At 36.0% G+C, this 63,531-nt stretch overlaps 1 long non-coding RNA gene across 1 annotated transcript; it reads left to right on the forward strand.

Annotated features, from left to right (window-relative positions):
* The first annotated feature begins 464 nt into the window (after nt 1–464).
* Nucleotides 465–31,807, forward strand: LOC134736008 (uncharacterized). The gene is made up of 4 exons (XR_010119643.1): nt 465–499; nt 9,370–9,529; nt 19,846–20,042; nt 30,230–31,807. It is a non-coding gene; the product is annotated as an uncharacterized lncRNA (long non-coding RNA).
* Nucleotides 31,808–63,531: the final 31,724 nt, after the last annotated feature.

The following is a 63,531-nucleotide window of genomic DNA, read 5'->3' on the forward strand; positions in this document are numbered from 1 at the left end:
TAAAAGAATATTTATAATTATTGCTTTCTCCTCAAGTTTATCTCATTAATTAATAAATAGTTCGACCAGCTGGTAATTTATTAAGCTTTTACATTATTTAATAATCCATTTGCTTTAAAGCACGTAAGATAAACTGTCTTATTTTTAAGGGAAGTAGAACATGAGTTTTATGTGAGGTAATTTGTATTTCAGAAAAGTTATTGGAATAAAATACTTTAGTCTGATTATAGACAGATTTAATGCTTGGTTTCTTCAAAGATCTTTTAATATGTTAATTTTACATTAATATATATTTATGTTTAACTTATTTCAAAATTATTTAAAATCTGTAAAAGGCAAGTTGAGTTTGTTTTGTTCACACACAAGACAATTTCAAGGAGTCCAAATATGTTATAATGATGTCTATTAAAGATATCCATACTACATGATTAAAATTATTTTCTTAATTAATGGATTATCTTCTAGGTTACTGCTTGAAAGACAAACAAACTTCTGAATGGTATGTGCTAGTCAGCTCCCTTAAACTCTTTGTCTACATTTGTTTCTCATGGCTAAATAATTTAAATTTAATTTTAAACTATTTCTAAAATAGTTTTAGATTCACACAGAGAGCATTTTAAACCAGATCAATGGGGATATAGAAAACATTCTTTATATTGGTTACACACTCTTTTGTCTTCAAAATTGCCATAAACCCCGTTTCCACAGGCTCAGTGAAAACTGAGCACCAAGAGCATGACGTATTTTTGACTCTAGCAAAAAACTAGAAAAGTACACACAAATTTTGTTTGCATTCACAACCGGTCACTTAAGGCAACTGACAATGCCAGGCTCCCTACTGTGAAGTTTGTAACAGATGGGACAAGACAAATTGCAAAGTTTCGTTCACTTGCTCTTACACACAGTGTATCTGAATCTACCTTTTGGGCGTGGCTAGCAAACCACCCTAGGGCAGTTTCACAGAATCCTCTCTCTAAACTTTAAAAAACTTAAATTTATTGTTTTTAAAAAAAGAAACTACAAATCTATTTCATAAAACAACAGCATTCTAATATTTGAATTTAAGAGTGATTTTAATATACTTGCTTTGGCCGGGTGCGGTGGCTAACGCCTGTAATCCCAGCACTTTGGAAGGCCGAGGTAGATGGATCACTTGAGGTCAGTAGTTCAAGACCAGCCTGGCCAACATGATGAAATCCCGTGTCTACTAAAAATACAAAAATTAACCATCATTCTCAGCAAACTATCGCAAGGACAAAAAACCAAACACCACATGTTCTCACTCATAGGTGGGAATTGAACAATGAGAACACATGGACACAGGAAGGGGAACATCACACACTGGGGCCTGTTGTGGGATGGGGGGAGGGAGGAGGGATAGCATTAGGAGATATACCTAATGTAAATGATGAGTTAATGGGTGCAGCACACCAACATGGCACATGTATACATATGTAACAAACCTGCACATTGTGCACATGTACCCTAAAACTTATAATAATAAAATAAAAAAAATTAGCCAGGGCGTGGTGGCGGGCACCTGTAATTCCAGCTACTCGGGAGGCTGAGACAGGAGAATTGCTTGAACCCAGGAGGCGGAGGTTGCAGTGAGCCGAGATCACGCCACTGCACTCCAGCCTGGGTGACAGAGTGACTCCGTCTCAAAAACAACAAGAACAACAGTATATATATATATATATATATATATATATATATATATATATATATATTTATATATATTTGCTTAACTTTTTTCTACCACTGTGTGTCTTAGAATTAATCACAAGGAAGTTGTGATGGAATAAGCTTTAATATAAGTGAAATGTGTGTGGACAAAAATGAAAAGGAAGGAAGGAGAGACAGGAGAAAGTTAAACTCCAGTCCTTTTTGTATTAACATGGTCTTTTACCTAAATTATATTCAGCTTTTTCTGGAGGATGTAGACCTTCTAAGGGCAGATGGGCAGCATGAAAATATTATATGTTAACTTATTTGCTTTTTAATTAAGTGTACGAGTGTTGCTTTATTCAACATGCAGTTTTGCTCTTGTTTCTAGTAATGAAATGATGTATGTTTTCAGAAAATTTAATTAATTACCAATTAAACAATTCCTACTGGTACTAATCCATGCCAGGTAAACTCAAGATGGGTTTTTTAAATATAAGCATGCATATTTACTCATGACTTAAATTTTTGTTCTAGTACTTCCCTAGAGAGGTTATACACATCCATCCCTCTTAAACTGTAACATCTGCTATGTAAAACTCATGTTTTTCTTCACCAGTGAGGAATTTTAAATTGTTAACATCTTCAAAAGATATCTCTGTGGTGTTTGATGGCCTATGCACATAAACAGTTTTCCAATTCTTTTAGAGATATGAATTCCTAATAATAAAGAACATAAAAATTATATGTAGAAAAGGACATTTTTAGTATAAAAAATAAAATATTTGTCTTTAATTCATTTAGGAAAGACATATTTGGTGTGTATCAACATAAAAGACCTTATGTTAAACACCCGTGTTTTCCATTAAGCACTCGGCACAGTAGTAGATCCCAACAAGGGTTTTCTGAATAAATTGATGCTTTGGTTTTCATCTTTTCTGCTAGAGAACGTATCTTTTTAATCACCTCTCACTAAAATTCCAGTGCTGAGACCATAAAAGGCCCTTAATAAAAATATATGGCTTGATTAATAACATACCAAGTTTACTTACTAGCTGAGCTTCTTTGAGTATTAGAGGTACAATATTTTAGCCATTAGATTAATTGGGGGCCAAAAATTATTGCTAAATTAAAATTCTTCTTATGATTTTCGCTACCGTAAAGCTGAGGGAAGATGGGTTAAAATTGAATGCCATGTCTACAGGGTCAGGTATGGGTGCCACTTAGGTACAAGTGGAAGAACAATTGAGGAAAGCTATTTAATATTCTTCTTCTTGCATCAAAATTCACATTTTGTAATCAAGTATCTTAGCTTTAAAATGCACTTAAAAACTTTTTTTCTCTAAACTCAGAATATAGCCTTGAAATGCACTTTAAAACTCTGTTTCTCTCCCTTTCCCACCAGACACTCCCTGGCACCATGCACAGTTATTTAATGATATGCTTGTTTAGAAGCTCCTGGGGCTACTCTAGAAGCAAACCAGATATGGAAACCCAGTTGTAGAACTCTCCCCCACCTAGAAATTACCTCAGAGGGGATAATCTATGACCCAGCCACAGTGAAGATGATGCCAGCTTTGATTCTGTCCAGGTAGACAATAATTCAAGATAGCCATTGGAACAAGACATGCAGACCCGCACCTTGCACAACTCCTGCAAGTTTCTCTTTTTAAACCCCCACAGTCAGCCCAAAAATTTGAAATGGTTTTGTAGAGGCATAAACTCAAGCCATTTCCTCAACTGCCAGCGTTTGATTAATAAAGCTGCTTTCCTTCCACTATACGTCACCTCTTGTGTATTCGGCTTCTCAAGCGGCAAGTGGCTGAACTTGCGTTCCATTACAATTTCAAGGCATGAGAGGTTTGTCAGTATCTCTGACCCAAGTTGATCTGGTGAGTCAGGCATTTCATTCCTGAAAGCCTAGATTTAAAAAAAAAAAAAAGAATTTTTTTTTCTATTTCTGTTTCAGAAACACATTCTGAGAAATGCATTGTTAGGTGATTGATTTTGTCCTTGTGAGAACATCCTAGAGTGTGCATGCACAAACCTACATGGTATGTTCTACTGTACACTTACGCTATGAGGTATACCCCATTGCTTCCAGGCTACAAACCTGTACAGCATGTACTATACGGAATGGTGTAGGCAATTGTAACACGGTGGGAAGTATTTGTGTATCTGAACACACCTAATCATAGAAAAGGTAATGCATTGCACTGTGATGTTACAATAGCTACATCACTAGATTATAGGAATTTTTGCAATGTTACAATGGCTACAACATCACTAGGGGACAGGAATTTTTCAGCTCCAATTAATCTTATGGGACCACCATTATATATGTTGCCCATTGTTGACCTTAGCCAAGAAGTCTGCATTTCACTCAAAGCCCTACAGCAAGATGTGTAATCCACTTAGCCCACAATGTAAGTGGTGACATCTTACCAGGGAATTTCAGTGGCACATAAACTAAGAATGTATTCAAGTGACAGGCGGGGCATATCCCTAGTGTCGGCAATTAGGCACACCTAGTTAGCTTAGCATCTGTGGGTAGTTCACATTTTGCTGCCATTGATGATGCAGTCATTACCTTTCTTCATGTTTGTTATGCTGATATAAGGGAATCAGAAGAGTTTTCATTTCCAACTTTCAGGACAGGCAATCCATTCTCATCTGTGAAAGGCAAGTGATAAATATTAGCAACTTAGAAACTCAGCTCTTTAGGTCTAGCATGGATTTTCAGAGCTAAAACTTTCCAGTCTATTCCCTGGATTATAGAATTTTGAATTGCAAATGAGAGACTATTTAATTCAAACATTATTTTATAAATTCAAGTTTCTGTCCTGCACATGTTCACAGGTATAATTGAGAGATACTTGAGGACTAATTGAATCAAGAGGATGCACATATGTAGAATAACAAAAATTGAACGGATTTGTTTTTCTGGTCTGGCTACCATCAACTCTCATTATTTCTAACCATTAACTTTAGCTGAGAAGGTAACAACAGAAATGGTAAGGAAAGAAGAATGGGGTGAGGGGAGCAGGAAAAAAGATAAAAACATTTAAATCTCAGTATCACAGGAGGACCACTGTGGTCCATTGCTAACTTTACAACCACCAACTCCAAGATGCTCTAGGTCTTTGGCTGTGTGTTTCTGCCTTGATTCCTTAATTGCTTATCAGCTTGGAGGATGTTGTTTGAATGATTGTGTCTTATCGTGGGACAATCTGAACCTGAAATTTAGTTGGAGTGTCCCTATTCATTGGGTCCTATTTCACTGAGCTCAACCTACCATTCACAAGAGCTGGATCATTGCTCTGTTAAAAGCACATTTATATTAAGTATATGAGGTGATGTTTTGTACTTAAAACTCTCCATTATTTGGTTTGAACACAGTTTAGTTTGAATACATTACAATACAGTTTGAATACATTACAATTCAGTTTAGTTTGAATATAAACTCTCCACTATTTAGTTTCAATACAGTTTAGTTTGAATACATTATTTAGTTTGAAGTATTCTGTTACATACCAGCATCACACAGGTTAATAATAATAACCATTTATTGGGTGAGAGACAGTTCTGAACACTTGATGTAACCTAGCTCATTTAACCTGCATAATATCCTTAAGGTGAGTATTAGTAATAGCTTTATGTTACACATAAAATTCTGGCCCAGAGCCATTAAACAACCCAAAGTCACATAAAGTTTGGAATTCAGGCAGTCTGCCTCCAAAGCCTGCATTCTTAATCACATACAGCATTGTTTTTGTAGCTCAGCATGAAACTTTATAGAAAGTCTTCCCAGACTCAAGGTAAATTATAAAGTTGAAAGAGGACCAGCAACAGTAGCCATATTTCTAACTTTCTGGAGTTGGGAGCATGGTTAGGGAAGGTGGCAGAGACAGTGTGGAGGAGGGCAGAGATATGGAGGTGAGAGAATGGGATAGTAAGACTATTTTGCTAGGAATTGAGCCTCCTTAAAAATTCTGAATCTTCACAATATAGAGTGAGAATATACATTCTTTATAGCTTCTGAAAAAGCAAACTATTTTAATCTCCTAGCTTCTGAATTTGATGTGTAAATCAGCAGTTGAATTTGGCTAGAGACTGTACTAGACATAAAGAAATCTGTGTAACTCCATGATATCTGACATTTTCTTTTGTCCTGTGAGGATTACAGTACTAATACATGACTAAGTTTTCTAGGGAGAAATATTTATTAATTTAGCCATATTTATATCTGAATTTTCTTCGAAGACTTTTTTTTTAAATCACGCAATGCTTTATAGTGCTCTGATTTAAATTTTCATCAAGCATTTGCAAACACAATCTGGAGGCTATTCTGTAGTTCATTATACAAGTAGGCATACTGAAGCACAAAAGGAAAGAATGACAAGCTAATCAGTGCTATGTTTTGCCACCTAATTACAACATTTTTTTTAACCCACGACATTTATCTTTGTTTCTGATTCATCCAATTTCCAGGAAAGAAAGTGGCCTTCTTCAGTAGAAGGAATTTCATCTCAAATAACTTACAATTAATGTTCACCTATTTGGCAGAATGACATTTTAACAGTACTAAAAGGTTTGACATAGTTGTCCACCAACTCTTCTCAGATGTACTGAGTTGAATAATGGTTCCTAAAGATTCATGTGCACCCAGAACCTCAAAATATGACCTTATTTGGAAATAGCATCATTGCAGATATAATCTAGGTAAGATCAAGCCACACTGGGTTAGGGTGAGCCCTAATACAATGACTAATGTCCTTACAAGAAGAAGGACATTTGATGGGCACAGAGACACAGAAAATGCCACGTGGAGACAGAGGCAGAGATTGAGCAATATGCCTACAAGCAAAGCAACACCAAGGATTGCCAGCAACCACCTGAAACTAGGAGAAGGCAAGAAAGGATCCTAACCATGAGCTCTCAGAAAGAGCATGGCCTTGCCAACATTTTGATTTTGAAGTTCTAGCCTCCTGAATTGTGGGATAATCAATTTCTGTTGTTTTCAGCTACCAATTTGTTAGAGTCCCTAGGAAACTAAAACATCAGTCATTGCAGCATCATCGGTTGGCTAGGAGTGCCTGGGATGAAAATCCAGATGCACAAGAGTGAGATTCTGGACAGCAAAATACAGGGCTCTGGCTACCACATTCTCCTAAGTGCCAGCTATTGCCAATGCAGTCAAACTCTGTGGATATTCTAGGGAGTGTTTGCTGAAAAGACTTTATTTCTTTTCCTTTTTTTCTTTTTTGCAATGCATGACTGAAGAATTGAATTGGGTAAATAATGCACCCAGATTAGTAGAAGCAAGAACCTGAAATGAGGCTGAAATCAAGGAAAATATTCTGAAATGAGGAGCCACTAATAAGAAGACGCTAACCCTTTCCAATTGATGTAGTGTAATTCTGTAAGCATTTTTTTTCCCACTACAATTTTGTACAGAGTCATGGCTCATCTTAATTTGGTCTTAAAATTTTTTTCGGTCCATGAATGTATATCAAACTTAACCATTGATGCAGAAAACATGTTATGTATCCTTAAACATAGAGGAAATATTATAAATTTTAGTCCCCTAAAATATTGCAAGTTTTGGAGATTTTTCCCATGAATCAGAGACCAGTTCATGTCTTTTTAGGGAATTCAATATATTGGGATGAACCACCAATGCAATAATGTTTTAAAGACAAGAGTTGATCTTGTCATGGCATGAAGAAATAATTAATAGAGATGTACTCCATGAAGAAATGAAAGGGAGGATGTGTTCCAACTAGAACTGGGAAGAATAATGTGACACCAAATACCTTTTTCTATCAGTGATAGGAAAATAGACAATGACAGGTCAAAAATAATCAAGAAGCCATGGGTCATGCCTTAATCATTGAGTGAATGCTAAAAGGGGAATCTCCCATGACTCTCTTATTTCCTGGCCTGGGCCACCTCTGGTTTTCTGGTACTGATTTTTTGGCATCAGGATCAACTTTGGATCTAGAAGAGGGAATTGTCTGAAGAATGCCTTATCTGCCCTGTTCTTTCGCTAGTGTAGGCTCAATTACATCAGTGCTAAAGAACATCAGAACCTTCGTATTATGAGAAATGTACGTACTCTTTTCTCAAGCAGAATAAAAAAAAAAACTATTCTTACTGAAATATGTAGAGGTGTTGATAGTATTAAGCACAATTTGAACAAACAAGCAAAACTATCCCCTCTCTTGGAGATAAGGGACAAAATTCTGTATTATTTATTCAGAATTATTACTATTTCTTGTGTACCAGAACCTCAAAATGTGACCTTATTTGGAAATAGTGTCTTTGCAGATATAATCTAGTTAAGATGAAGCCACACTGGATTAGGGTGAGTCCTAATCCAACGACTAATGTCCTTACAAGAAGAAGGACATTTGATGAGCACAAAGACATGGAGAATTCCATGTGGAGAGTAAATTCCCAACCATACTTTCAGTCTCTTGAGGGCAAGGACAGGATGTATACACATTTAATCTTTATTATCCAAGCCCAACATAGTATCTGGCACATAGTAGAAACTCAATGGACTGAATGAATAAATAAATTCATAAAGTAAGGGGCAGCTGAACCAGAATCACCAAATTACAGAGTTCTAGACACCCAGATAGGTAAATTTGTTTATGACTGAGGGTTGTCAATTATAATGGGATGCCAGAGTGAGAGAGAATTCCTAGCTACCAAGACCATTGGAACTATCATCTTATACTGTTTCTATTTGCTAGAAAGTCACATAGTACAATGAGCTTCATAATTATAGACTGATCTATATATCTATATTTCAAGCAGTGTGCCATGATTTCATAAAATATTTATTAAGCTTCTGCCAATAGTCTACTAGATATCATAGAAAAATACATATCAAATCCTGCCTTTAGCAGGTTGTGACATAGCTAAAGATGTTTACATTCATCACTACAATTAAGCAATAAAGCAGGTGCAAATAGGTGTGTGGTGGGATAAAGAGGGAGTAGTTTTTATTTAATGTCTGTATCAGATCCAGACTCTGTGTCATACCAGAGCCACTCAGCTTCGCCTATCCACTCTCCCCACAATCCCCCACTTTCTTTGCTTCCCAGCTGGAAGGACTCTGGCACTGCCCACTGGTTGTATAGTTTAATGCCATGACTTCTGCCACTGCCATGCACACCCTTGGACCAGTTCCCATTGGCACTACTGACTGAAATGCCTGCTCCATCACCAGATTGGGCCAAGAGAAGGTGTTACCTCTCCAGTGGCTGCCTGGGAATGCTACCTGGGAGTACAATGGATTTAATGACTCCTAGGAGGACTTCAACCAATGAAAGACAAAGAGACAGCAGCAGCCAGCTGATACATTACTTGAATTCCAGGAATTGCCCTTCTGGAGAATTTATATGAGAATCAGCAACCTATTGTTTTTCCTTTGAGGTTGTGGACAGCTTAAGTAGTATGCTCTCTTTGCATTTTGATCCCCTTTCTTCTCTGCCTTGCTGCTGTTTTTCCCAAATTTACTTCCCAATAAGCTTTTGAATCAGGCTTTGTTTTTCAGGAAGTGTGGGCCACAACATTACTTGGAAAAGATTTTACTTGGGAGAACATGATAGTTTTTTGCTATTTATAAGAATTCATAGACAACCCACTACTGAAGTAATGCAAACAATTAATGACCTTTTGCTTCTCTCACAGTGTGGAATGATAAAAAGCAATTCAATGACAAATCATCCCAGTCTGTAGAGGACTGAGGGATTTCCCAGGGCATGAGACTTCCAGTGCTGAAACTGGGAAAATCCTGAGCAGACCAGGAAGAGTTGGTCACTATGAAAAGCAGTTAGGAGAAATTTAAAAGGTAGGCTGAATTTGTGTAGAAACACCCCCAACAGCAAACACATAGAAATGACAGACAAAATACTACGAATATTAACAAAAAATTCATATAGGAATAAATGAAACAAGGGGACATCTCCAGGTGGCAGAATTGAAGAAACTATCTAAAATGAAGCCCAGAGACAAAAACAGAAACTAAAAGTGATGCTAAGATACATAAATGGCGACTTTCCCAATTACACTTGAACTCTTGTGTACTTTCGCTTTGCAATAAAAACTTCTTTGCCTTTCACTTCAAAGAAAAAAAATGGTAAAATGAGAACTCCAACATATATAAGATCACATCATCAGCAAACACAGACAGTTTTACTTTTTCCTTTCTGATATGGATGCGTTTAAAAACGTTTCCTTGCCTGATTGCTCTCACTAGGACTTCCAGTACTATGTTGAATAGAAGTGGCGATGGTGGGTATCCTGGCCTTGTTCTGGGTCCTGAAGGAAAATATTTCAACTTTTCCCATTGAATATAATGCTGGCTGTGGGCTTTCCATGTATGGCCTTTATTATGTTGAAGTAATTTATTTCTACTGGTAGTTCTTTGAGAGTTATGATGGAAATGTGTTAAATTTTATCAAATGCTTTTCTCATATGATTTTTATCCTTCATCTTGGCAATATTGTGTATCAGGTTAATTGATTTTTGTATGTTGAACCATCCTTGAATCCCAAGGATAAATTTCACTTGATCCTGGTGTATGATTCTTTTAATATGCTGTTGAATTTAATTTGCTAGTTTTTTGGTGAGAAATTTTGCATCTATGATCATCAGGATTATTGGCCTATAGTTGTTTGCTGTTGTTGCTGTTAAAAAATAGTGTCTTTGGCTTTGGTGTCAGGATAATGCTGGTCCTGCAAAATGGATTTGGAAGCCTTCCTCCTATTCAGTTTTCTGAGGGAGTTTGAGAAGGATTGACATTAATTCTTTAAATGTTGGTAGAGTTCACCAGTGAAGCCATCTGGTCCTGGGCTTTTCTTTGTTGGGAGATTTCCGATTCTTGATTCAATCTCCTTACAAGTTATAGATCTGTTCAGGTTTTCCATTTCTTCATGATTCCGTATTGGTAGATTGTAGATTTCTAGGAATTTATCTATTTCTTGTAGGTAGGAAAATTTAGAATGTTGCTCACATGGTCCAACTCTTTCCCTCCCCAGGGAGAAGCTGGAACCTGGGTTTTTTTGACCACTTGCTCTGCACCGAGCCAGGTGGAGGGGCTGTGGCAAGTGCATGTGGGCTGCACTAAATCACAGTCTTTGTTCTTTCTCAGTGGCTCCCAGCATCTAGAGTACACTGGGTCTGGTCAGAACCTAAGGCCAGAGAGACAGAAGCCAGTTCCTTGAGCAACCCTCAGAAGAATTAGAACATTGGATATATGATCCAGTCCTTTCCTTAACTCCCCAGGGGGAAGCTGAGAGATGGAAACCTCCTCCCAATCATATGGCAGTATGCTGGGGGTAGGGATTACGGTGAGAAGGAGAGTCGAATTTTCTTACTGGCTTCAATGTGCTGGTCTCATGCTTGCCTGGAGTGCAGGAGCCCCTCAGTTTCTGAAGTTCTCACAACAAGAATTGGTTCGTATGTGGTTGCTGATGTGTCACGGGGAGAAGGAAGGTTCTTGCTGACATTACCATTCCCATCTTGCAGTCATGTTTAAAGGCAGACAAGGTTATGAAAATTAGGATAGAATGTTAAAGTTCACTAATTTATGATATGACACTTACGGGAAAATGTCACTGCTTTCAGGAAATAAAAATATACTTTTATACAAAAGTATGTATAAAACATTTTAAGTTGGTGGTAAATCCCTGCCATTGCACTGAACAGTGGCGTAGCTAGGCCTGTGTGTTAGACGTTGGTTATTTTTATGTACCCAGCATCCAGACAATCCTTCCTATTATGAGACATTCCCTAGTTGTGTGTGTATCCCTTCCCACTCCAGAAGCCAAAGGGATTGAAGATACTCCCTTCCTGTCTTCCTGAAAGCCAAATATAGGCTTAGAATGCAGACTTGACCAGTTGGATACCACCAACTAGACTTCCAAAGGTTCAGGAATCTGAAAAACTATCGATGGCAGAAGCAGCAGCATCAATTATTTTGCAGGGATAGTTGTGGCATCCAGTGGCAGAGGCCTTGAGCATTTAGTGCTGAACAGTCTGGCAGACACGAGAAGACAGTAGCCTAAGTGTCCACTAGTGGCAGCTGCAGTGATTGGGTGCTTTTGAACCATGACCAGCTATACTTCTTATTCTCTGGCCAACCTTCGTTTGTCCTTATCCATTTTTTATTCTTGATCTCCAAGCTTCCAGAATGAATATGTGGACTCCCTTCAAACAGATTCATTTTCTGTAAAAGTTTGTCAAAACCATTTTTTCTAACATCAAACTCTGACTGATACCCTTAATTTTCATTATGTAAGTTTGCATATAACAGTAATTTTTAAATTACTAAAACTTGAGAAATGGGTGCATGGTTTTTTACTTTAAGTAATCTATAAACTGAAAATTTAAACAAGATATTAAATAGGAAAAGGAAGCATATGAAAATAGTCAAACAAGCCAACAGACTAGTAAAGGCAAATTCTTAGAGACTTCAGAAACTCTAACAATGTATGATAATGTAATGAGAAATGCATCAAGGGGGAAATGAAACATGGACAATATTGTATAGGAAGTGCAGGAAGGAGATAGATGAAGAGAACCAGAGAGATCTTTCCAAGTGGAAGTGCTGGTCTGAGCAAAGACTTAAAAATGAGATTGCAGGCCAGGCACAGTGGCTCACGCCTGTAATGCCAGCACTTTGGGAGGCCAAGGTGGGCAGATTGCTTGAGCCCAGGAGCTCCAGACCAGCCTGGGCAACATAGCAAAACCCCTCTCAACAAAAAAATACAAAATTAACCGGGCATCATGGTACATGCCTTTAGCGCCAGCTATGGGGAGGCTGAGAGATGGGAGGATCATTTAGCCTCAGAGATCCAGGCTGCAGTAAGCCAATCATGCTCTGCACTCCAACCTGGGCAACAGAGTGACACCCTGTCTGGAAAATAAAAAAGAAACAAAGTTGCAGATGCCACATTTTGAGACAATAACAACCAGTCTAGGACAGAGAGTTTAAGTAAAAGAAACATTCCATTACGGCCTCAGATGCTAGTAAGGAGCTTGAATTTGAGCCTGTACACCTGGGGAAATTGAAGGTTCCTAAGTGGGCAAGTAGCATATAATCAGGTAAAGGAGTCAATGAAACCATCACAAAGAAAGACTCCACAGGTACTGGTCAATAAATATGATGGGGTGGTCATTAACAAAGTGTCAGATATGTTTTCAAGCTGGAAGAATGGAAGACTGACACAAGCATCTGGCCTCTGGGACAACATGCAGAATTCAGTTTTATTTCTATCTACAAAGGAGAGTGGTCAAAGTGGGAGTTCCAATTTAGGAAGGAAGCTTCTGCATAGAGTGCCCCTGTGAGGGTTGGTCCCGTGGCCAAGAATAAGAGCTAGAGAGAGAGGAACGGAGAGCCGAGGTCTGAGTCTTGTGCCAGACAGAAGTGAGTAAATGACCAAAGTATAGGGTTTTTATTCTAATCCTTAAATCCTATTAAGTAAATAATTTAAAATATGATGATTCATTTATAAACCAATTTTTTATTTTTTCTCAAATTAGTTTCACTTATACAGAGCTATTACCTGTAATCTGTAACATCTGTTTGGGGTTTATCTAATTAGAATGCATTCTGTAACAAATCCAATGAAGGCTAAATAATGACTTAGACTGGCAGGCAAAAAACTAAGCAAATATATGCTTTCAAATTCAACATGAAAAGAAAGAGGTGAGAGAGAAGAGAGAGAAGAAGCATGTATTTTAGAGTTTACCATTTAGGCAAAATGCAGGCAGCACAGTTGCACAGCACAACTCTAGTAGGCACCACCACCATTGTGGGCTTTGTGAAGAGAGATTCTAACCTTGTTCAAGGCATGGGGCCTTTCCTTAGGGACTGCAGCTCTAAATAGACTCCAAGAAGCTCTCCTTTGAGCCCTCCTGTGGTCATAGGGTGGGAAAGGGGTTCCTCCAGCAATAATAGGAGGTTTCCAACATTCCCTTAACATCCTACTAGGAACTTAAGCTCATAGGTTTTACAGTTATAAGGATGGGGCCCAGGGAGGAATTTAGCCTTATACAAGTTATGGAAGCTTTCCAAATATCAGAAGCCAATTTTTAAATCTGGCACTTGATATTTCTTCAGTTTTATTTAAAGTGCTATGCAAACGTAGCTTCAGGTTCTCACTCAATCCCTCTTTCCAGTCAGATGGTTTCCCCTTAGATCCTTCCATACGAAATTTCTGGAGCCATTATTGGACACAAATAGTAAAATCTTATTACCTCTTTCACCTAAAAATTTAAAAACAAATAGAAAATACCACAGTTCCTTAGAAAACATATTTATGTGAATAATTGTTAAAGTCAGATTTTCCTGACCACTGTAAAATGCAGAAGAAATATATAGTCCTATGACATGAAAAATTAAATATTCAATAAATTGATTGAGTAAATTTGTGTCAATATACAATACTGAAATACTATCTACTCATTACTACAGAAGATATAATTCATTTAACTATAATATTGAATTCCTAAAGTGATGAAACCCAAAAAACAAACAAAGTAACAACCAAAAATATCACAGCAAGAGTCAGGATCACACTTAATATTTTAGTCATTTTTCCAAATTCATCTTATAAATATTCCACTTAACAGAGCCCCATTAGATCATCTTAAATAGTAATAAACACACTTCCTGAGAAATGGGCTTTTTGTTTAGCTGTCCTCATTAAAAATAATAAAAATATGATTCTGATGTGGCAATGTTGCTCATGCTTACAGTAAATGAATTAAATGATAAGTACATATATATTACTTATACATATTTGCCACTTTAACTTGGAGAAGAAAAAGTCCCATGAATTGTGGGTGGAGTTAATTATTTTTTTAAGAATGATTTGTAAAAAATTTGTAATTTGTCAATTTAAGAATGATTAATAATTTGTCTTGATGCTACATAAACAATTATCTGTGAAGACAGGACTGCCGATCATAACAGTTGCAGATGACTATATTCTGTTCAAAATCTGACTATACTGCATTATATACTTTGTTTTTCAGGCAATGTGTCCTTATTACAGAGAGGTGTGTTTCACTTTTTAACTAGATAACTCACCTCTTAGGAGTATGATATTGATGACGTTGTTGGTCCATCCACTGATGCTTCTTCCTTTGTGAGTCATAAGTAGCAGCTGATTAGGGACATGCTGATGCTAATTCATCATTTCAACATCTTTCTGCATCCTACATACACATAAAACAGACTAATTTGTATAAACTAATTTAAAAAGTTTCATTTTATTATCATAGTTCTAGAGGAAGAAAACTGGATGCTATTCCAAATGGATATATATATATATATATATATATATATATATATACCCATTATATAGTAGTAAATTTATATACTACCAAATAAAATCTGATTCTACAATACCTACAACTGCACTTAAATTTTCTTTCACTCATTAATTCAGGAAAATATCCATATCAAAAGAAATTTAAACTTTAATAATGAAAACAATTAAAAAAAACCCAAACTTAAGTGGGAGGAAGATTAAATATAGAACAAATGTTTATTTTCCAAAGAGCTTCAGTGTAAAAATATTGATCATTATTCATATTGGCAACACAATGCAATTTTTGGCCTGTAAAAGACTGTCAATCCACAAACCATTAGGTTTATTTTTGAGGGGTGGGAATAGGACATGGTGCTATCCCTCAACAGTCTTTTTCATAAGTCTGGATAATAAAACATAATGACTTTTACTTCTGCTATATGTATATTTTTAAATAAAGCCTTATTATTGGTGGATTCTCAAGTTATCCCTATTAATTTGTGATTATAGGTTTTAAAAGATAAGGGAACATGTTATTCCCTTAATTAAGGAAGAATTAATTATTAATTGGTGCCAAAACTCTATCCAAAGAACAAATGGGCTCCCTCCTTTGACTTACCCTTAATTGTCATTCAGCAGGTATTGAATATCCTCACAGTTTCTATTCATGAAACTGTCCTTGTCTATTTATTTGAAATGATTTTATACCCACTTACACGTAACTATTTTAAAATCGCAATTTAAATAAATAAGAATCGACACACAAAAATAACCACTAAAGATCTGTTTTGGAGAGAGGAGAAATATAGCCTTTATCAAAAAGTTTTAAATGACCAGATGAATGTTTTCAAGCTCAATAATATACAGTGCAGTTCCTTATCTGTATAAGTTGCTTCTTAAAAGTAGAGAACTATAAAATGTATGTGAGATTGAATATATATGTAAAATATATGTAAGATTAACTTCTTCACTTGATCTTAGCCAAAAGGCTGAGAAGTGATGTAAGATTAACTTCTTAACTCATAGGAAGATGTTTAATAGACTATCAACATTTAAAAATTCTTTAATCTGCAACTGCATAAACTTCATAAAAGATTTATGAATAAAGTGAAATTCACAATAAATTTTTATTCTTTAAGAATTAAATCAAATGGTTAACTTTAAATTATATTTTTTTGACATCTACCTGCTTCAAATAGTACAAGAAGCAGTAAAACAATAATAGCAATAATAATAATTATAAGAAATATTAATAATTGTGGAAGGTATTTTAGGAGCAATGTAATTCATACTATTATTTTTAAAATGATAAAAACAAAAAGGTTATATGAATTGAATTGACCAATCACACAAATGGATGATGGCAAAGTTGAAACTACGACTGGTTGCCTTATAGTCCAGTGCTGTTATCCGCATCATTACCTGGATTCCATCTCAATTGTGATTGCTTCTCAATCACTTTAGCTTCTCAAACACATATATGTTACTTGAAGGAAATACAATTGACAACAAGATTTTTTTTTTTAATCCAGCAAGAAATGCTTGGTTATGCAACTGTAACAAAGCACACAAAATTCTCAGTGGCTTAAAATGTCAACGTCTATTTCTTGCTCAGGCTACATGCCCATCATATATTGGCTGGGGAACTCTGATCCATGTTATCCTGAATATCCATGTTGAGGGAGGTCCTATCTCTGAGCTTCACAATCACTAAGGAAGGAAAAACAGAATGCCACAAATAGTGCTTTATACTTTTGTTCAGAAGTGATCCATGACATTCTGTTCACATTTCACTGTTAAGTCCATCTCATGACCACCTAAACTTCAAGAGGGGAGGGAAGGAAAATCTTACCATATGACTAGAAGGAAAGAGAACTATTTGAATATTTGGTGGGCGGCATTAATGATATATATATATATATATATATATATATATATATATATATATATCAGCTATTCCTTCGAGATTTGCTGGAAAAATATTCACTTCATTATATATTCATTGAATAATGAACATTCACTTATCTGTGAAAATGCTACCAGAAACAGAAGGCTAATGAAATTTGATATCTGATTGTACCTATCTGCTTCATGAAATATATTATAAGCAGATTTATTAGTGGAGAACATATAAAGCAAAGAACTGGAACTTAAATCCATATTTTAAAAATCTATTATGATTTTAAGATTCAGTTTCTTCAAAGACACACTGGTTAAGTTATTGGCTTTTCCTCTCAATTTAGTTTTGCCCAATTTGTTAATGAAGTCAGTGCAGAGAATGGTACTATGGGTATTTTTTCTGTTTTATTGCAAAACCACCACGTAACTCGAGAAAGTAACTTGAGAAAGAATTAACTACTGTAGGTGTATGGAAGGTCTAAACATTTGAGTGGGAATATCAAGACTATCAGTAACAACACTATGTTTTTAGGAGAAAGAAGGGTAGAAGCCAAAGAAACTGCACCTTCACACAAGTGAAGTAAGTGCAATGTTAACTCACTTAAACAATAGTTTTAAGGTTTTTTTTTTTTTTTTTTTTTTACGTTTAAGTTTTTTCCAGGTGCTACACAGCCTATACAAGGTTAGCATATGAGAACAATTGTTTGCACTAAATCTGATGATATTATGACAATTTTAAAAATGAAATTTACCCACATTTCTTAAAAAGCCAATCAGTGCAAGCTTTGGTGGGGCAGGAGAAAGTTTGAGTCAGAAACAGGCGTGAATTTTAGCTTTTCCACTTTTGACTGTTTGGCAAGTCATATAACATCTCTGGCCCTGCTTCCTTTTCTCTGAACTGAGGATAGTTTTATCTATATCACACAACTTTTGAGGGGGTTATTTATTCACCCACGAAGGAAAATATTTAATAAGCCTCTCTATGCGCCACGCGCATTGCTGGGCATTAGTGCTACAATGAAGTGCAAAACAGGCGAGAAAGAAGCAAAATTCATAGATTAAAAAATAACCATATTTGGATAAAGACACAAATAAGCAGGGCGATAAGAGTGAGAGTTACTGGGGAGGCCCTTTTAGACAGGGAGGTCAGAAAAGGCCTCTCTGAGGGGCTGAGGCTGGGAGGATGGAGATGAGCCAGCCAAGCAAAAAGCTTGAGGTCAATTGAGCTTGGTGGAGGAAATAGGAAATGTGATGGTGTGGAGGCCAACCTGATGAGATGGCACATCAGCAGCACCTGCAGGACATCCAGCACATTAACTGACTCCCTCTCACCTACTCACATTCTTGTGCTCAGCAGAGCCTCTGCAGACAAACACTTCGCTGGTCATGTGCTAACAATTGTAGTGAGTTTCATTGGCATAAAATCTGATGAGTAAAATAACAACCAATAAGAACCTTTGGGGAATTTTATTGTTAGTGTTAATAAGCATTTTAGCCCAATTGCCTGAGACATTTTAAAGGAGGAGAAAAAAAAATCTTGACTACAATTACCTTGGAATGTGTGCCCTTGAGATATGTCATCAATTCTCAAACATTAAAATAAAAATGAGTCTGATATTTGCATTTCTACAATGTAATTAATAGTTTAAATATCTGTAATAATTTTTACTGAAATAAATAATTTAACATTATATTCCTTTCAGTTCAAATAATATACAAATTCAGTTACTTAATCTAGGAGAGTATTTGCCAAAGTGGCTAAATTATCCAGGTCGAGCTGAACAAGTATCTTGCTTACAAAAGTTTTCAGCTTGATGCCCCTTGAGGTGTTGTATATTTTACATGCCTCATTACAAAACCATCTCTAAAAAATGCAATAGCAAAGTTCTACCACTAAGCTGCATGTAAAACTTTGATAAAGTTCCTCTATTAAGTACCAGTCTCCTGACTCAACATACAGGTATACCTCAGAGATATTGCAGGGTTGGTTTTAGACAGCTACAATAAAGTGACTATCACAATAAAACATCTCACACAAATTCTTAGGATTCCCAGTGCATATAAAAGTTATATTTACAACATACTGTAATCTATTAAGTGTGCAATAGCATTATGTATAAAAAAGTACATACCTTAATTTAAAAATACTTTATTGGTAAAAGGCTAATAATTACATGAGCCTTTAGTAAATCATAATTTTTCTAATGGAGAGTCTTGCCTCGATGTTGATTGCTGTTGATGAATCAGGGTAGTGGTTGCTGAAGATGGGGTGGTTGTGGATGGGTGCACCAAAATCTCAGAAATCACCACTAAAGGACTTATGCATATATCCAAACACCATCTATTCTCCGAAAACGATTGAAATAAAATTTAATAAATAATAAGTACTCTTTTATTAACCACATGTGGTCAAGGTGAGATGAAATATGAGGCAAAAAAGCAGCACTGTAATGCTACGTTCATTGCTATTTTTAAAGAACAATACAATTACATTTTTTATTTACCTGAAAACTATTGTTCAGAGAACCTGCTGGCGATCAAGCTTGACTAGTTTAAATAAAAATGACGGTATCAAACATTCTTATGTTAAAAGGTCATTGTGCCATTTTAAGTGAGTACATGTATACTTCATCTTATTGTGTTTTGCTTTATTGTGCTTTGCAGATGCTGAATGTATGTTTACACACACACACACACACACACACTATAAGTAGATATCTTTAAAATGTATTCTGTGAAAAGTAGTTCTGGATGTGAAGGGGTTGCAGGGAAGCAGGATAAAATAATGACTTAGAAAGTTTTCTATCACATAAGCCTTCCATTAATTCTCTGAATACCTGCTCAGTTTTTCTGTAACTCTTCTGAGAGTACATTTACTTCTACTTTAAATGTTTTTTTTTTTTTTTTCAAATTATTTAGAAACTAAGATCTCCATCTGTTTTTACAGTGGATCCTTCAGGTTCCAGGGATTTCACCAATAGCAGTGAAAGCCTACTTCTGCTAGTTTTGACTGTTCCTCAGTATTTGTCCAGAAGCTTAAAAAGAAGCAGACTTACTTTCAGTGCCATCTATCACAGCTGCAGAATTATATCATGACATGTCAAAATAATGACTCTGAAGCCTTCCAAATCTTCCAAGAAAGAAGTAAGTTTTTAACAAGTACATTTGATAGTCTCATAACATTTTGAAAACTAAAAATCGTATCTGGCAGGTGTGATTGAGCATGATATTAAAAGAGAACATCATGACATTCTTCAATTACTCAAGAGAAAGTGGCATTTTCTACCTATATCCATTATATCTGGGATCATCTCGGCTTTCCAAAATGGTAAGCAGTATGCTTGTAATTAAAACATAAAGGATGACTTAATGACAATTTAAGTATCTATGCAAAAAACAGCATTAACTGGTGTGGAATCTCTTTTGCTATTAAAGCTTACAGACACTTTCTAATACGTCATATAAACATTTTTGAATTATCTTTTAAAATCAAAACACAATTTATTAATTTTTTACAACTAAAGCCATACATAAGGGATTTCCTGGCCAAAAATAAAAATAGTAATGCATTTTCTAAATATCACATGCTCTTTGTAGAGATTTTGGAAAACAAAATTAAGGAAAAAATAAAAATCATCTGCACTTTCACTTTCCAAAGATAGCTATTCTCAATATTCTAGCACATTTTATTTCAATTTTTAAAAACTTTCTGTTTTGTAAGAACATTACTTACAGAAAAGTTATAAAAATAGAAAAATACAGTTGCTTTAATGGTCAAAACCAAGAAGTTAACATTGGTACAATACTATTAATTAAATTACAGACATTAATCAAATTTCGCCAATTTGTCTTTTAATGTTATGTTTATGTTCCAGAGTCCTAGTCAGGATCTCACATCTCATTTAGTTGTGATGTCTTTACGGTTTCCACTGATCTGTTACATCAGATACAACAGACACTTCTGAAGAGTCCTGGTCAGCTATTTTGTAGAATTTCCATCAGTTTGGTTCTATTTGATGTTTCTCATAATTAGATTGAGATTATGCATTTTTGGCAAGAATACTACAGAAGTGATGTGCCCCTCTCAGTGTATCATGTCAATATATGTATATCATGTATGATGTCAATATATTTGATTATTGGTTATATTGACCTGGATCACTTTCTAAAAGTGGTGTCTCCCAGTTTTCTCTACTCTAAAGTTACTTTATTTCTTTTTCAATTAGTAAATATTTTGTAACAGTTACTTTCAAATGCAAATATTATTTCTCCTCAAACTTTTACCCAACAATTTCAGTATTCATTAATGTTGTTCTAATGGTGATTTTCTATTTCCCTCATTCCTTTTTTACTTATTAATTGGAATCTTTTTCTAAAGAAGAGCTGCCTCTTCTCCTACATTTATGTATCTACTCAAATGCTTATCTTTATCACTATGGCACTGCAGATATTTATTTTATTCTATGGATTATAATCCAATTATATTTTTTCCTTTTGTAAATTTTTCTAGATTTGGGCATTGGGATCTTTTCCATTTGGCTCCTGTGCCCTTTCAACATGCCCTATTCTTTTTTGAGCACTGTCGTACTTCCTGCTGCTGCATGGGGCTAAAGTCTTATCTTGTATATTTTCTGTGCCAGCCCTGGAATCAACTATATCTCCAAGAAGTTCTGGTTCCTTTTATTAGATAATGGTATTAGAAACAAAAATCTGGGCGATAAGTGTGCTTACTACTAACAGAGTGTCACTACTTTTAGTACCTGTCAGTGAACGTGGTTTCAGAATACGTATATTATACTGGTTATTGTATACACATATGTCTAAGTTTGTGTCTGTATTTATCTTTAAAAATGATGAATTCATATTGATATCTACAATTCCAATCCAATACTGCAGGGTTTATTCTAGCTATCCCTTTTCTTATATATAACTTCTTTCTATTATAGACAAAGAGAAAACTGACTCTCATTGTCTTCAATATATGCATGTATTTTTTTCAACCCTAGCATACAAAGAAAATACCTTCTGAAATATGAATCTGTACTCATTTGGGAACAAATTTACTACGGAAAGTATATTATTTGTGTGCAGTTCTTTTTGTCTTTAGCCTCATACTATTCAATCAAAATATTGCTTTCCAAAATAACTTAGGTTAGTTCTTCTTTTACACCTCCTATAGTGTTCTGTTACTCATTTTTAATACAGTTAGATACATTTGCTACAGTTTCTATTCTATTTGGGGTTCTTCCCAGGCCTGGTGCATTTTAAAACCTTTATGTAGCATATAATTCAGTATTTGTATGTAGTGTCCCTGTTCAGATTCCTCTGTGTTTCAGCCTTCTCATCACAGGGCCCAGAGGCCAGGTGTTGAGGTATACGTGGGAAGCCTATAGACATGTCTTATCTCTCTTTCTGTGTTCTTGCCCCATGATCAGTAGTCACTAGGTTTTTAAAATGTATGGTTTGTATACATACACATTTTTTTCTGAGTTCTTTATACAACAGTTCAAGTAATTAGCATGGAAAGTCTATTTCATGAAAACTCCTTCTCCAGAGTTTGTTTCCCCAGAGCTAAATTCTGGTGGATGGGAATAATATACACTCTGTAGTTCAAAAAGTTCAGGGAACTGAGGATCCCAAAACCTTCCTAGATATAGCTGAAGTTTTGAGCCTTTACTTTAGTCATCAGGTAGCAATGTAGTAAATATGATTCAAGAATGACTGTTCAATTCTGCTCAACAGCTATAGGAGATCTAAAATGCCAGGCTTTTGCTTAGTAGTAAGACTGCAGAATCCTTAAAGAACTCCAAACTCTCTTGTTCCATACTGTGGACAATCTTTCATCCCACACGTGAAGTTTTGACATCTGTGGCATCCATGACTGAATGCAACCCAGGACTTCTTTTTGATATCTGTTAACTATACTTCAAGTATCTGTATAACCAAATAATTCATTGATCTTAAATGAAAAGAGTCTCAGATTTTCCTGTTCTCTTTGTATTCCTGATACTCTTTAATTTTGGATCAAAATTTCTAGTTTTAAAGTTGAAAAGACTAAAGAATTCAGCCAGTTTACAGCTTCAAAAATAAATGATATGCAGAAGATAAGGATGTCTTGTGGTAGTAGAATAATAGAATCTTCCCATTGAAATGTACAGTTTCCTCCATTGAATTGTGAAGGGCAGATGGTAGAAGAAAAAAAAAAGATAAGAGTGATGCTGTCTACCCACTTTTTTTCACTAAGGAAAGTGTTGAAGATGTTTCAAAAATAATAGGAAAAAATATTCAATTTTATCTCCATGCAAGGATTCTTATTTTAGATTAGTAGGAAATGGCTTTCTATCAAAAGTAATAGGAAAAAATAATATTCAATTTTATCTCCATGCAGGAATCCTTATTTTAGATTAGTAGAAAATGGCTTTCTACCACTCTGAAAAGTCTCTTCTTGGCCAAACATCAAAGTCTGGAGCCAGAGATGTAAGCAGAAATGGGGCGGAAAGAGCTCACATGTTAAATCAATCAGCCTTGATTTGAATTAACCTTCCATCAATTACCAGCTAAGTGACTTTTAAAAAGTCACTTAGTCTCTCTGGCTTTCTATTTCCCCATCTGGAAAGTAACACATACCTCACAGGTTGTTATTAGGAACAAATAAAAAATTTGTGTCAAGATGCGTGGCACATAATAGGTTTTCTATAAATGTTAATTGAATCAGAAAATAGCCTTGGTTCAACATATTTTGCCTTTAAGCCAACGACAATGATAGCATTTCGTGCATATTGATTTCATTGCCTGACTACTTAGGCAATGTTATTGAACTTATAGTGTTGTGACATTGTTACACAGGAGAAGCAAACGTTGTCTCTGATGGATGGCAGCTCACACTCTAGAGCTAACGCTTCATATACAATCACAGATGAAAGGAATGACTTGCTAATGTCTATAGCAAATTTCTGGCCAAATATTTGATGTTGAATGTTATTCTCCAGGTGGGAAGGAGCACAATCTTAGCTTGACACCTCAGATAAAGCCCCTTTTTAAGAAAAAGCAAATTCTCCTTAGGGAATTTTCTCAAGAATGCTTCTTGTTTCATATCCAATGGCTTTTTTTTTTTTAAGCTTGCAATTTCTGGAAAAAGCTGTACAATATCAAAACGCATTTCATTTAATAAAGCGTTTATCTGCACGTTTAAAAGTTAGATTACTTTATGGAAAGTTACCATATAATTTAAACTTTCTTAGTTAAATCTCATTAGTAATGAATCCATATCATTAATACAATTTCATATGTATTACCTTAACCTATAAAATAATAACTATGTAATTTATTATGTAGACTGAGACACTTTGGAGAGTGAAAGTGGGCTTTATTAATTATTATCCTGAGGTCATAATGTGAGCATAAGCGGGGCCACATAGGGACAGCCTTGGACAAAAAATGTTTACTAGGCCTACTACTGACACCTAAGAGGACTGCTCACAAGGTACTGTGAAAGGAAGTAGGGCTGTTTAGATTCAGCAGAGGCATATTGTGATTATTTTTCTTCCTGAATTGGGAGATTTGCATGCCACTTTCGTTTCAGCATTAACTGTTATTCCAAGAAAAACTCTGTACACTTAAGTTGTCCTCAGATTTTAAGGCAGGAACAGAATTCCTGCATTGATGGCATGGACTTGGATTTATTACTTGCTAATGCATTAACAACAGTAAGTCAATTTATGACTATTAGATTTGAGCTTCTTTATATGGTACCTGTTTCACCAAAAAGGGCACATTGCTTTTAGCAAGATATGTTGTTAAAAGGGATGTCTGGGCTTTTAAATGAAGTCTGAAGGGAAACAAAGTTGCCTATTTATATATTATATTCTATAGGTATTTCTGCTTAAGTATTATTTACAGTATATACAGTATATATTTTAATCTATTGAATTTACGTTAGGTGTGGTAGAAGTCGTTTTAATAGACTGCAATATTTTCTGTCAGGCAATTTGCTTAATAACATAACAACATAAATTACAATCTTTAGTACTTGCTATTATAAGTAATAAACAGCTACTTAAAACTTTTGATAATAGCATGTCCCCCTATTCAGGGACCAGGCAAGATATATTTATTTCATCTGTGTCTGTCTTTTCCAAGATTTCTATGTTCATTCTGACAATTCACCATCTAGCTACATCTTCCAGCCAGTATATTACTAACACTCTGAAATATTTAAAGAAAAAACTAAATGGTTGAATTAAAATACAAATCTAATTAATAAGTTTGAGTTGTTTTTGGATTAAAACCAGATCCTATGTAATATTTAACACATTTATTCCCAATTACATTTGTAAACACATTTTCTCTTTATATAATTAATTCATTTTATAATCCAAAAAATATTTTTAAACTATTTACTATGGAGCACTATTCCCATTTTTGGGATGTCAATGTAAGATGTGCCTTGTCTCAAAGAGTTGACTCTAATACTTTCATTATTTAGAACAAGGTAACAGAGTAAGAATTATGACTATATATTTGCATTATATGTGCTCAGGGTTCAGAAAAAAAATGTGTAAAATATGCAAATTCTAAAATTATTTTGAAGTCTAGCTACTTAAAAGGTCAAATAAGTGTTTTCTTCTCGAGAGCTAATGGAGATGGAGAAAAATCCAACAAACAAAAAGGTGCAATTTGGCCCTGCATTTATTAGCTTCTCCACACACTGTCACCTACCCAGACAAGAGGAGATACTTACCCAATGTTCCAGGGGCTACCTGAATGAGTACATTTCCCAAAGAGGCAACCCTGTTTTCTGCTAGTATTTAATTATTTCTTTTTCTCCCCTCTATTAAACAAAGGTCTTGGTGAATATTCTTTGCAAAATCTACTTATTTCCCTCTTTCATGAACGTTAGATTGTACAAAATTTTATTGCAGAGTAAAATATCTTTAATGCAAATACTCTAATGTAACACATTTTGTATGAAGAATTGTGAGTTTAGGTATTTCATTTACAAAGAGCCACTGACTAAAAACACTTAGCAATTGATACTCTCTCTGTGAAGACCGAAAAAGGCATATAGAAATTCATCAAATTAATAAATATTCGGGTAATTATGACTTATCCAAGATTGATTTCAAATAGTATACATTGTTTTCTGCAATTCAATTTTGAAATTTATAGCTAAATTCAATGAGACCAAGTAGGGCATTTGAAATCATCATAAACCAGGTGAGAAAAGAACAAATTGTCATCTCCAGAATCTTGAAGAATCAAGGATAAAGAGACTAAAAATTAAACATATGAATATTTCAAATAGCCACAAATAAAGAATATAAAAATATATGGTGTGTGAGATTGCGCTGACTGTTGTAAACTGAAATCAGTACAAAAATACTTAACATGAAGTCAGCATGTGTTCAGGTGAATACCTTATGGATTATAATTTGGGTTTCTTCTGCTTTTCCAAAAAAAAAAGCAGGTCATAAATGAATCTTTCTCTCCTAGGGGAAAAGTCCAGCATCTGTGTCTCCCTCCTAATTATTCATATCCGCCAGCATACAGTAGAAAAATGTGAGTTTACTTGTTAAATGGATAGTTCGAGAGTGACTACCAAGTTACAATTATTTACTAGACAGGGAGCATTCTTTAAGGAAGCAACACTTTCCCCAGGGAAGCCAGATCCTTCCCAAAGCTGTTCATTGTTGGACTACCCTGTTACAAAAGAACCACATATTTCTTCTGTCTGTGTTATTAACAAATTGATAAATGAACTCAAAAGTCAGAGAGTGATAAAACAGAAATTTCATTAAAACTGGATTAGAGCATTTCCTTGGACCCAAGAACAAAAATGTGCCTCTCATTCTTCCTCCTCTCGCTCCTCACTTTTCACCCAGTGAAGGGCAAAGTCATTGGGCAACCAGTGAAACAAGCATTTCACATCTTAATCTGCCTATTGCAAGCCAATAGTTTTCGTTCTTTTGCTATCATACCAATTAGATAAATCATGCTGTTAGAGAAAAGTAGCTGTTTCTATCTCATCCTTCACAGAAGAGTGAAGTCACTGGTGAACGGATAGGGAAGAATGTGAGAAGAAAAGATGGTCATATTCATAGACATTGAAAAGAACACAGATCCCCTAAAATATGTATAATACTCATAAGCATCAAAAACTTCTTCAATTACATTTGTCTACGTTGTACTCATCTCTACCTTCTTTGAACTTTATATATATATGTGTGTGTGTGTGTATAAGTGTATATACCTTCTTTGAACTTTGTGTAAGTTCTCCCTCCTTGATAATAGATTATAAATTTCAAAAGAAAGAAAGTGTAGTGTGACAAAAGCATGTGGGCTTTAGATTCTTAGATAATTGGGTGCACATACCAGTTCTGCAACTTACCAGGTATATAAGTCCTCGGCTAAGTTACATTTGAGGCTCAGTCTTTTCATCTATAAAATGGGCCTAACTCTGAGGATTATTATAAAGCATGCAAATAATGATGCATACAAAACATGTATTGAATAGCCCTTTAGACACATTGATGTTCATGTTTTTCCCACAGAAGAAGGCATTTGTTATCTATTTTGAACTCTGCACAAAGCATGATCTTCTGCACATTGTTAAGAAAGTCAAATGACTTAATGAATATTAAGTTCCTACTTCCCTGCCTTGATAAGTCACTACAAATTAGATAATACTTTTGTATGTATGGTTTTGAAATATTTATACAGTTTGGTGTTTGGATATTCTTGTCTGGTAAATTAGAAAAAAATCTACTTTTAAAATCAGGTGTATTTCTGTAAGGCAATGCCAATGCTTTTGCAATTCTTTCTAAAAATAATTGACTTATTAATAAATTATATTTGGTTAGTTATGTTTGCTAATGTTTAGAAACTGCATAAATCATCAAGAGAGTGATTATGCTAAATTTGAAGTGGATGTGGTAGGAGTAGTACGGAGGAAGGGAGCTCATAACCAAATTGAAATATTTGTGAATTGAATGTGCTCATTATTATGTTAAGAAAATGGAAGGATAAAATGAGATGTCATTTTAACATCCCACATGAAACAAACAATTAATTTAATATATTCTGGTTAGAATGTGTCAAATGAGTTTCTGCCAGAAGTAAATTTGGTTGTTTCCTTTATGGGCAAAGAAATACACTCAATGGAAATGCCCATTGTTACTTTGGGTTTTCAAAATACATTGTGATAACTGCAGATGTCACAAATAGAACTGGATTCTATTATTCTGATGGTTTATACAATAAATCATATGGAATTACATTTACTGAAGTGAGAAATGCAGTACTTAATCATATATGATTAACAGAGCCATTTTTATCCTCTAGTACAAAATATTTTTTAAGAAATTGCTAAAGATTTCAAAATAGACACTTTGAATTGTTAGTAGACTTCATAACATAAAGCTCATTTCAGCCTTTCAAAATAGATATAAAATCTAATTTTAGTTTCTTAACAATTATAAAGAGAAAAAACCTGTTATTTACATATTCTAAATTTTTCCTTTCAGTCTTATTAATTCTTAGATCTCTTCCTATGAGATTGATCCCAGTAATATCACACGATGCAGGAATTTCACAACTAAAGTTGATGGCCCTCTATTAAGGGTTTCTTAATAGTGAGGTAGTTAAATACAATATGGTATACTCTTGTAGTATGATGATTACCACTATTATAAATAACTGTGACCACCAAACCACATTGGATCAATTAGAAGAAAAGTGTTACCAGACTGTGAATACCTCCTGTAATGTTGAGTGAGTAAGGCGCAGGAGACTCTTTAAGAGATTATGAAGATGGGATGGAAATCTAAAGCATTCCAGAAGTTGCCATATGGTTTGAGAATATAGATATGTATTCATTAAAAGTACCTTACACAATTGTATGAATCATTCTTCCTGCTACTGAGAAGTAACAAACAGAATTACCATAAGAGGAATTGCTACCATAGTGGAATGGCAGTGAATGAAAAATAGTTTCCATTGCTTAAAGCTTCCTAATTCATAGGCATATTCTTTGTAAGTCTGTATCTATTACCCTTACAATGTCCACACAAAATTGAACATGGTTAAAAAGAGTATATTTAGAAGCATAAGAAACATCTCATTTAGGATGCTTTAGATTAAAACAGAAGAACCAACTCCAGATGGTCCAAATATAACCCAAAGCCCAGAGGTAGAAAAGTCCCAGGGAAGGTTGATTCAGTGGTCCAAGGATGCTACCAAAGATTCTGTTTTTTTTCCCCCGTATTGCTAAGCTGCCAATCCTTTGGGTTGACATCCAGATAACTCTATCATACTAATATACCCTCAAGAAGTCTGCGCAATCTAATTGTGACATTCCTAAAAGGAACTAAAGGACTAAAAGATAGTATATTCCCCTATCTCCCACCAAAAAAAAGAGGAATTTTTCCTGGTACCTCCATCGGACTTTCAAGTGACATTGGCTAGAATTGCATTATGTGCTTATTTCTAAAACAAGCCCTAGAAAAGGAAATGGCATGACCTTCATTTGCTTAAAAGAATCAAGATTTGCCCCCTGCAAGTAAAGAGAGCTCTATGATAGAAGCAATATATACATACCAGGTTTTAATTCTATTTAAATATTGTTCAAATTCATTAAAAGTATTTCATGTATGAACCAAAATTTGCATTTTTCAGAACAAAAACATGCATCTCTCAGTTTATATTCTTTCATTGTTTTAAATGTTAAATATAAATAAAAACTCAAAGCAAGCACTTCTTGGAAGAGAAGAGGGATGATATGAAGAGTTGAGAAGCATCCCATTCTCTCTGCTTCTTTTACTTGGGACCAATCAATCAGTTCTCCATAGGAGAGATGTAGATTCTTTGTAAATATCAGAATCATATCCGTAATTTTAGTGATTCCAGGTAGCTTAAGTGACTTCTTAAGCTCAGTGACCACCATTAATATTCCCCTGTTGGCTATTTTGACCCTGTCCACTTTTAAAAAATGGCTTCATTTTTGCTAATCATAAGATGAGTACTTAGTCAGTGGTGGCTGAGGAAGTCAGAGTGGTGGGAGCAGTCTACTCCAGGTTCAGACTTAAGAGTACACGTGGTCTGTAAAAAATTTAAAAGCAATAAGAAAACTAAGTAAAAGTCTATCTTGTTTTCTTATCACTATCCACCAGAAATATTTTAAATGTTGGTAATAAAGTACTTCTCTTAGAAATAATTATTTATTGATTTCATTTCTAAATTGCTTTGGTTACTGCTGAGTTTCAATTATATATTTTAAGCTTCAAATTAGCATATTTTTATTACTTATACTTTCATAAATGTTGTATTTTACACAGAAATTAATGCAGAGAACTCCCAGTTGGACAATCAGTTCCAGACTCCACAGACACCAGGACACACACTCTATTCAAGAATCTGTTTGTGATGGTTCAGAAGTTTTCAAGCTTGCTTTGGGTACAAATTGTATTTCCAACACTTCTAGCCCTATGTATTCCTGTCAATGATATTATACTTATAAATACAAACATGTCCTTATTATGGATGAAGAAATAGATTAATTAAAATTGTATAGATTATATATTAGCATATGATATTATACATCATTATAAAAACGAAGAAATAGGACTTGAGCTTTTTTTCAATTTTGCCACTGTTAAAGTCACTTGAGTCTTTGGGAACTAGCATTCACAAAATGGTGAATACTGACTCTTATCCTGATTTGCTACAAGCAACTAGTCTAGAATGAGCAGTGTAATTATTAGCACTACACTCTTTCTATGCTTCACACACTACAGAAGTTTCCAGAATCTTCATCTTCAAGTCTGTAATTCCTCAAAGTACATGGATCAACATTTAGGCTTCTGGAGGCCAGAAATGAAGGAGGCAGTGCAAAAATGACCATAATTCACAGTCAACCAGCCAACATGTGTAGCTCTGGGCAAGTGTTATTATATTCACTGGATGTTAACAGCATTTCTAGTTAGATTGAGAGATGAGAAACTCTTTAAAAAGCTCATTCTCTTTGGTAGAATGGTTTGTTTTCCTTTGGATAGATACTCAGTAATGGGATTGCTGGGCTGAGTGGTAGTTCTGTTTTAAACTAGTTGAGAAATCTCCAAACTGACTTCCATAGTGGCAGAACTAATTTACATTCCTACCAACTATGTGTAAGTGTTCTCTTTTCCCTGCAGCCTCGCCAGCATCTGTTATTTTTTGACTTTTTAATAATAGCCATTTTCACTGATGTGCAATCTCATGGTATCTCATTGTGGTTTTGCTTTGCATTTATCTAGTAATTACTGATTATGAGCATATTTTTATATGTTTCTTGGCTGCTTGAATGGCTTCTTTGGAGAAGTGTCTGTTCACATCCTTTACCCACCTTTTAATTGGGTTATTTGTTTTTTTGCGTATCGATTTAAGTTCCTTAAAGATCCTGGAAGTTACATGCACTCATATGTTCGTCGCAGTGCTATTCACAGTAACAAGGACATGGAATCAACTGAGGTGCCCTTCAGCAGTGGACTGGATAAAGAAAATGTAGTATATATATGCCATGGAATATTACATAGCCATAAAAACGAATGAAATCATATCCTTTGCAGCAGCATGCATGCAGCTGGAGGTCATATTCCTAATCGAATTAATGCAGGAACAGAAAACCAAATACTGCATGTTCTTACTTATAAGTGGGAGCTAAACACTGAGTGCACATAGACATAAAAATGGGAACAACAGGCACTGTAGAAGAGGGAAGGGAGGAAGGAAGTTATGGGCTGAAAAACTAGCTATTGCGTACTATGCTCACTACTTGGGTGAGAAATTCATATCCCGAACCTCAGCATCATGCAATATAACCATGTAACAAATCTGCACATGTAACCCCTGAATCTAAAATAAAAGTTGAAATTGTTTTTATTTTTGTATTATTTATTTATTTTTATTTTTATTTACTTGTTTTTTGAGATAGAGTCTCGCTCTGCCACCCAGGCTGGAGTGCAGTGGCACGATCTCAGCTTACTGCAACCTCCACCTCCTGAGTTTAAGTGATTCTCCTGGCTCAGCCTCCTGAGTAGCTGGGACTATAGGCACACAGCATCATGCCCAGCTAATTTTTGTATTTTTAGTAGAGACGGGGTTTCACCATGTTGGTTGGAGGCTGAGGCCGGCGGATCACCTGAGGTCAGGAGTTTGAAATTGTCTTTAAAAAGTATGTTTTGATATAAAGCCTTTTTTCAATTTTTCTTTTTAAGTCTAATTCTTGACAGAGCAACAGAAACAAATAAAGTAGAAGCCCAAAAGGAAATCTGTCATTACTAAAACCAACCAGGCTCAGATGACTTTTCTTGTCCATTCAGATGGGAGCTTAAGTTAACAAAAATATCTTTAACAAATTGAAGACAACTTAAAGATCAGTTTATTTATTCATTCAACAAATATTTATTAATTGGCTGCCACATATCCATCATTGTTCTACATTCTGCAGATATAGTAGTCAATTAAGTTCCTTCCCTCAGTGAGGACTTAACTTTGAATGGAGAGAACAAAATTAGACAAATAAAATATATAGTTTGTCAAATGATAAGTGCTATGAAAAAAATGACTACAAGATTCAGCATGCATGTATACTGACTTGCTCTTTAAATTTTAAGAGTTTTAGGAAATGTCTACTGTATTAGTTTTCTTCTCATACTGCTATAAAGACATACCTGAGACTGGGTAATTGATACAGAAAAGAGGTTTAACCAGCTCATGGTTCTTGGGGCTATACAGGTTTCTGCTTCTATGGAGGCCTCAGGAAACTTACAACCATGGTGCAATGCGAAATGGAAGCAGACAGGAGAGAGTTTCAGTTTTAGTCTTAAAAGAAAAAAAATACATCTCTAACTAACTCTGGTCCTTGTGTTGTCAATAACTACTCCTTTTGACTGGTTAGGGAATGAGCATCTTTGACATGGGCTTGATGAAGTCATGGCCAATGTTAACTTTAAATAAGTTTGAAACTATTGTTTATACTAGATCAAATAAATTGCAGAGGATTTTTTCCCAACCATCGCATAAATGCATAGAATTGGAAGTAAGTTTCATTTCCAATAAAGAGTCTAATGTATCCACTTTTAATTATAGCCAACATGTTTATAATCTTATTTCACGTTCTGTGCTGTGAACTGTTGGGAATCTATTAGCTCAGTGTTTTGAATTTCAGACAATGTATCCTGTGGTTTATTTTTTTAAATAAAGGTTTATCTTACCATTAAATTACGGAAGCTTTGAACCCTGTGTGTAAAGAAATAAACTCAAGTCTTAGGAATTTATCTTAGTAACTGGTGATTTTCAGTTTATATTATTAAACATTACTTGACAGTTTTCTATTAGCTTTCAAGAGATTCAACTTAGTTTCACCTTTGTTTATTGTGAAACTGGACTTGGTTTGCACGGTTCAGCTATAGTTTCAGACTATGGGTAAATGTAGAAAAACACTAAAACAAAGACTATTTTTTTTGTAACATGGTTGAATTTTCATATATTCCATTTGACATCATTTATCTTCCCTCTGATTTCTTTTCAATGACAATCTTTTGACAAGACTAGAAATCTACTGTTGAGGTAAAGATAAATCCAGAATATAGATGATGAGTCATATTTTGTACGTAGGTCAGCTTATTATAAAAACTTGTATATAAATTCAGTAGCATGTAACTGTTCTATAAAAAGACCAGGAGATTGATCATTGAAAAATTACATCTGTGTGGAACGATTTCTGAATGGGATTAGAAATACTGAGGCAATTCTTAGTATCTTCACTAGAACTAGAATCATTCCCACAGAACACCCTACTAACTTTAAAGAGTGATATTTGGTATGAAAAAAGACGTTCACCACAACCAATAAACTATGGTATTGTTAAGAAACTAATTTCTAAAACCAAATATATGCCAATGAAAAGCACACAACTTCTCAGAAATCTTTGAAATTTTATAGAACTTTATCAAACACTTTCATAACACTGGTCCATAGTTTGTACCTATTGAGTTGGAATTTTATAAACATATATGTGCACATATAACACACATATATGTATGGATAGATATATAAAAATAGTGTTTTCTCAGTGAGGGGGAGTATTATCCTCTTGCATTATTAGTGTGGTAGACAGCCTCCAAGATGGTCCCCCAATCTCTCCATATAGTAGTAAACCCATATGGCTATTGAGTATTTGAAAATGAAATCTCACAAGTTTACAAGCTTAAGGAGAGATGCTAACATCAGAGCAATGCAAATTAGAACAGCACTTAAAATGTCTTAAACCTTGTTTCTCTGGCAAAATTAGAAAGCTACTAAATGAAAGGCATTGGTGGAAGAGATAGAAATACAGATACCCTCATGCACCTGTAGTGCCTACATTGTCAGAACATACGTACGTGTGTGTGTGTGTGTGTGTGTGCGTGTCTGTAAGTATATATATACACATAATAAACACACACATACGCATATATACATATATAAATTATACAAACACAAATATTAGACATAAGTATTTGCATATGTGCTATATATTATACACACACATACTTTTCTATTTTGTTCTGTCCTACTGTTTTCTTCATTTGTTTTAGGCATAGTCATACAGCCAAATATATTCAATGTATTAATCTTTGGTGCAAAAGACATCAAATTACAAGATTTAAAAAGATCATATTAATAATATTGTACTCTCCTCTTGTCTGTTGAAAATATATACCTGTAGTCTTCAGAGTTGAACAGCTTAACTGCATATAAAAGCCCTGACTCACACGTTTTTTCCTCTTTGTGGTCATGCAAATATTCCAGCTTTTTATTCTTCTTTAAGATTATCCTAGGCCAGGTGCCGTGGCTTATGGCTATAATCCCAGCACTTTGGGAGGCTGAGGCAGGAAGATCACCCGAGGTCAGGAGTTTGAGACCAGACTGGCCAACATAGTGAAACCCCATCTTTACAAAAAATACAAAAGTTAGCCAGGCGTGGTGGCAGGCACCTGTAATCCCAGCTACTCAGGAGGCTGAGGTATGAGAATCGCTTGAACCCAGGAGGCAGAGGTTGCAGTGAGCTGAGATCACACCACTGCACTCCAGCCTGGGCAATACGGTGAGATTCAGTCTCAAAAAAAAAAAAAAAAATTATCCTAGATATTTTTGGCCCTTTGCTTCTCCACATAGACTTTAGAGTCGGTATGTCAGTGTCCATAAAATAATCTGCAAAAGGCTTTCATTGAAATAACATTGAAACTATGAATAATTTTGAGGGGACTTGACCCCTTTACAATATTGAATCTTATAATCCATAAAGATAGAATATATCTCCATTTTATTATATTATCTTTAATAACTTGCTATACTATTTCACAGTTTTTGGTGTGGAGTTATTAACACATTACAGTGGCAAGTATTCCTATCTGATGTCTTTTGTATAAGATACCTTTCTTAAAATTTAAAGTTTTATTTTTAAGCTAATGGTATATAGAAATACAATTGAATTTTACATATTGACTGTTTATCCAGCAACTTTGTCAAATTTAATTGTTAGTTCTAAGAGCTTGTAGATTATTTTGTTTTAAACTTGTTAAGCTATATTTTTATTTTGTGTTTATTTTTCTTATTTCTACATCCATATGCCTTATGTTTACGTCAAGTGTCTAGTGCTCCTTATACTCATTCTAATTTTCTTTCATTATATTCTTTACTTTTATTTTAATTCTATAACCTACTTTTCATCTATTTCAGTTTTTTTTCTATCACTTCCCTGAGTTCTTATATTTCTACTTTGTGATCTTCCTTCATACAGGTGATTGTGTCAATAAGATTTTCAATTAATTATAAACTTTTGGTCATACTTTTCATTCATTCTATGGCAGCAATTTTCTAATGAGTACTCAATCTCTTATAAAATTGTATTGTTATTTTTCTTCTCTTTTCTATAGACTCTTAAAATATTTGTATATGCTATGTATCTTCTATTTTTAAAAGAAAACATCACTATAGACGACAAGCTTAAAGGTGGCCCTCCCAGTGATCCTGGCCTCCTGGTATTCATGCTCTTATGTGATTTCTTCCCTTGGGTGTAGGTGGGAACTTGACTTGTTTCTAACCAAGAGACTATGGCAAAAATATTGGGATATATGTGATTACATGATTATGTTTCATGAGATTGTAACCTTTCTTAAGATTGTAACCCATCTCCTTTGCTGGCTTTGAAGAAACATAATGTGAGGCATCATATGGGGAGGGCCATGTGGCCATAAGCTGAAGGCAGCTTATATATATAATATAAATATAAATTTATATTTATATAATATATAAATATACCTATATACTTTATATAATATATAAATATACCTATATACTTTATATAATATATAAATATACTTATATACTTTATATAGTATATAAATATATAAGGGTGCAGCACACATATATATATAATATATAAATATATACTTTATATATTTACATATTGTATATATAATATATAATATATAAATATATACTTTATATATTATAGATACTGTATATATAATATACAACATATAATATATAAGTATATATATACTATATCTATAATATATAAATATATACTTATATGTTATATATAGTATACTATGTAATATATAAATATATATTTATATATTATATATTGTATGATTGTATGATATATACTTTATATAACATATAAATATACTTATATACTTTATATAGTATATAAATATACTTACATACTTTATATAGTATATAAATATATAAGGGTACAGCACACATATATATATAAAATATATAAATATACACTTTAGGCCAGGCGTGGTGGCTCACGCTTGTAATCCCAGCACTTTGGGAGGCCGAGGCGGGTGGATCACGAGGTCAGGAGATGGAGACCACAGTGAAACCCCGTCTCTACTAAAAAAGATACAAAAAATTAGCTGGGTGTGGTGGCGGGGCGCCTGTAGTCCCAGCTACTCGGAGAGGCTGAGGCAGGAGAATGGTGTGAACCCGGGAGGCGGAGCTTGCAGTGAGCCGAGATGGCGCCACTGCACTCCAGCCTGGGTGATAGAGCAAGACTCCATCTCAAAAAAAAAAATGTATATATATTATATATATATAATATATATACTTTATATATTATATATATATAATATATATACTTTATATATTATATATATAATATATATACTTTATATATTATATATAATATATAATATATATACTTTATATATTATATATAATATATAATATATATACTTTATATATTATATATAATATATAATATATATACTTTATATATTATATATAATATATAATATATAATATATAATATAAAAAACTTTACTATATAAAATATACTATTTAATTTATAAATATAATGTCCCCTCCACTTGCTGCTACCAGAAAGAAATTGCTGCTTGCACATGTCAATCTTTGTGCAGCCTCACTTCCTCCATTTCTCTGGGTCAAACCAGTCCCTCCAGCTATAACTCAATTCCTATACTCTCTGCTGCAAACAGGGCTATAGCTTACACATATTTTCCTTTACGCATGTTTTGGCATTGACGGATCATACCTGTTTTTTAGACTCACTGAAAATGAAGTTTAATTATTTTTTTGTTCAGTTTTTAATCTCTCCTTGTTGCTTTTGGATGATTCCAGGAAGAGAGGGGAAAAGTGCTGACGTCCCTGCGGAGAATAAATGTAAGGGAGCCCAGTAGCCATGGCTAACCCAATTAGGAAGATGCTGCAGTGGTTCAGATGGTAGACAACAGTAGTCTAGACCAGCATAGAATCTGTAAAATCAGAAATGGAGTCAAAGGGGAAATGAGTAAGATAATTTGGCTTAGGTGTCTGATCTGCATCATACTCCAATCGTCATCTCATATTACCACTGTCATGTACTTAAAACAATGATTCCTGGAATTTTCCATCAACTCCAGCTGTTATTGTATGCAAATCGCTATTTTCTCATTGCCAATAAGTACCTACCATCAGTTATATTAGTACTAGGCTAAAATATAAATGAAATAGTAAATGAAATGCTTGCAAGCTATGATTCTCAGACTTTTCAACCAGTGACACAAAAAACAAATTTTGAAACACGCAAACAGGAAAATCTGCTCTTGCTGTCACTACTGCTATTATTACCATTACTAATATTTATGCACATATGTTTCAAATGCCAGTGAAGCCACATGGTTTATAGTTAATTGTAGTTGGAATGGAAAGAAATAGGGTTGAAAATAAATGCTCACTCCTATCTTCAAGCACATGACTGTCTGCTCAATAGATCTCCCTTTCACTTTTGTGTGAGGCGAAGGGTGCAGCACCCTTATGGAGGCCCTGCTCCATCTTCTGTTTCACATTCAGAACATAAATGAAATTAGGCACCTGTCTAAATTTATCACATTTGTAATTTTTCAGAGTTTCCTTTACATTTAAGTACACTTACTGCATTCTTCTAGGGTGAATCTTGACTTGATTTATGAAATACATTATTCTTTTTGTTTCAAAACAGAAATTTTATGTATTGAACTACCAAAGGAATGTTAAGATATATTTATTGTATTAGTCTGTTCTCACGCTGCTAATAAAGATACACCAAAGACTAGTTAATTTACAAAGGAAAGAGGTTTAGTTGAATCACAGTTCCACATAGCTGGGGAGGCCTCAAAATCATGGCAGAAGGCAAAGGAGAAACAAAGGCATGGCTTACATAGCAGCAGGCAAGAGAGAGCTTGTACAGGGGAACTGCCATTTATAAAACCATCAGATCTCCTGAGACTAATTAACTACCACGAGAACAGTATGGGGGAAACTGCCCCCATGATTCAATTACCTCCCACTGGGTCCCTTCCATGACATGTGGGAATTATGGGGGTTACAATTTAAGATGAGATTTGGGTGGGGATATAGCCAAACCATATCATTTATTCTTAATTATTTATCTTTGAAAAACTTTGGGAGAATTAACACAAGTTACCAAACAAGATTCAGAGACAGTCTCTGAAGCGATGATCTTTTGGTGGCTCAGATTCTTCAAGTTCTTCTTCCTTAACTTAGAGGGGTGCAAATGTGGCAGCCATGTTGCTATTGAAGAGCTGAAAACTGACTGTCCAGGGCTAAAGTCAACAGTTGATTCCAATTCAACCCAGCGGATGATTTCTTCTATGTGCTAAAATTAGGACAGCCTAGCTTTCTCTTCCTCTCTCTCTTTCACATTTTATTTGTCTAAAACTTATCCACGCAACAATTTCCACCACAGCAGTAGAGGACACTGGCATGCAAGTGGAGAGGAGAAAATCAGCAGACGATAGGACTAAAATATGAAAGAGACAGCCTGGAGAGCATTTTAGTTCCTGGTTTTCATCTTTACCTGCCTTTGGCATCCTATGGCATATCTGTTTTAGTAATTTTCTGCTTAGCTTAAGCTATTTCAAGTTGCTTTCTCTCAGTTGTAACTGAAACAGTCCTAACTAGTATAATCTCCAAGTCATACCCACTGGCACAAGAAAGCGTGCACCGATTGCCAGTATTTTTTTCATACCCTGACACTGATATAACTGTGGTTTCCCCAGCGTGCCTGAGATCATGCCTCTGGGGGGAAATGGACATAACGCGGGACTCTGCCTTCTGCCTTCTTCTGATTTAACTTTCTTAGTAGTTGCTGTGCCAGTCCAGGATCCCCTAGGCCTACCATATTCTGCAGCTGGCTCAGGCTTGGCTCATTTATTAAAACTGTATTGTTTTCTGTCCTTGCCTAGCCAAAGTTATTTTTGCTACTTTGCCTAGAGGAAGGGAGAAAGGAAATAATGGGCAGAAAAATTAGGAAAAGTTAAAAAGTGTGGAGAATGGAAGATGTAAGAAAAGTAAATGATAAAGAGGGAAGGAATGCCAAAGCAACCAGAAAGGGTGGGGCTGGAAATAAAGAAGGAAAGTAGGAGGAAGTTGATAAGAAAAGTGAATAAAGTAAATAAGATGAAAGAATATGCAAAAAAAACCCACATCTACTTGAAAGATATTAAACTGCATTTTCATTACACCTTCCTCTTCCAGCTTCCCTTTTTCTCCAATATTTCAGCGAAAAGATGTTGTTCCTTACCCATCCTTTTATCTTTGTAGGTGTTCACATCTTCTTTACCTTTTCTACTGCCTCTAAATATGGTCACCCCAGCCCTTCTCTCTAGCCCATGGTCCTCAACCCTGACTGAATATTAGAGTCTCCTTGGAAATACTGAAAAATATGACATCTGGTCTCCCCATAAGACCACTTATATCAAAATCTTTAGGAGTATGACCCAGCATTAATATTTTTAAAAGCTACCCAGCTAAGTTTCAACACACTTCCTGCTTTCAGTGATCAGAACCATATAGTAAAAGTTCTCTCAATATCACATTTATTTTGCCTCAAATTTCTTTAAGTGTTGTCACCTTTTTTTCTCTGTGATCTTGGAGGAAAACTGTCCAATTTTCTTTGGAAGATAGTACCTCTACGTCTACTCCTGATTCCATGACCCATGCCTCCATCTGCAAACTTGCTATATTATTGCTATTCTTTCTCATTTTATCTTCTCCCATCCTTGGCTGAAAAACTGCTTTTCATTAAGGAAAACTTCTCTTTATTTCCTCTGCAGGTATCAGTTCTGTTCTTCTTTATCTTGACCATTAAATTTCTTATTCCTACATTCTCACCTATTGTTTTCATAATTCATGTTTCAGTTGAGGCTTCATGTCCAACTGCAGTGACACTGTTCACTCAAGACCACTGGTGACTCTCCAGGGTTCAGATGCTGTGACTCATTCCAGTCCTGGTTCACCCCATTCTTTCTGCACTATTTGACAGTGCCGCCCTTCTCGTCCTCCTGATGCTGTGTCCTAGCTCTCTCATCTTGGGTGAAAATGTTCCCTCTGCCTCCCTATACCAGTCTCCCAAAGTTCACTCATATTTCAAATCTCATTTCAGACTTCTCATGTACGAAACTCTTATATTTTAGAATTAACCTATACTCATATTAACAGTAATCCCTCCCTTTATAATTAATCATTTTAGGTATTCTAAATATTGCCTTAGAAACACTTACATCTCATTTGGTAACAAAACTTTGGGGAAAAAAAATGCCATAAAGCCAAGAGGTCTGGAAGAAGCATTTGGATGTGAAGAGTAAGGAAGGAGTAGGGGTCAATGGTGGTTCCTAGGTGTCTAGCTTGAACAGATGACCTTTGACAAGAAGCATGTTAGGGGAGGGAGAGATAAAAATAGTTACATTTTATAGCATGCTGTATGAGATATAGCGGTGTACCATTGGCATGGTCTCACAAGAGTGACAAAGACATAAGTTTTTGTTGTAGTTGGGCCCGTGCAAATAGGTCTATTTCTCTATTTAAAGCATTCAAAGTAAGAAAAGGTCAAGGATAAAAGTCTGCAAACCAGTATTTGAGAATCAGACAAAAGAAGATATTCCGACTTCCTATTTAGATAAAACTCATATAATGGATAAAATCAAATGCTTTGAAATATTTGATACCATGTCGATAGATTACGACTTTCATTATATGTATCTTATATACAAAGCAGGGCACTGCATCATAAAATGAAATTAAATCAATCTAGCAGGAGCTTCATTCCTCAGGGATTCACTCTAGTGTCCCTACCACCACCCCATCCCGAAGAATCTTTGCCTTGTGGCTCTGCCTGTGAAATTTGAAGTTTTCTATTTCATCCAATGGAAGCTAGAATTTTTAAATATTTGGTTCTGTCTCTTAGGCCCTTAAGCTCAAGGATAGCAAGTACTAGGAGCATGAAGCACCTATTGAAAATATTGCATGTTTGCTGGAGAATTTTTGCAAGATAACAACAATAACAACTGTTATAGGGAAACTTTCAGAAGAGAGCATGCATTTCTGTAAATACCTGTAACACTTCTTGCTACAATGTGTTACATAAAATAAGTAGGAACTCTTAAAAATACATATGTCATTTTTCACTATTATCTTACATCATGCCAGGAACCCCATCTACTCCTCTGTGTTCCATTGAGTGCACTCAGTTTCGTTTTCAGCCGAAGTTGTGTCATGCACTCACTGTGCAAAGCTAACAGTCCCTAACATCATTTGTTTTGATGAGGGTTGAAGAAAGGGTATCGTTGTTTCGTAAAAACAATGTTGAATAAATTTATAAATAACTTTGTAATGCTGAATTGTTTATACACTGCTGTTGAATTACATGTGGGCAAAACATTAATAAAATTTCTAAAAATTCATTTGGCACAATTGCTTTTCAAGTCTCTCAACTCTTTTACTTAAAATAAAAAGCTAGACTGGACACTAGACATTGCATAGCCCATCCTTTAACATCTTTCCAGTTCTCTTAATCCTTGATGTAACTATGTTGAATTAGTGTGAAAATAACCAATAGCAGGTTCCTGGTTATACATTTGTATGTGTGTAAAATGTGTGTGTACATTTGTATGTGTGTAAAAGGGAGAGAACATTCAGGCATAGAGTCAATTCTGCTCTTTACCATGTTTTTCAAACTTACAGCAGGTATGGCCCACTAAACCTTCATTGTCTTAAATTTAACAAGGGGAGGGGGATTTCTTCCATTTCTTTATAAAAGTTCTCATAAAAGATGAACTCCATTGAGACTAGGTCTAAATATTAGGTATATCTGTTTTTGCCCTTCTCCAAAATGCGTATTCTATTAGTAACTGGATAACAAAAAGAGATTTTTAGAAGAGTAAATTTACAAACCCTTGGGGAGGAAAATGACTTGTGCTACCAGGCACTTAACTAAAGCAGCTCCGGCAGGGACAATTATATTATAATCTGTCACCAGAGAGCACACAAAGATGCAGAATACATAATTATCTTAAAAATAAGCAGAGAGCAGTGGCAAAACTCATTTGAATTAAGAACCAAAAATGTAAGTCTTGAGGAAATTATAAGGTGTCAAGCAATCAGTAATATTGAGATGAATTTTACCGGGATGCAGGAAGGTTTGCCTAAGACTGAGGAAAAAGCAGAATTGAGAAGAACTTCTTGAAATATGGACCTTGCACCAAGTACGAGGCAGTGATGGTCTGTCTACCCTAGGGGGAAAGATGTAATTCTTAAAAGGACTCAATGTAAGGTGCAGGAAAATAAGCCCCGTTGAAGTCTGAGGGTAGAAGCAGAGAACTGACAAAAATTCTGTAGCACTCCAGACCTTACATTAAGTGTATCTTTCATACACAATGACAAGCTGTCAATAAAAAATTACAAAATACATGAAGAAGTAAGAAAATATGCCATTAAGAAAAAACAATCAAAAGAAAACTAGGTATGTGTATTAGTCCGTTTTCACACTGCTGATAAAGACATACCCGACAGAGACTGGGCAATTTACAGAAGAAAGAGGTTATTGGACTCACAGTTCGACATGGCTGAGGAGGCCTCACAGTCATGGCAAAAGGTGAAAAGCACTTCTTTTTTTTATATATATATTTTTATTTTTATTATCATTATACTTTAAGTTTTAGGGTACATGTGCACAACATGCAGGTTTGTTACATACGTATACATATGCCATGTTGGTGTGCTGCACCCATTAACTGGTCATTTAGCATTAGGTATATCTCCTCATGCTATCCCTCCCCCCTCCCCCCACCCCACAACAGTCCCCAGTGTGTGATGTTCCCCTTCCTGTGTCCATGTGTTTTCATTGTTCAATTCCCACCTATGAGTGAGAACATGTGGTGTTTGGTTTTTTGTCCTTGCAATAGTTTGCTGAGAATGATGTTTTCCTGTTTCATCCACGTCCCTACAAAGGACATGAACTCATCATTTTTTATGGCTGCATAGTATTCCATGGTGTATATGTGCCACATTTTCTTAATCCAGTCTGTCGTTGTTGGACATTTAGGTTGGTTCCAAGTCTTTGCTATTCTGAATAGTGCTGCTATATGTGTGCATGTGTCTTTATAGCAGCATGATTTATAATCCTTTGGGTATATACCCAGTAATGGGATGGATGGGTCAAATGGTATTTTTAGTTCTAGATCCCTGAGGAATCACCACACTGACTTCCACAATGGTTGAACTAGTTTACACTCCCACCAACACTGTAAAAGTGTTCCTATTTCTCCACATCCTCTCCAGCACCTGTTGTTTCCTGACTTTTTAATGATCGCCATTCTAACTGGTGTGAGATGGTATCTCATTGTGGTTTTGATTTGCATTTCTCTGATGGCCAGTGATGATGAGCATTTTTTCATGTGTTTTTTGGCTGCATAAATGTCTTCTTTTGAGAAGTGTCTGTTCATATACTTCACCCACTTTTTGATAGGGTTGTTTGTTTTTTTCTTGTAAATTTGTTTGAGTTCTTGTAGATTCCAGATATTAGCCCTTTGTCAGATGAGTGGATTGCAAAAATTTTCTCCCATTCTGTAGGTTGCCTGTTCACTCTGATGGTAGTTTCTTTTGCTGTGCAGAAGCTCTTTAGTTTAATTAGATCCCATTTGTCAATTTTGGCTTTTGTTGCCATTGCTTTTGGTGTTTTAGACATGAAGTCCTTACACATGCCTATGTCCTGAATGGTATTGCCTAGGTTTTCTTCTAGAGTTTTTATGGTTTTAGGTCTAACATTTAAGTCTTTAATCCATCTTGAATTAATTTTTGTATAGCTGTAAGGAAGGGATCCAGTTTCAGCTTTCTACATATGGCTAGCCAGTTTTCCCAGCACCATTTATTAAATAGGGAGTCCTTTCCCCATTGCTTGTTTTTGTCAGGTTTGTCAAAGATCAGATAGTTGTAGATATGTGGCATTATTTCTGAGGGCTCTATTCTGTTCCATTGGTCTATATCTCTGTTTTGGTACCAGTACCATGCTGTTTTGGTTACTGTAGCCTTGTAGTACAGTTTGAAGTCAGGTAGCATGATGCCTCCAGGTTTGTTCTTTTGGCTTAGGATTGACTTGGTGATGCGGGCTCTTTTTTGGTTCCACATGAACTTTAAAATAGTTTTTTCCAATTCTGTGAAGAAAGTCACTGGTTGCTTGATGGGGATGGCATTGAATCTATAAATTACCTTGGGCAGTATGGCCATTTTCTCGATATTGATTCTTCCTACCCATGAGCATGGAATGTTCTTCCATTTGTTTGTATCCTCTTTTATTTCATTGAGCAGTGGTTTGTAGTTCTCCTTGAAGAGGTCCTTCACATCCCTTGTAAGTTGGATTCCTAGGTATTTTATTCTCTTTGAAGCAATTGTGAATGGGAGTTCATTCATGATTTGGCTCTCTGTTTGTCTGTGATTGGTGTACAAGAATGCTTGTGATTTTCGTACATTGATTTTGTATCCTGAGACTTTGCTGAAGTTGCTTATCAGCTTGATGAGATTTTGAGCTGAGACAATGGGGTTTTCTAGATATACAATCATGTCATCTGCAAACAGGGACAGTTTGACTTTGTCTTTTCCTAATTGAATGCCTTTATTTCCTTCTCCTGGCTGATTGCCCTGGCCAGAACTTCCAACACTATGTTGAATAGGAGTGGTGAGAGAGGGCATCCCTGTCTTGTGCCCGTTTTCAAAGGGAATGCTTCCAGTTTTTGCCCATTCAGTATGATATTGGCTGTGGGTTTGTCATAGATAGCTCTCATTATTTTGAGATATGTCCCATCAATACATAATTTATTGAGAGTTTTTAGCATGAAGGGTTGTTGAATTTTGTCAAAGGCCTTTTCTGCATGTATTGAGATAATCATGTGGTTTTTGTCTTTGGTTCTGTTTATATGCTGGATTACATTCATTGATTTGCCTATGTTGAACCAGCCTTGCAACCCGAGGATGAAGCCCACTTGATCATGGTGGATAAGCTTTTTGATGTGCTGCTGGATTTGGTTTGCCAGTATTTTATTGAGGATTTTTGCATTGATGTTCATCAAGGATATTGGTCTAAAATTCTCTTTTTTGGTTGTGTCTCTGCCAGGCATTGGAATCAGGATGACGCTGGCCTCATAAACTGAGTTAGGGAGGATTTCCTCTTTTTCTATTGATTGGAATAGTTTCAGAAGGAACTGTACCAGCTCCTCTTTGTACCTCTGGTAGAATTCGGTTGTGAATCCATCTGGTCCTGGACTCTTTTTGGTTGGTAAGCTATTGATTATTGCCTCAATTTCAGAGCCTGTTATTGGTCTATTTAGAGATTCAACTCTTCCTGGTTTAGTCTTGGGAGGGTGTATGTGTCGAGGAATTTATCCATTTCTTCTAGATTTTCTGGTTGCATAGAGGTGTTTATAGTATTCTCTGATGGTAGTTTGTATTTCTGTGGGATCAGTGGTGATATCCCCTTTATCATTTTTTATTACGTCTATTTGATTCTTCTCTCTTTTCTTCTTTATTAGTCTTGCTAGTGGTCTATCAATTTGGTTGATCTTTTCAAAAAACCAGCTCCTGGACTCATTAATTTTTTGAAGGGTTTTTTGTGTCCCTATTTCCTTCAGTTCTGCTCTGATCTTAGTTTTTGCTTGCCTTCTGCTAGCTTTTGAATGTGTTTGCTCTTGCTTTTCTAGTTCTTTTAATTGTGATGTTAGGGTGTCAATTTTAGATCCTTCCTGCTTTCTCTTGTGGGCATTTAGTGCTATAATTTCCCTCTACACACTGCTTTGAATGTGTCCCAGAGATTCTGGTATGTTGTGTCTTTGTTCTCTTTGGTTTCAAAGAACATCTTTATTTCTGCCTTCATTTCATTATGTACCCAGTAGTCATTCAGGAGCAGGTTTTTCAGTTTCCATGTAGTTGAGCGGTTTTGAGTGAGTTTCTTAATCCTGAGTTCTAGTTTGATTGCACTGTGGTCTGAGAGACAGTTTGTTATAATTTCTGTTCTTTTACATTTGCTGAGGAGAGCTTTACTTCCAACTATGTGGTCAATTTTGGAGTAGGTGTAGTGTGGTGCTGAAAAGAATGTATATTCTGTTGATTTGGGGTGGAGAGTTCTGTAGATGTCTGTTAGGTCTGCTTGGTGCAGAGCTGAGTTCAATTCCTGGGTATCCTTGTTAACTTTCTGTCTCATTGATCTGTCTAATGTTGACAGTGGGGTGTTAAAATCTCCCATTATTAATGTGTGGGAGTCTAAGTCTCTTTCTACATCACTCAGGACTTGCTTTATGAATCTGGGTGCTCCTGTATTGGGTGCATATATATTTAGGATAGTTAGCTCTTCTTGTTGAATTGATCCCTTTACCATTATGTAGTGGCCTTCTTTGTCTCTTTTGATCTTTGTTAGTTTAAAGTCTATTTTATCAGAGACTAGGATTGCAACTCCTACCTTTTTTTGCTTTCCATTTGCTTGGTAGATCTTCCTCCATCCCTTTATTTTGAGCCTATGTGTTTACCTGCATGTGAGATGGGTTTCCTGAATACAGCACACTGATGGCTCTTGACTCTTTATCCAATTTGCCAGTCTGTGTCTTTTAATTGGAGCATTTAGCCCATTTATATTTAAAGTTAATATTGTTATGTGTGAATTTGATCCTGTCATTATGATGTTAGCTGGTTATTTTGCTCGTTAGTTGATGCAGCTTCTTCCTAGCCTCGATGGTCTTTCCAATTTGGCATGTTTTTGCAGGGGCTGGTACCGGTTGTTCCTTTCCATGTTTAGTGCTTCCTTCAGGGGATCTTTTAGGGCAGGCCGGGTGGTGACAAAATCTCTCAGCATTTGCTTGTCTGTAAAGTATTTTATTTCTCCTTCACTTATGAAGCTTTGTTTGGCTAGGTATGAAATTCTGAGTTGAAAATTCTTTTCTTTAAGAATGTTGAATATTGGTCTCCACTCTCCTCTGGCTTGTAGAGTTTTGGCTGAGAGATCAGCTGTTAGTCTGATGGGCTTCCCTTTGTGGGTAACCTGACCTTTCTCTCTGGCTGCCCTTAACATTTTTTCCTTCATTTCAACTTTGGTGAATCTGACAATTTTGTGTCTTGGAGTTGCTCTTCTCAAGGATTATCTTTGTGGCATTCTCTGTATTTCCTGAATTTGAATGTTGGCCTGCCTTGCTAGATTGGGTTAGTTCTCCTGGATAATATCCTGCAGAGTGTTTTCCAACTTGGTTCCATTCTCCCTGTCACTTTCAGGTACACCAATCAGACATAGATTTGATCTCTTCACATAGGCCCATATTTCTTGGAGGCTTTGTTCATTTTTTTTAATTCTTTTTTCTCTAAACTTCTCTTCTCGCTTCACTTCATTCATTTCGTCTTCCATCACTGATACCCTTTCTTCCAGTTGATCGCATCGGCTACTGAGGCTTCTGCATTCATCACATAGCTCTCGTGCCTTGGTTTTCAGCTCCGTCAGGTCCTTTAAGGACTTCTCTGCATTGGTTATTCTAGTCATCCATTCGTCTAATTTTTTTCAAAGCACTTCTTACTTGGTGGTGGCAAGAGGGGAGAGAGTTTGTGCAAGCAAACTCACCTTTTTAAAACTATCAGATCTCATGAGACTCATTCCCTATCAAGAGAAGAGCATGAGAAAGGCCTAGCCCCATGATTCAATTATCTCCCACTAGGTCCCTCCCACAGTACATGGCAATTATGGGAGATACAAGATGAAATTTGGGTGGGGACAAAAATCGTATCAGTATGGAACACATATTAAAATTAAAAATAGTAATTATTTATTGTTATTATTTACCAAGAGCATCATCACCTCAATGGCCCTCTATCTATGCAAGCAGTGGTTCTCAAAGCATGGTTGGAAGACCAACAGCAACAGCATCTTTTGGAAACTTATTTGAAATGCAAATTTTTTGGCCCCACTCTAGACTTACAGAAGCTTTGAGGAAGGCTCAACAATTTGTGTTTTGACAACCCTCCCAATGGTGGTGATGCATACTAAAACTTAAGAACCACTAAAACCACTATATTAACTAAGTTGAATTCATCATCATAAACAAAGATAACACTAGGCCCAAACACCTCCACTCATGAATATTATTAAGTTTGCAGAATGAAATAAAGAAATGATACAAGAACATTTTGCAAAAATTAAGGAAAGGGAAATGGTTTTGAACTAATTTCAGGAGGCCTGCATAACCCTACTACTAACCGGATAAAAATTTTGTAAGAAAAGGAAGCCATAGACCATTATTCTGCATAAAACTATATATGAAAATTTTAAACAAAATACTAGATAATTTAATCTAACAACAGAGAAAAAGATAATACCTCATGACCAAGTGAAGTTTATTCCAGAAATGCCAAGTTAGATTGACAACACAAAATCAATCAACCCTGCAATTTGTAGTATTAATGAAATAAATAGAAATATTATATGATCCATTTAATAGGTGCAGATAAGGCATTTGACAAAATTCAATACCTGTTAATGTTGAAAATCTCCCATCAAAGTAGGAGTGGAAGAGAAAATTCTAAATCTGATCAAAGAAATCTATAAAAAAAAAAACAATTAACTTCCTACGTAACTGTGGAATGTTATACTTAGAACTCTTAGAACAGTTCCTGGCACAAAAACAAGTATTATGAAAAAGATTGCGAAAAAAGTAATTACTCAAATTTTTCATTCATCTTGTCATAAATGCTACAAGTAACTACATGCTGTAAAACTTTATGACATGATATAAAGTAATTAAATTTTATCCTGGCAAAATTAAATATTCAATAAATACTTTTCTTAATTTAATGGCATTCTGAATACTTTAAGACAGGAAAAGAAAGATTTTGAATCATAAAGTGCTTTAAACATTTTCATTATTTTCCTTCTCTCTAAAGAATGGATAATGCTTTTCTATTTTCATAGACTGAAAGTGTTTGCAGCAGCAATACAAGTTCCCAACTGTGTGATCATGTGTTTGCACGTATCTGATCTGTTATTCACATCAGGATTCCTTTTTACCTTGTCCTACTGCATGTGTATGTCTGACTGAAGCCCAGTCTTTCCAGCATCAGAGGTCTGTAAAACACATACATTTAGGTGGTGACTCAGTGGTTCCAATTGGACCTTAGTGTCCCAGTCATGTTTCCAATACAGACCTTCAAATTCAAAAGCTTATTTAAAGAACTGCAGTTGCCAGTTTTCGAGGGTTTTTGTTTGAGGTGGGGTCTCACTCTGTCACCCAGGCTGGACGCAGTGACGCTATCTCAGCTCAGTGCAACCTCTGCCTCCTGGGTTTAAGTGATTCGCATTTCTCGGCATCCTGAGTAGCTGGGACTACAGGCACATGCCACCACATTCAGCTAACTTTTTATTTGTAGTAGAAACAGGGTTTCACCATGTTGGCCAGGCTGGTCTCGAACCCCTGACCTCAGGAGATCCTACCGCCTTGGCCTCCCAAAGTGCTGGGATTACAGGCGTGAGCCACTGCAAGAGGATACAAACAAATGGAAGAACATTCCATGCTCATGGGTAGGAAGAATCAATATCATGAAAATGGCCATAATGCCCAAGGTAATTTATAGATTCAATGCCATCCCCATCAAGCAACAAATGACTTTCTTCACAGAATTGGAAAAAAATTATTTAAAGTTCATATGGAACAAAAAAAGAGCCTGCATCGCCAAGTCAATCCTAAGCCAAAAGAACAAAGCTGAAGGCATCATGCTACCTGACTTCAAACCGTACTACAAGGCTACAGTAACCAAAACAGCATGGTACTGGTACCAAAACAGAGATATAGACCAATGGAACAGAACAGAGCCCTCAGAAATAATGCCACATATCTACAACTATCTGATCTTTGACAAACCTGACAAAAACAAGCAATGGGGAAAGGACTCCCTATTTAATAAATGGTGCTGGGAAAACTGGCTAGCCATATGTAGAAAGCTGAAACTGGATCCTTTCCTTACACCTTATACAAAAATTAATTCAAGATGGATTAAAGACTTAAATGTTAGACCTAAAACCATAAAAACCCTACAAGAAAACCTAGGCAATACCATTCAGGACATAGGCATGGGCAAGGACTTCATGTCTAAAACACCAAAAGCAATGGCAACAAAAGCCAAAATTGACAAATGGGATCTAATTAAACTAAAGAGCTTCTGCACAGCAAAATACTACCATCAGAGTGAACAGGCAACCTACAGAATGGGAGAAAATTGTTGCAATCTACTCATCTGACAAAGGGCTAATATCCAGAATCTATAAGAACTCAAACAAATTTACAAGAAAAAAACAAACAACTCCATCAAAAAGTGGGCAAAGTATATGAACAGATACTTCTCAAAAGAAGACATTTATGCAGCCAAAAGACACATGAAAAAATGCTCATCATCACTGGCCATCAGAGAAATGCAAATCAAAACCACAATGAGATGCCATCTCACACCAGTTAGAATGGCGATCATTAAAAAGTCAGGAAACACAACAGGTGCCGGAGAAGATGTGGAGAAATAGGAACAATTTTACACTGTTGGTGGGACTGTAAACTAGTTCAACCATTGTGGAAGTCAGTGTGGTGATTCCTCAGGGATCTAGAACTAAAAATACCATTTGACCCAGCCATCCCATTACTGGGTCTATACCCAAAGGATTATAAATCATGCTACTATAAAGACACATGCACATGTATGTGTATTGCGGCATTATTCAGAATAGCAAAGACTTGGAACCAACCCAAATGTCCAACAAGGACAGACTGGATTAAGAAAATGTGGCACAAATACACCATGGAATACTATGCAACCATAAAAATGATGAATTCATGTCCTTTGTAGGGACATGGATGAAGCTGGAAAACATCATTCTCAGTAAACTATCGCAAGGACAAAAAATCAAACACCGCATGTTCTCACTCATAGGTGGGAATTGAACAATGAGAACACATGGACACAGGAAGGGGAACATCACACACCGGGGACTGTTGTGGGGTGAGGGCATGAGGGAGGGATATCATGAGGAGATATACCTAATGCTAAATGACCAGTTAATGGGTGCAGCACACCAACATGGCACATGTATACATATGTAACAAACCTGCACATTGTGCACATGTACCCTAAAACTTAAAAAAAAAAAAAAAAAAAAAAGAACTGCAGTTATTTCTCCATTTCTGTTCAGGTTTCTGAAGGATGATGGTATTTTTTCCTTAAAATGCCATCTTGAGTTATGGGCTGCCCCTAACTTTATTTCAAGCTTTCTGAACTTGAGTACTCTCATCAGAAGAAAAAGGAAAACCCACCTTTATCCATAAAAGGAGGAGGAGACTGAGTCAAAATAAGATTAGGCAATTTAAACTGCTGCAGCCAGTAAGTGCCAGAGCTGAGATTTGAACCCAGGTAGACTGGGCCCAGACTTTCAGTTCTTAAACACTGGATATACTGCCACTCAAATTAAAATCATTTGCTTGATGTCTTCCATAAGTTGTAGGTTTCAGAAAGTCATCAACCATTTACCTTGTTCACAGGACCTATCTAGTACATAGATTTCCAAGAAACAGATGTTGAATAAATGAATCACGTCAGGTAGCAATAATCCCTAATCCACAGATGAGGAAACTGATATTTACAAAGCCAAAATAATCTAGTCAAAATCAACTAGTACACACAAAATTTCAACCTGGACCACTCTGAATTCAAATCTTTTCCTCATTCTTTTTCATACCACACCACAATAACTGTTCTCTAGAAATCTGAAAATCTTCAAAAAATGGATAAACAGGAGGAATGCAGTGGGGGAGGATTTATCCCCTTGAAAGATGTATATTAAACCATATCTATCATGAAGCCTTTAAGAGTACTTTATGAAAAGAGGTACTCAGCGTCACCTCCTGGTAATGGCAAGGGCCTTGAGGTCCCTGATTTGATAATGACTATTGTGATGATGATGATGATGATGATGATGATGATGATGATGATGATAATGATGGAAAAATAATAATAATAATTCCTAACATAAAGAATTAGTCTTAGTACCAGAAACAAAAGAGACTGAAGTTCTACTCATGGAACGTAATGTTGCTTACCTCAATTAGGCCATTAGGCATTATGCATGTAAACTTTGATGTATTCAGTAAAAGAGATCTACTCTTTTCACATATAGAAAATTAACTGGGCAAGTGAAAAATTCACTCAATTCGGCCATAACACAACGATTATTGATTTAGTATTGTCACTAAAATAGCACTTCACAATCTAATGGACAGCATTTTAAAAAATTTTAAGCTTTTTACTTTGTATGTATCTTGACACTGCATGAAATATCCTTAAAGAGGAAAGGGATACGTTTAAGTTAAGGAAGGAAGACTGGAATGAAAGATATCAATACAATTGTAACAAAAAAATTCAAAGGAAGTAAATCAATGTGCTCATATTATTTACAGATTCATAGCTCAAAATGGAAAAATTCACATTTTAGCAGATGGCTAATTATTAGTGTAACAGGAACAGCATTCATGTCATGAACAACAAACTCAGTAAGCCATTATCTTAATAGTGATGTTCAGTGTAGTTCTATCCTGTTACATTCAATTGTTTTCTTCTTAAAGAAGGAAACTGAAAAAGAATTGGAAAAGCAGACATTTGCTATCATTCAGGGTTAGCTGCAGGCACAGCCACAGAGCATATTGACGTAAATAATGGACACTTACTGTCCAGACAAGCGGGTGACTCACTCCCAGACTGGTTCTCTGGATTGAATTGTAATTACTAGAAACTTTCGCAATTTTCTGCCTCATGTTGTGAATAAAAAAAGAGCACAAATTTATGTTTAATGGACAAATAAAACATTTGTTTTGTTGGTTTGAGTAATCTAATCTAATCTTTTGATCACTAAATGACTAAAATACCATACACTCATTCTTAAAAGTTGCAAGAAAAGGAAATAGAATCAGTAAGATATGTGTTGACAACAATCTGTAAACAAAAGACCAAGCTAAAGTATATTGTTCTCACATCCCTCCTGTTCTTCTTCCCTTCCCTTATTCATTCATTCAACAAATATTTATTGATTACCTATCATGAGCAAGGCTAAGTGTGTAGATACTTGTACTGCACAGCCAGCCCACATAAGTGAGCTAGCATACCATATTGAAATAGGGCAGTATATGGTGGATAACATCTCAATAATAAGCAGTTCAAACAACCGTGATTGTGGAAGCTAGATAAAAAACAGCTTCCAGATGGGAGTAATCAGGTAAGGCATCTGAGACCCTTCTTGAATCTCATCAGGACTGCCAATCCAATTACACCCCTCCTTCTCTCCCTCTCTCCCTTCTTCCCTCCCTCCCTCCCTCCCTATTTCCCTCTTTCCCTCCCTTCATTCTTCCTTATCTCCCTCCCTCCCTACCTTCCTTCCTTCCTTCCTTCCTCCCTTCCTTCCTTCCTTCTTCCTTTTTCTCTCTTTCTTTCTCTTTTATTAAACCTACTAGCCTTTTTTCGTTCATTTTCCTCTTCACAGTATATATTCCGCTATTCTAATAACAATCTTGAGGACAGGCATGGTGGCTCATGCTTGTAATCCCAGAACTTTGGGAGGCAAGAGGACTGCTTGAGCCCAGGAGTTCAAGATCAGCCTAGGCAACACAGTGAGACCCTCATCTTTACAAAAAATAAAGAAAATTAGCTGGGCATGGTGGTGGACACCTGTAGTCCCAGATGTTTGAGAAGCTGAGGCAGAAGGATTGCTTGAGCTTGGTAGGTCAGTATTGCAGTGTGCAATGATCTTGTCACTGTACTCCAACCTGAGCAACAGAGTGAGACTATAGCCCAGAACAGAAACAAAAACAAAAACAAAAAATCCCCAAAAAACATTCTTGGCCACATTCTAAATTTACTTATGTCCCTATATTTTGATCACACTTGTCTTAACAAACTGGTCCTGAATAAACCCACTTATTGAGTCTTTCTTCATTTGCATTCTTTTCTGGCATTCCTATAATTTTTTTTTTCAAATTACTTTGCAATGACATTACTCTGCAATGACTGTTTCAAATCATTTACATTCTCCTGAAACTCCCATCCCTGCTACTTCCCACTTCTTCCTTGGTGTCAGAGGTTGATTTCACTTACTATCTCAAAGGGAAAATAGATGCCATCAATTGGACATTTCTTCAATCTCTAAACCACATGCTGTAAGCCACCAAACACACATGTCTTTTCTCCTTACCCATGTCTACTCTTTCTCTTTTTGCAAGACAGGAAGTGGCCTGCTCCTTGCTCACACTACATCTCCTGACTTTTGAGCTTATCCTCTCCCCCTTTCTTAGGAACTTTACTCACATGTTTTTTCTCTTTGCATTATTTTCTAACTTTTCCGTTAAACCTCAATACTTTTAACGGCTTTTAAGCTACCTCCAGCCACTCCCAAGAAAGAGGATTCGTTCCTCCTTCTCTTTCAGCCACAACAAGCTCTCCAGAAATATTATACATTTTTGCTCTCTCCACTTCTTCGTCTCTTGATCGCTAGCCAACACTAATCTGGCTTGACATTTTACCCCACCCAAAGAGCTCTCATCAATGTCCCCAGTGGCCCGTGACACAAGTTCTATTCCCCTCCACCCACTTGTTTTTATTTTTGTTTTTGATTTTCATCTTGTTTGATTTCTTAGGAACATTGGAAAATATCAAATACTACATTTCTCTTGAAAAACGTTCTTCTTTTGACTTGTATCGTATCACATTCTCCTGGCTTTTCTCCTATGTTTGACCACAACTTGCTGGTGTCTTTTGCAGGTTTCTTCTTCCCACTCCCAAGATAACGATTAGCCTGCCTTCAGGCCATGCCAAGGCTCTCTTCTGCTCACTTTTACAACTCTCTTTAAGCAATCCCATGGTATTAGCTAGCATCCATGTCTTTGTTGGACATAAATCTTATGCCCCTTTGGAGATATCCCTAGACTGCCTCCTTCTTTTTCTTTCTTGGTCAGTGCCCCACCTGGATAGACCTGGTCACACCTCTGTCTCAAGGCTAATGCTGAAGTTGTTTGAGTTGGCTGTTAAAGATTGAGTGGAATTTTTAAAGATGGAATATAGAAGTAGAAGAATTAATTTCAGAAACTGAAAGTGGCAAAACAAGGCACAAACTCATAAAAAAAATCAAGGCAAATTTTGGAATCAGCAAGTAGTCTGCTTGACATGAGCACAAGTTTTAAAGGTAGGTTAAGCCTGGCTTATGGAGAATTTGGCTGTCAGAATAAGGAGCCCAGTTCTCATTCAGTAGATAATAGCAATCCCATGATGGTTTTCAAAAAGAGACATATGGTTTTAAAACAGTGGTTTAAGATGGCAAACCTAAAGATGTTTTGCAAGGTGGCTTTCAGAAAAAAGACTATAGAGACAGGAATATGAAGCTGCAATATAACTATTTTAAGCTTTCTGTTTTGAGGTGATAAAAGCTTTAATCAAGACGACAATGGGAACCGGGAGGAAGAATGGGCCCCAGAAAACATACTGAAGGACAGTAACTAAATTTGGCATGCCTGATATGCAACAGATGAAAACACAGGTTAAAAAGTCTCTTTAAGGTTAAAAGTAATTGGAAAAAGAAAGTCACTATTTATGTTCAGAAGGGGTGTTGAAAATGTGAAACTCACCTCTAAGAGTGCAGCCTGGAGTACTCACATTAATTTGAAAGCTGTAAAGAGATGATAGCTGAAAATTTCAAAGTTGAGTTTTCCAAAGAGAAGGACATAGAGAAGGGGAAGAGAAGAAAGTCAAGAATAAGGCCTTAGGAGTTATATAAAATGTTAACGAAGGAAACACAAAAAGAACAAGCAAAGAAGAAATTCAATTTGTGTAGGGCTAAATAAGCCAGAGAAAGGGAGCAGGTCAAGAATGCTACTGAGAGGCTAAAAGCAAAAGAAAGCATTTGGCAAATTCCAAGAGCTTAAAAAATCTTTGTGAGGAATTAAGAAGAGATTGATGAAACAGCCTGGTGTTTTAACAGACATTGTGGTTAAAGGGGGAAAAATGTTATAATGTGCTAGTTTAAGTAGGGAGTAGAATTGGTGAAAAGTCTGTGGCTTTGCATGCTTGGTTAAAGCCAAGGAAAAGCTGACAGCATATTTTTAGTGAGGAGGGGCAATTATTGGAGAGAAGAGACATAATATGGTCAAGAAGTGACTAAGTGATGAACATCTAGGAAAATGGAAGGAACTAAAGGAATTAAAGGAAATGGGAAAGATACGTTATTCAAAAAAGGAAGGACACCTTGTCTTGGAAATAGGAAGTTATATAATGGTTGAAAATAGATTAGTTGTGAAGACTTGAGAGTGATGTGCTCAGAAGTCTATTCAAACTGGATGAGAATAAACTTTGCAGACACTATTGGAAAAGAAAGATAAGGGAGGAATCAGATCACATGCAATTATTTGTCTCCTAAAATAGCCATGTATTAGACAGAGAGGAGGGGCTGCCAAAATAGTTTTTCAGCATTTCTTTTGGAAAGCAATTAACGATAAGTTTTTCCCAAATGATTGTATTTGTTATATTTTGGAAAGTCTAAACCTGGGAAAGCAAATAGGTTTAATAGGTCATGTTAACTCCAATTGATTAGTAAATCTGCAGTGCTATTGGAAAGGATTATGAGGGCTGTTCTAGCTTGGTAAGAGAGCACTCAGTGACTGATTAGCAATATTTACTTCAAGCCAAGCATAAAGAGTTGATATATTTTCTAACTCTGGAACCATAACTGTAAGTTATTTAGTCCAATTTTCTGACATACAGATCAGAAGCAAGGCCACATTTAGGTATCCATCGCAGATTTATACGAAAGGAGAAAAGTCATAAAAAGCCACCCTACTTTAAGATTCCTTAGCTGAAAGATATGGACCTTGGAACTTGGATTTTGAAACCTACAGGGTTCAAACAGAAAAAAATCAGACCCCACTCACTTATCTGATCTGTTCTTATTCCTTCCAAGTTCATCTGGGACTGGCTTTAGAGTCAAGGTATTGCTCCGTTGCCCAGGCTGCAGTGCAGTGTGTGATCATAGCTCACCGCAGCTTCGAACTCCTGGGCTCAAAGTGATCCACCTCCTTCAGCCTCCCAAGTAGCTGGGACTGCAAGCACACATGCCACCATGCCAGGCTAGGTAAATATATTTGAACATTACAGTCAAAGAATTATAAATCAAAGTTTGCTCTACTATCCCAGATCAATTTTCTGATATTCTTTTCAGCAAGAACAAACACTCTGTTCTGGATTTATAATATAAACATTGATATATTTCTAGAGTATAATTAACTTTTTGATTAACATTATCAAAATTAATGTCTATATTTAATAGTCACATTCTTGTTTTTAGACTTGTTGTTATAAAATTCCTCTGCTATTATGTAGTGCATTGTTCATGTGAAACTGTTTTTAAAGGAAGCACAGTTCTGTCCTGATAAATATCAGGAAACTGCCAGATGTTTCCTACTGTCTAAGCCAAACCAGTCAACAGTATGATCATGCTTTAACTAACACGGTCATAGAATGCATACCACCCACAGCCTCTCTATAATACAGAGTCCAGTGCTTTAGCACACAGCAAAATGTACAATTTAAATAGAAAACAAAAGAAAGAAGTGAGGAACATCATTCTAGTGCAGTTTTAACTTTCTCACTGAAAAATAAAATATACATTAACCATTTCAAATTTCTTAATCCACAAAGGAATAAACTTGCTTTCTAATATCATGGGACATTTCCTTAAGTGGAATAGAATTTACAGTTTTTCCCTTAAAAATGGAGACTTGTTTGAAAGATGAGAAAAAAAACAAAACGAACTTGTTTAAGAATAATATATCAAGAAAGGCTAGTCGCTAAGCAAGTTTCTATTTAAATAACCCACAAGTCGTTGTCATGCCCTTGAACAGTCTGGGTTCTAGCCTCAGGGTCACCTTGACAGGTGGTGAGAAGGGGAGAGACAAGTAGACTTTCAGACAGAATAAATAGTATCACAATGACTGGGAGACAGAGAAGCTTGAGATTTACTTAGCTATCAACCAGCTGTTTCTGGATAGGTACATAGAGATGAACAAAAGGAGAAAACACTGGCATAGGAGATTCAAAATGCGTGTTGTGGAACCATGAATCCAAATAGTTTGTACTTAAATTAGAAGGCAAAATAAGGCAATTGAGGGTTTCTGTAAGGGGAAGTGTATTTTGGATTGGTGGTGAGTTTCTGCATGCAGAAGGATAAGGAAAGAAGTGTATAAGACAGGGATCATGGTATACCTGTGTATAAGAGCCTGAAAAGTGTCACTATCAAATAAGTTGGAAAAGCTCCAAATGGCAGAGGCAAGCAGAGGAGCATGGTAGGCGAGGTTTTGATGTCAAAAGGAGGAAAAGGCTTTGAGTAGAAACCAGATTCCAGTTATACAGAAGGTCACAAGTGAATGAGACTATCAATACACTGGACTTGGCAGTTGGAAAGTCATAGAGAGAAAGTTGGTAGTGAGAATAAGATTGTAATATTTCAAAAGAAATAGAATTTAATTTTTCTCTTCTGAAAAAATGGAGACTCGTTTAAAAGATGAGAAAGAAAAATGCATGTATTTAAGAATAATATTGTTAAGTATGATTAATTAGTAAGGAATGGAGGCAGGCAAATTATATAATCAATGAAATACCTGATGATAAAAAAATCTGAAATTGAATAAAACCATAGAGAATATTGCTCTCACAGGAAGCAGGAACAAAGAAAAATTCCTTCTTTTGCTTTGTTATTACAATTGTTGTTATTATTGATTTAGGTAGATTGTACAAATCATGCTTTTAGGCAGAAAAAAGGAAACATAAGCAATTGAGGGCAAGAGGTAGAAAATCTAAGACAAGAAGGTATAACTTAGGTCCCAGGAGATCCACAGACACCAGAGTTCAAAAATGCAGACTTAGTAAAAGAAAAACAAAAAACAAAAAACAAGACACTTGTTTCTCCATTGAAAAAGAGAGGGACCAGGAAAGAAAGATGAGCAATTAACACATTCTCATGTAGGTAGGAGAAAAATTAGGGGAATGTACATCTGATGTTTTCAAACTTTTCCACTGAGTAGAAGTGTAGGACATTTGCCAGCAAGACGGCAGGCTGAAATAGTGCTGGACTCTTGAAGAAAAGAGAGAAGGTTTGTAAATGATAGAGTAAAGAATTCAAGTGAGAAATAAAAGAACCCCAGTGTGCAGCAAAGGTCAGGTTTTCTTCACATCTAACCAACACCTCAAGTGCAGATGAAACAACGCCATGACAAGACAAGGATGGTCACCTTCTTGGCAAGAGGCTATGGAATTTTATGTCAATCGTTATAACTTTCTTACCACACTATCTTATATGTAACTGAGTGACTTGTACTTGAAGTGGCCGCCTCTTTTCTTCCTAAGTAAACAAAAGTAAATTACCTATAGGCCCACTTTAGTCCGGAAAGACTCACTCTTGCACTCTCTTTTAGAGTGCCGATAGGATCCACTGATGTGACCTAAGGAAGTCTGCTCACATCACATGTTGCTGCCCAAAGCTGATCATAGAGGAGGAAGTAAACCAATTTGCATAAGAGGTTCAGAGCCTTCTGGGAGGGAATGAACTCCTGCTCCCCAAGATTTGATGCTAAAATATATGTTAGATTGGACCAATGTAACACAAATTTGGCAGGCAAGAAAAGATGCCAAAGGTCTCAAAGAGAAATGCACTCATAGGGCAGAATCCATTATGTGCTGGAGAACCCATTATGTGCTGGCAACTTGTGCTCCATTGTTGGGTGGCTGGCACAGCAGTTATCTCAGGCTTGTGCTTTGGTAAATAGTGAACATACGTGTGACTCAAACAAGGGAGCCATCAAATTTGGGCCTAAGCTTGAAATAAATGGGATTCAGTTCAACAAGCACATTACTGAAAAATGAAGAAACTTTGGACTGTTTAGAAGCAACAGAAAATGTAAACTGATCAGGTGTTCCATTTCTCTACCCTCCTGGTATTTGATAGCTCAATTGGTCCCATTTTCAACTTGTAAATATTTGGGGTGACCATTAAAACGTGAGCAAAAGACATAAACAGTCACTTCTCAAAAGAAGACATACTAGTGGTCAAAAAACATACAAAAATATGTTCAACATTACCAATCACCAGAGAAATGTAAGTCAAAACCACAATGAGATATTAACACCATCTCACACCAGTCATAATGGCTGCTGCTAAAAAGTCAAAAAACAACAGATGCTGAGCAGGCTGTGGAGAAAAAGGAAAGCTTATACACTGTTGGAGGGAATGTAAATTAGTTCAGCCACTGTGGAAAACAGCTTGGAGATTGCTCAAAGAACTTAAAACAGAACTACCATTTCACCCAATCTTATTACTGGGTATATATATATTTTAAAAATTGTCCTACCAAAAATACACATACACTCACATGTTCATCATGGTACTATTTACAATAGCAAATATATGGAATCAACCTAGGTGCCCATCAACAGTGGATTGGATAAAGAAATTGTGGTACCTGTACAGCATGGAATACTATGCAGCCATAAAAAAGAACAAATTCATGTTGTTTGCAGCAACATGAACGCAGCTGGAGGCCATTATCCTAAGCTAATTAATGTAAGAACAGAAAACCAAACCTTATAAGTGGGATCTAAACAATGGGTACTCATGGACATAAAGATAGTAATAATAGACGTTGGTGACTACTGGAGGGGAGAGGGAGGGAGGGAGAGGGCAAGGGCTGAAAAACTACTATTGGGTACCATTCTCAATACCTGGGTGATGGGATCATTCATTCCCCAAACCTCAGCATCATGTGATATACTCAGATAACAGACCTGCAACTGTACCCCTGAACCTAAAACAAAAGCTGAAATTGTTTTGAAAAACGGGGTGATAAGGTTCAAGTGGGAAATATATACTTGCTACTAATAATATAGAAAACAATAATTTAATGAGAAAATAAGAAAATATCATCATACTGTTACTGGGAACCAGTAAAGACTCCTGTGCAATTACCTAGTCAATTTTCTTTCCCGTTGGACTCTAAGCACCAAGATAGCAGACATGGACTTATTCATTCTGGTCTCTTTAGTACTGAAAGGCAGCTGGTCCACATTCAATATGTTTTGACCAACAAAGTGAAGAAGGGAAAGAAGGTGGAGGAGGCATGGAGAGAAGAGGAGGGAGGACACAGCAGCCTCCATGGAGGAGCTGGTTCAAATGGAACCCTAATCTCTTAGCTACGAGCTGATTAGGAGGAAGGGAAGCTGAAGATGATAGATTTAGCAAAGGCTGCTGGGCCAGCAAGAGCATGCAGCAAGAGCATGCCATGGGTGAAATACAGTTACCCCAAAGAAAGTCTGGGAACAAAGGCCAATAATCAGAAATGAGTTGGTGTCAGGGATTTGCTGCTGAGGGAGAGACGTCATCCAAGGGGAGGCCCTGCAAGTAAGCCAAGATGAAGGCTGAGGGCAATGGCAGTTTCCAAACAAAAACAGGTTAAGACAGGACAGGAAGAGAGGAGTTGGAGGTGAAGTTTGAAAGCAAAAGGAAAATGAACTCACTAAGATGGTGAGGCAGAGACTTATTGACAGATGAATATATCAGCTTTGGATTTCTAAGTACTTTGCTCTACCCCTACTTCTTAAGAAAATAGACATGCAGTCTTGACAGAAATTTTTTTTTTAAAAAAAAGAAAAAAGAGGTGGATGCTTTACAACTACAACCAAAGACAGAAAAATAGCATATGAGTTTATATTAGGAAAAGAGCTGTCTTTTAAAAAATACCTTAAAAACAGTTTTGGTGAAACAGAGGAAATGAAAGTTGAGTCACTGAAAGAAGAGAAGCAAAACAATAATTAAATTGACTGATTTCCATTAGAAATTAACTAAAATTTGGAGGTGAACTAGAACAGAAAATAGAGGGAAGAAAGAAGGACTGGACAGCACGACTTGAAGAGCTGAAAGACCTCCATGTACAGAGAGGTCTGGTGCTCAATTTGAGCTTGTTTTCTCTTATCTTGTAAACTCCTTTTCACCCAAGTCATGAACAATATTTTCTACAGACAGAAATGCCTTGGGAGCAAAGTTATGGGGAAATGAAGGAAAGACTCAGAAAAGAACAGCAGCAAGAGGTGAGAGGTGAGTGGGCTACAGGGAGGAGCTGGGTGGAATTCAGAACTAGAGGTGACCTTGAGAAGGTAAGCCCCAGGAATCATAAAGAACCAGACACTGAAGTGATGCGGTATGAGGTGAAAATGGCTGATCACCTGGGGCAGGCTGGTCGAGGCAAAGAAAATCAGAAGGTGGGGGAAAATCAGGAGAAACAGAGACTAGAGTAGGATGTGGACACATACCAGGATTTACGTAAGGGAAAGGGAGAGATGGAGGCCTGGAAAACTCACATGTTTGAGATATTGAAGGTGGGAGGATTTTAAGACAAGCCAGTGCTGGCAGAGATGAAGAGGAAGGAAAGGTAAGGGAAACTCAGCAGCAACTCCAACACTGAAGGGCAAAGACAATACTGGTATTTGATATTTCAGTTCATAATTTATCACAGAGCAAAAGGTGGTTGTCTTCATATTCTACATTATGCCCAAAGTGCTGCTTCCCCTGAAAGAGGGTCAGAGTACAGACCTGAGGTGCCTTGGACCTCTGGCTCAAATGATTGATAAAAATAAGTCCTGGCTTAAATAAATCATCTAAGAGCACCAGGGGTCAAGCCCCTGATAA

Source organism: Symphalangus syndactylus, chromosome 3 (genome assembly GCF_028878055.3).
Source record: "Symphalangus syndactylus isolate Jambi chromosome 3, NHGRI_mSymSyn1-v2.1_pri, whole genome shotgun sequence".
Taxonomy (NCBI): domain Eukaryota; kingdom Metazoa; phylum Chordata; class Mammalia; order Primates; family Hylobatidae; genus Symphalangus; species Symphalangus syndactylus.